The sequence below is a fragment of the Mastigoproctus giganteus genome, chromosome 12 (assembly GCF_048544385.1).
Source record: "Mastigoproctus giganteus isolate SK-2022 chromosome 12, ASM4854438v1, whole genome shotgun sequence".
Taxonomy (NCBI): domain Eukaryota; kingdom Metazoa; phylum Arthropoda; class Arachnida; order Uropygi; family Thelyphonidae; genus Mastigoproctus; species Mastigoproctus giganteus.
The window spans coordinates 68,359,864-68,431,952 of NC_143586.1; the positions used below are offsets into that span (position 1 = coordinate 68,359,864).

At 38.6% G+C, this 72,089-nt stretch overlaps 1 protein-coding gene across 5 annotated transcripts; it reads right to left on the reverse strand.

Moving 5' to 3' along the window:
* Positions 1-428: 428 nt before the first annotated feature.
* Positions 429-36,991, reverse strand: LOC150077170 (arginine kinase-like). 5 transcript variants are annotated; one of them, XM_090386547.1, is made up of 8 exons: positions 36,903-36,991; positions 35,568-35,700; positions 16,523-16,713; positions 14,404-14,663; positions 7,399-7,547; positions 4,227-4,392; positions 3,374-3,557; positions 429-1,137 (listed from the first exon to the last, which is right to left on the reverse strand). In XM_090386547.1, exons 2-8 carry the CDS (start codon positions 35,651-35,653, stop codon positions 995-997), a joined length of 1,179 nt encoding a protein of 392 aa, XP_090242673.1. In that variant the 5' UTR covers positions 35,654-35,700; positions 36,903-36,991; the 3' UTR covers positions 429-994. The 5 variants fall into 5 exon arrangements, with proteins under 5 accessions (XP_090242673.1, XP_090242677.1, XP_090242675.1 ...); XM_090386551.1 differs by lacking the exons at positions 35,568-35,700; positions 36,903-36,991 and adding an exon at positions 36,555-36,843 and having other exon boundaries at positions 16,523-16,710; XM_090386549.1 differs by lacking the exons at positions 35,568-35,700; positions 36,903-36,991 and adding an exon at positions 36,555-36,842.
* Positions 36,992-72,089: the final 35,098 nt, after the last annotated feature.

A 72,089-nucleotide genomic window follows, 5' to 3' on the forward strand; every position in this document is an offset into this window, starting at 1 on the left:
CTCATACAGTAAGATTTGCAACCTGGAAATATGTTGAAAAAGTGCAGTAAATAAGATTGAAATAAGGGGGAAAAAAAAACTTGAATTTTATTAAAAAATATTTAAGATTTATTTTATTTATAAATAAAATAAACATGTTGCAGCGTATATAATAAGTCTGTAAATTGCACGTTCTTTAGTCGTTCTGGTATTTGCTGGATGAAAAACTTGAGTTTCTGGGAGAAAAGGCCATGCTACCCTCGCTTGAGACCGGCTAACTCAGCTACGTTGTGAAAAAGACCCATAAGAATTCCTCGCGTCACTGACTAGATTCGAACTCAAGTCTTTTCCACACCGTGTGAGAAGGATAGTGATCATACCAACCGTGCTGCCCACTAGGGCATAAATAAAATAAAGGATTGCAGCAGACAAAGTAAATTCAGTAGAAATTTTACCAGTTCATATTTTTAATTACCACAGCTAGAGGTCTTACAGACTTTAAAGCACTTATAACATTAGCTGGAACATTTGGACGATTTATTGCCACAGTAGTGTCGTGTGATGACCAACTTATATCGATGTGGATGTGCATATTTAGAAGTAATAAATACAGTGCCGGTCACCTAGAAACCAAACAATGTGACTAGACTCATCTTCAAAGACGCTACAAAATTGCACACCATTCCAGAACTATGTACTATAAAAATATAACACAGGATTTATATTTCTCGAAATGAAATATGCAAATCTCCTCTCTATTTTAAAACTAATCCTATCCCGTAAGCTGTGACTGTGCCCTCTATGGACAAAACACAAACAAGAAAATTTTTTTCTCAAAATATAAAATAAAACTATAAAATCATGAACACGGGCGCTCCACGAGGGAGTTTGCATTTTCTGACTCAAGTCCTATCCAGTAAGACTAAAGTTGTAGGAATCGAGGTGTGCTGTTGATGGAAACGTAATCAGGAGCGTACCACAGATATCCGAGGATGAAGGCGACATTTAAATGACATTAAGCAGCGCGTTCCAACTTGATTAATTCTAAAACTCCGTCCTGCATCTCTTTCACGGCCTCATATTCTGTTAGTCCTAACCGTCTCTTATTTGAGATGTCGTATACTCCACCTTCGCTTTCTGTATGTTCACCCCTTGTTCCTGTTGGGAGAAAAATATTTTTAAAAACAAAATTCTCTGAATAAAGAAATATAAAGCTATTACGGATAACACAGAAATTTATACACAGAGTTGACTTAGCAGTAGAAACACGTCTTAGGATGGACTCCACAAGATGCTGCAAGGAGTCTTGTGGTAATACTACCCATACGTTACACAATGACCAATAATGCCCGAACACTGTCAGGTGGATGGTTTTTAGCATCGAATGTCCTTTCCCACACATGTTCAGTTGTATTGGACGGCCATGGGATGACGGAGAATTCATTATCATGTTCCTGAAACCAGTTAGCAACCTGTCGGGCCTTGTGGCATAGTGCGTGGTCTTGTTGATAGATGTAGTTGTCTGGATACACTGTCACCATGAAAGGATGCATTTCGGCGACAATAGAAAGGTAGGCGTTCCCACCGAGCCGTTAACGGTGATAAAAGGACCCAGGTCATGCCACGAAAACAGTCCCCAAACCGTAACACTAACAGTACATCCAGATGCCATGGCCTCATGTTGCTTTCTCCAAATGCGGGTACTCCATCAGCATTATAGAGTTGGAAACGGGAATCATCAGAGCGGAAAACATATTTCTACATGTCAGTGGTCTAGTGTTGGTGCCAACGTGCCCATGTACAAAACTGTGTCTTGTGCATTGCATTGAGCATGGGTACAGTGACGATCACAGCTTATACCAGCTAATATCCTTTGCAACCCATGTGAACATTGGTCTTGCTGTTCCTACGTTGTACTGGGTGATTAGCTGGGCTATTGTACTGAGTTGCTATGAGCGTCCACAACACGTTGACTTTGGCTGGTTGTTCGACCACTTTTGAACCAGTCACGGTACACTCCTGATACCACAGAACGGGAACACTAAACCATGGTGACTGTTATCAAGGTAAAGGAGCCTGCATGTCTTGCTCCCATTCCACGTTCAAGGTGAGAAGATCAACGCAGACAGTCATAAACCGTCACAGACCAATCCATTCCTACACAAGGGGGTATTGCTAATGCAAAGTCAACTCAGTATAAATATAAAGTAAAAAGATCGAGGAAATTATTTTATAGGATCTACATAAAACATGCACAGCTCTAAATCTTATTTATCAAAGTATTAAAGCTGCACTTGTAAGAAAAATAAACATTTTTCTAGAAACTTATATTATGTAAAAAAACTTTATAAAGCAAATATCTCCACTATAGCAGACAAGTCTTCGTAAATTTCTTCGAAGATCCCCAATTTATGCATGCCCCTTGGATGGTTTACTGCAATAAACATGGTCCTTCTGCAACTTCTTTTGAAAGTAATCGCAAGGATTAAAACGTAGCCAATACGATGATTACAAATATTTAGTTGATGCTATACCCAAGACAAATTGTACTTAAGCTTTTCTGGAAAGCGATTTCCCAATCGATATCTGACACTGCCATATTAGGTCCACAGCCCATATGTAATATGTCTACAAACTGCGTGTGTGTTCGTTCTCTGGTAGATTTGCCTGTTTGGTTGGATGAAAAACCCGAGTTTTCGGTGGGTGGAAACCTTGCTATCCACGCCTGAGAACGGCTAACTCAGTAGCGGGTTTAAAAACGCCCATAAAGGTCCTCGAGTCATTGACTGGTTTCCAACCAGGTGTGGGCAGTGATCATGTTCTGCTTAGTTGGCACTGCAATCAAGTCTTGCTCTTCCTACCATCGTTCCGAACGACACTGGGCCTTCCTACTGAATTAATCACGGAGGCTTGGCTATATATTAAATTATAACCTTCCAATAGTCTTATTATTGACCAATTAATGTAGGGTTTTAAAATTGAAACGAACTCTTTTTGGACTATTCTAGGTCAAATGAGTTAAGAAGATTCATAGGGTTAAGAATTTTTTTCGTTCTTTTATGCTATAGGTTGAACGGTATTTTCTGCCAATTTGTCTTCCTTTATCAAGAAATTTATTCTATTTCTGTATCGAGTATACAGAAATAACTGAATAAAGAATAAACTCCATCTCCGTTTTTCTACGTATGCTACTCGAAAGTGATAATAAGAAACTCAAAGTGAATTCATCCACCATTTTCCTAATTATCACAGGTCTTGATAAACAGAAATTTCTCGAGTATTGAATTAGAGTAAATGCAATTAAATCTTTAAAGAGACGTATAAATACTATGTCTGTTTTTATTTTTCATAGCAAATTTATCAATTTCGCAGTTAAGATATTTCCATTTCTTACCTCTCACTTGCAAGTTAAATTTGGCAGCAACATTCTCTAGAGCCTTCCTATCTTTGGCCAGTTTTGGTAGCTTAATGTGAACGCTAGCTCTGAGGGTAGTTCCCAAGTTAGTTGGGCAAAACGTCAGGAAACCAAACCGGTCATGATGCGAGAAAGGCAATTTAGATTCGATTACGTCAACGGCCTGAAAAGAAAAGGGAAAAAAACCTTAAGATTGTCTCTGGAATGATTAAATTTGGGTGGATTGGAACAAAATTAACATAAATACGTCACATGGGTTTACCTATTTAAGAAAAGGATGTATCGAAACGGTGTGATTGGAAAAGCAACTGTATTTGTATTTGGTATTTTTGCATAACTATTATTTTTATTAACATAATTTGCCTTTATAATTCGCGTGATATTATTTACCAGAATGCAAAATTAAAAGAAACCACTATTGGAAGCTGCAATATAACTGCATAGTTTGGTTGGGATGTACTTTGTACCGATATAATTAAGATTTTCAATAATAATCAGGTTTAGGAATGGAAGATTTTACATTTTGGCCAACAGAAGCGAAATAACAAAGGGAAAAAAATAATTAAGATATTCAAAAATAACCAACGCAATTATGGAGTGTTTGAATGTTGAAGTTGTTTTTGGCTCCACTTAATATTAGATATTATGAACCCTGATACGACCGATAAAATGAAACAAGAGCTTGTTTCCGATGAATTGAAGATACAAAGATCCATTTTAAAAAATGTTGTCAAAAATAATATGAATATGATAGAACTTATGTAAAAAATACATTCACACTTTTATTTTGTTGATATAAAGGGAGAAATATTCGTACACCAACTTTACTCACATCAACGAGTCTCTTATAGATCTGTTTGAGGTTTCCTCCTTTTTGCATGGAGATAATCCTCAGGTGGTCTTCTTCGTTCACCCAAACCAAGAACGTTTTGGCATCATTGTGGTAAATGCCGCGTCCTGTAGGCCAGAAACGGCAAGCATTAGCTGCTTGAAGGAACCTGAAGGTAAAGAAAAACAGTTTATTATCATAATCTAGTTTATTGTACATAAGAATTAAAATCCTACAAAGTACATAAAATACACAGCGGATTCGCCTCTTCGTTACCAAATAGGCGAATCCGCTGTGAATTGAAAATTCAGAGATACCACCATTACAGTTGTTTCAAAGCTTAGATTCCCATAGTCTAGCTGATGTCTCTATTCGTGTGCCTACGCGTATGTCGAACATGTGAACAATTATATTTAATCTAAGTGAACAGCAAATGGTTTCTGGAAAAAAATAATCCATTAAAACACATGACCGTTATATAGGCATTGATTAAAGAATTGGGTTGCACTAACCTTATGCAATTATATAAGATTATATTGGTATTTTAATAGGTGGATAAGAAGTATTTCCTTGTTGGGTTTACGGTGTATTAGCATATGTCATATTGAGCTAGCCTGTTATGTTACAGAGAGGAAGGAAATCCTATCCTCTTCGCTTATAGCCCCGACCGAAGGGGGCCTTTGAGAATTCCTCCAGTCGCTAACGAGACGGGATCCATTCTGGATTAGAATTCTAACTACTCCAAGCGATAAGCAAGAGGCAAAACCACTGTGCTGTGACGATATGGATATGGCGAAGTAATGTCTTCTTATGGATTAAATGTAAACTACGCCGCTCAGAATTAACGAATATTGACTGTGTCACATATAACATCGCAAATTTCTGTTTGTATGTTTATTTACACAAACAATAACAACCAAGTGCATGAAAAATTTGCATAACAACATAAAAATTAGCACTTCGGCGACAGTGTTAGGAACAAAATAAGGCAACTTTACCGCAATCCATTCTTTTGAATCAACTGGGAGACAGTATTTAACTCAATCGATTTCGTGGTTTGTAGAGCCGTCAGTTGACGGAGGATAATCAAACAGAGGGAGACTTTGACAAGCTCTTGAAGTGTCTTCATACTGTTCCTTCTACGTATAAAGCAGACCTGACGTGGGAACCGTATCAAGACATTGGTTCTCTATCAACCTTACCAAAGAGATGGTCTCATTTGGCTTTTATATCTGTCAACGGCTGAAGATTGTACAACTTCAACATGAAAAATATGCTATTTCACACCAGATTAAATGACACTCACAAATCAGAACTTTTCGATGAATTCAAATTCCTGATCAATTCATGAATTGAATTGATCAGGAATTTGAAGATCTTTGTATTGGCATACAAAGTTCTCCAGCAAGTCAAAAGGCATGATATGAGACCAATAGTCTTTCATAAGCAACAACCTCAAAGCATACGTTTTGAGTTCACCTCCCATTATTCGCACGTTATTAAACTTATTGAAAACAGTATAGAGAAATGGCTATAATTGTTGGCAATTTAGTAATATATAAAAAATAGTTTTGAAAGGTTGAAGAGGTCCGAGTTAGAATCCCTTCGAAGACTGAAGTATTTCATAAAGAACTCTTCATGGAGAGTTCTTTAGGAGAAAGAGAGAGGCTTCCTCTCCGAGTATGTCTCAATAAAATACAAGAAAACTCGTATAAATTGGAATACTATGAGAATTGGAGCATGACGGACTGAATAGCCGATACACTAAATTCCCAAAAACAAGATATGGCTTAAGTTTATGCAAGATAAGTTCACTTTTAATCCATTCTTTGTGTGTATACGACACGAGGCAATAAAATTCCCGGACTGATGTTGTTGTGGTCATGTTCGATGAGTTTAAAAATAAACTGAAGTCATATGTTGTAGTTCAAGCTTTCTCCAACAGATAGTGGTACAGAGATTGTCCACTAGGTTGCAACGAAAAATCAGTTTCGTTAGTACCGTTAACATTCCGTGTCACGATTTTGCAATAGATAACGAACAAATATCAAATTTGTCTTTAAATTTTGCTTTTAATTTTGACGAAGCCTCTCGAAATAAACATTTTGAGAGGTCTTGTCAACCTCCCGAAATGAGGACAGAGTTGCAAAATTTCGGGAAATTTTTATGAGGTGGATTTGAATAGCGAGTCGATTCATCAAATTCTGCATGAAAATTTAGGAAATGGAAGGTCAGTACAAAATTTTTGTAGCACAGCCTTACTGATGAGCAGAAGCAACGAAGAGTGTCATCATGCGAAGGCTTCATCCTAATTTCCTCAATTGTATTGTAACTGGAGGCGAGCGTTGGATATTTCAGTACGACCCAGAGATAAAGCGTCAGAGCACGCATCAGATTTCGAAATCATCATCAGGGCCCCCAGAAAGTTTCGTTTACAGAAGTCCAGGATCAAGACGATGCCGATCATCTTTTTCAACAAACATGGTGTGATTCTGAAGGGGAGAGAGTCAATTCTGCGTTCTACGTATAGATGTTCAAATGACTATTGAAGCACATTTCCTTGGTGAGGCCGCAATTTCAAGAGAAAGGCAGCTGGTTCTTTTTGCACGACAATGCCCTGCCCATTTCGCACTTGTGAAGACATTTCTGGCGAAACATGGCATTGTACTGATCAACCATCCACCACACTCTTCTGATATAGCATAGTATTAAGGCACTCTTCCGATCTAGCCCCAGCCCCTCCTCTTTTCCAAGGTAAAACACTACCCTCAAGGAAAAGATCTTTCATGATGTTGAGAACATAAAAAAAAATGTAACTGCGAACTAAACATCACATCTTTGGGCGCCTTCGCTGACTATTTTCGAAAATGTTAGAATGGTATAATAAGTGCATTCAATCGGGTGGTGATTACTTAGTAAAACTATTTTTGAGTTCCTTCACTTTTCTTTCTTTTCATTGCACCAGTCCGAAAATATTATTGCAACACCTCATAAACAAAATAAATAAGAATAGAAAAGCTGACTTTGATATGAAGTTGAACTCTCCATTCTTACTTCCTATTTTCATTGTTACTAAAGGATATCAATTTTACAAAATTTCTTCTTACCAGAAATTATTTAAATTTTTTTTATTCTGCCTCTTATAAGTAAAACTCCAAAATGTCAAAAATCTTACCTGTCACCTTCCTTAAATAAGAAGTGGTCATCGATTAGTTTCTGTTGTGTAGCTTTGTCCATTCCTGTCAGGGGATAATACGTTCCCTTTAGCTCTCCAGTCATACCGCTCAGTGTATTGCTGAGTTTTTTCTCCATGTCTATATATTGCTAACAAACCATAAAAACAGATAAACATTGGAAAAGTTTATTAACATTATAATCGTAATAATGTAACATTATATTAACATTATGCTTTTATATTACATTATAATCGTAATAATGTAACATTATATTAACATTATGCTTTTATATTACATTATAATAACATTATTATTACAGTACACCCCGCCGATGGTATAAACCACCAAGAGAGATAACCAGGAAAAGGTAACTCCGACACAAATCCATAGTAATGGACAGCAGCACTTGGTCTGTGGCTGTAGACAAATGATGTTGGAAGGGCACTTTCCATGAAGATACAGGCAATTATCGAGTTGATTCTAATGACTGTAGCACTGTGATAGAGAAGGAAAGGGGGAAAACCATTCTACGATGACTCCCAGACCTCTTCACAATGGAAGCCATTACTAATGGAGGAGGGGCACTCACTAGCCCCGCGCCCAAAGGTGCCACAAACTAAGGTGGCACCTTTGGGCGCGGTGGGGAAAAGAATACTGTATGCAATACCGGATAAGACCAAGGCTGACTGGTAAAGACGTCAACGAAACTAATGCACTTCGCTGCTTCACCACTGATATATCACAAAAGTTTTCGTCAAGAAAACTTACATGAATTGGCACCTGGAACGTTGAGGACTAATATAAACGGGAAAATTACTAACTATTGTGAAAGAAATGGAGAACGGTAAAATTTCTTTGTTCTGACTCGTAGAAACTCATTATAGAGGAAAAGGCCATCTGTCAGCGAAAATGGAAACAGAATATATTTTGTTGGACCCGAGTCGTCAAGTAGAAACGGACTAGCATTCGCAGTAAACAAGAAACTAAAAACGCAGTATTTGGATAGAGACCTATTAATGACAGTTATACTATATTTAAAAGATTGACGATTGTTTTCTGGATCAAAAAACATAGTTCATAAACCACTGGTAGACCAAACTGGGTTTGATGAAACAGTTTTGTGAAAGCTTTACCTCATGAAGGTCTCTGTTTCAACTACCTTTCCACTAAATTCCCATTGATTACCCAAGAGAATCTAAAACAAGGTTATTTTCGTTGGCCCTAAAATTCGCAAACTGATGAGGGACGGAGATTGAGGGAACTATGAATAAAGGAGAAAAACAGGCACATGGATTAACTTCAGATCTGTTGAGAACTTCTTGGAGAACAACAAGGATCCATACTACAGAAATATAGTTGAAAAAAAAAAAGTTGGTTCTGCCAAAATTCATAAAAATTTGCGAAAAATAAAATTCTCTTTCGTGATTTTTGAAGAAACCTAACGTGGTAGAGTCAAATGGAAATCTTTTTGAAAACAGCATTAGAAAATGATTCAAAAACACACATTTCTGAGAAAACATCAGTGATTTTTTTTCAAATGCAGAGTAGTGTCATCGAAAAATTGCCTTGACATCACAGGCAAGCAAAATTTTCCTTTACATCATAAACGATAGGATCCATAAGTACATTGATGCTCAGCTGCCCAGTGTATAGGCCGGGTTCTGGCCTGTAAGGGGGAACAAGATACCAGATAGCAAACATATATTTGATCGAAAGATTGAAGAACACAATCACATGTGCTTTTTTTGATTATACCAAGGCCTTTAATTTTGTGAGATGGACATTCTTTGAGAAACCATGACCAACATAGACATTCCGGTCATTTCATGAATCTAATTAAGCAATTCAATGACAACAATACAGCAATTAGAATAGAAAACTCAAAACTATTCAAAACAGACAGGGATTCATCCTCTCTCACTCCAGGACTGTACAATCTGTATGGAAAAAACATTACGAGGAAGGCCTTAAACGGTTAACATCAACCAGAAAATAATCGCAAATCTGAGATATGCAGATGCCACAGTCTTAATTGGTAAAAGTAAAAAGGGTAGAACAGGAAAGCATCCCTCATGGCCTCAACATTCACAGAAATAAGTCCGGATGTATGAAAATTAACCGAAGGGTAGATTTCTCAGTTGGCATTGATATAATGGATTTGAATCATTTTATATATCCAGGGGCGAATCTACAGCAAAGGAGATTTTATTTGTTTTAATTTGACATCCTTTATAAACTAAATTTTAAGAGATACTTTATCATATTATAACTTTTGGCTATTTAGTAAAAATACGCTAAAGAGTACTGTATTCAGGAATAAAATTATTTATGCTTAACAAACTGGTGAATTAGTGATTAAACTTCAAGCCACCAGGTGGAACACATTTCAAGACTCCATTACAATGAGTAGTTACTCATTAATAATTCGCCGTTCTGGAAAATGTTTGATGTTACGCAAACAGTTAAGTAAAGGCTTACTGTTATAATTAATAGTTTTATTAGTTATTATTCTTCACTCACGAAGCTTTTTATTAACTGTAATCCTTTAAAAATGTGTGAAAGGCAGAATGCACATTATAGTATAAAATTTTTTTATCAAATGTATAAAACAGGAGTAAAAGCATACTTTGTAAAATCCCTGATAATCACAGAAATTTATAAATAGTGCGTACAGTTCTTTGTAATACAAAAGGACTGGAGAAATACATTAATCTGCAGTCTACTTGTCTTGGAAGAGAGCCAAAAGAGGATGGACGGGTAAAGATGTAGTTCACAGTTAGACAAATGAGGTTTAGCTGAATGGCTTGCATAAAACGAAAAGTAAACAAAAAGAAACTGAAGGAAGCAGCCAAAATAGAATACGAAAAATCTAGTAAACGCATAACTGATTGCCAATTTTTTTTTTATTATTATCTGACTTACTGGTCTTTAAATAATTTAAGTCGAATTGCCTAAGATAGAGTAACCATTTGTTTAAAAGCATTTATTAATCTTTTTTTTTTTTCCTTGGGTTGGGGTTGCGTTACTCCTGAAATGGGCTCAAATTTCAACCAAGTCCGGTTGCTCTACAAACTTTTTTTTTGCACCTCACATTATTGAGACGTTTATTAACGTTTGGTTCATGCTCAAGCGGATACGATACTGAAGGTGACCATCTAAGCATGGACCAACGTAACCGGGGATCCGAGCTGTGGCATAAAAACTATGCACATGAATGGCCGACCCCTACGACTAGAAAATGTGATGTAGATAATTTTCAAATACCACCACGATGGTCTCCCCTTAGACAGTCCACCTGTCTGAACCTTTTGGCAACACTCGAGGTTCTATATCAGCTGTTGGGTCAGATAGTGTAATAACCTTGCTGATATGGCAGCAAGGATTGGAGGGAGTTTTGTATGCGGGATGCGAGGCATTGACGAGGCCACGTTTGCGTGTATCCTTACGGGAAAAAAACTTCTTCATTCATTTCACAAATATAAGTGGTCTCAGTTCCAATTTCAATAATGGTTATTTCCATATAGAATCTGCCGAGCTCCACTTGTCACTGAATATCAATTATCGGTTGTCTCGACCACGACTCATTGCAGTTTCCCTAATTATTCGTTCTGTTTCCATCCTCCGCTTTAAAGATAGTAGTTGAGCATATATACGTTCAGTTATTCCTTGTCAAGGCTTCTTAGTCTGGAATCTGCACTGGCTTAAAATCTCTCTCTCTCTCTCTCTCTCTCTCTCTCTCTCTCTCTCTCTCTCTCTCTCTCTCTCTTATGTGAAACTGATCTGTTACCTCTACTGACTTCCTCAACTAAAGCATTCAAAACGTTTACTTTCTCTAATCTAGATTTCCTAAAAAGTGCAGTAATTTTACTTGGGAACTAACGTTCAAAATTTCAGATAGCTTCAACCTTCTAATTACGGTTACACGGACAAGCTAGTTGAGACGGTGAGGCTTGTTTATCTACCTATTAAAATACTAAACAAGCCTAACCACATGCCCAATAAATACCCTTGATCTTTTTTTCACCAACAAAGAAAGCAATTAGTTGTCCACTAGGTACTTTTGATCACAACTTGGCGAGTTGCTTCTCCAACGGAGCTCACGTGCCCATCAATTTTCAGACAGATAAATTCAAGATATGGCTTCCATGCCTTGCTCTCGTGGATAGCACAGTTGGTAGAAATGCGTGTCAACCCCACACTAGATGGAAAAGACCCCAATTCAAATCCCGTCAATGGCCTGAGAATTTTTATGGTTCTTTTTCATAATGTGGCTAAGTTAATCGGTCTCAGCGTATGTACTATGGTTTTTCTCCTGGAAAGTCGGATTTTTCGTCCAGAAAACAGCAAACTGACCACATGCAACTTAGAGACATTATATACAATGCAATATGGCCTAAGTTGCTGATGCAGCTAAAAACCCTACAACATTCAGTTCCTTCCCACAGCTCAAAATGTTTTTTTTTTTTCTAATGCCAACAAACGTTTCTGCAATTAATATTCTCTTTTACGATATCGATCGTCTGTTCAAATTATCCTCTTTCCTACAGGCCCTGCTGCCTGCGTTGGGGCAGGCTTTTGAAAAGTTGAAAGTTGATTGCTGCAAGACTTCTTACAACATATTCTTCGAGAGGACTTTCATCTCCCTCCCAGTTTGATTATGTCAAGGGTCGTGGCAGCATTATTACTTATGTCCAGATCTAGCAGGATAACTTCTACGGCTGCTCTTCAAGTCTTATTGGGTCTTTAAGTCTTCCTGTTCATTATGAAGTGCAGTACAGATATCTAAAGTATCACTTAAAGCAAAATATCCCTGCTTCGGATTGGTGAGATTCATCTAGATTTAGGTGCCAACTTGACGCAAGAGAAGAAAAGAATTGACACTCTTCTTGCATCTAATTGGCAACAAAACTGGAAATCTACTAAAGTTGGTTCTGTAACCAGGGAATTCTTCCCAATTGTTAAGGAATCTTATAAAAAGGACTCTCTTTGGCTTTCGCCCAGCTAATATGGCATATTTCTGCTTACTGAGCACGGTAGTCTGAACAGCAAGTTGTTTAAGCTTCGGTTATCGTTGACAACCCTATGTCATTGTGGCGTGGAAGAAACTGCTGATCACGTGTTATTTGATTGCTCCACATACAGTGTGATCTTCGACTGGATTTAGAAATCAGCATCGAAAAATTTCTCTCGCCAGAATAAAACGGCTCTGGTAACATTTTTGTAATCTTTAATCCCTTTACTGGTAGAGCCTTCAAGAAAAGAGGTTCTCTTTGGCAAACACAGTAATGTTATTATTATTGAGATTATATTTGATTAAACTGATTGGATTCTTGTATGGTCCTAGATAATTAAATTGAATGCTTATTTAACTTTTGTGCTAGCTGGATCTTAGTGATTTTCATATTTTGGAAGATGTCAGGTGTTCTTACTCCACGAACTTTCACCTTGGAAGACGTTCAATTCACTTATGTGATAAAGACTGTTTGTGTGCATCCTTTAATGAATAGTTAGTGATCTAGACCAGAGTGGTATTGTTTTTGCCTGTTTGGATCCAATGGATCAAACAGGATCATCCTGTGGTACAAAATTTAATTTTTCATCTATATATATGCACAATTTTGCTTTTTTGTATACTGTAGTTAGTATTATTGTACAGTTGTAACAATGTTAGTATAGTTGTTCAGTTAGACGAACTTGTATAATATGGACTTTCTCCTTAGGAACTTTCATCTTGGAAGGAGTAAATAGTTATTGAATTATATATGTACCCTTAGTGTTTTGGTATATATTTGTGACCTTGTCTTGGAGCAGGAGCACTCCTCAGGAGAGGAACTGTGTAAATAAGAGCTTTATCTTCTACTTTGAAGATTGAAGGTACCTGCTGGAGATCAAATTTTCACTCTCCTACTTTTTCTCTGCTATTTTCTTGCAACTGTTCGTAATTCTTCCCTTTCCTGTTGGAGCCCCCTGTCGATCTATCACTTTGCTATACTATTCCAATCCTACCCAGGTCCCATACTTCTCTATCTCATGCACTTCTTCCGTTCCTTCTCTATTGGCATCTGCCAGGGACTTGTCCTAGGTTGATGCAGCAAGACGATTGTAGATCTTGGTTGCCTCCACGTGGCGAGGATGGGGCGCGGTAACCAGGTGTTGCTGCTTCTCACCTGCTAAGAGCCAGGTACCAGCCGACCACACAACAACAGAACATATCATTACACTTACACACTCAACATACTACATACAAATGGCCGGCTTTGGCGCAAGCTTCTTGACAAAATGCACAACATGGTAATGGGGGATCCCTGGGGTCCGCCACAACAAAACATTGAATACCCTTATTCCTCTAGTACAAATTATCCACTACCATTTAATTATGACAAATCTTCACGATGTTCTCCGTCGAGGTTTCAATATGAAACTTGTTTAATCTTAATGCTGTCGAAACCATACCCTTATCACAATACAGAACATTTCAACCTTTATCTTTTATTGCCCAAATTTACGAACAAGGTGTAACTTTTCTACTTGGATAAACTTAAATAAGCTATTTTGATACAAACAAAGCCAGATTTTCTGTTTAATTTGGAACAAAATGTTAACCCTGATTAACCTTCACATTAACATACTTTACTTTACCTTAACTTTACCTTAACACAAAACTTATACATCTTAAATTGCAGGTCTTCTATGGTATTCATTTAATTGTAGGTATTCTAAGGCTGGCTTGTCTGTTTGGAGGATGAGAAACTGAAAAAAACGTCGGAATTTTTCTCAGTCAGCCTTAGGCATCTTTACCCGAGACCGGCTATCTTGGCCTCAGAAGGTATCAGTAAGCTTCAGATTGCTTTGGCGGAATTCGAATCCGGATCATATAAAACGGATGGCAAATGACAGCCAAATCCTACCATAGAATAGATCACCAAAAACAAAAAAACCACCTAGCTTGTTCGTTTAATACCAGAACTTGCAAGGAAGTGATTATCAAATTCTACGATCCTCACCTGTTCCGTTAGGCATGGATTGAATGGATATCCCTGAAGACTTCGTCCACATCTTACTCTGGTAGAAATTATATAGTCACCCTTCGGGTCAAGGTTCACAAGAGTGTCGACGTCCCCAAAATCCTTAGGTGGATGTTTATCGGTAGGAAGAAATCCGCCGTGATAATCGTCTATGATGGGATCGAAGAGCTCAGAAAATACGGTGTAAGCCTCCGCATCTGGTGCATAAACTCCTACACCACTGTCCAAGTTTTCTACACCTGCGTATGAAAAATACAAACTCAGTGAGTCAAGAATTATAACATGGTAAAATAAGAAAATATTTGAATGATCGATTAATTCAGATATTACACATCTGATTCTTCTTGATTGAATTACAGATTTAATCTTAGTGGTAGAATAAGAAATCTTTCTTTCCTATAATTAAAACGCAAATTATTTGCAAATAAATTATATATAACCCAAACATTCGGGGATTAATAGAGTGAATTTATCATTCAGAGTTAGAAAAATAAAACACACGAAACAATGGCCCAATATCGAGAGAAAGAGAAGGAATTCTGAAAATGTGTGGTCCCCTGTGTACTCATAAGCTTACGTCATATATTGATAACACTAGCCGCTGAATTCTGTTACTGTCACGGGCTAAATATAACTCAGAGGCAGGTATTGAAACCGGGCGTGCCACCAGAGATGGGGGAAGCCAGAGGAGAAGGATTTTGGCGCTATCACCATGGTAACTGCAGTTTCGACCTTCTTCCAGCGATTCAAGAGTATCGATTGCCGCAGTTATGCCGCCATTCAATTGGTCGTTTCTCTGTCTTAAAATAATTTTCCTTCTCACCGGACACCTAAAAAGGAAACATCGCCAAAGTCAACGGGAAATGCCGAGAGTGAATCGAGGAATAAGAGAGAAAAAAATAAAAAGAAACAGGGAAAAATAACATCCGCACAACAGAGAGCACATTCTGATTGTTTCTCTTTGTTGGAAATTGCTCCATTTTGCAAATATTTTCGAATTGACTTAATTTAATGATCTTAGGCTTTTTAATATGTTGCCTTGTCCAACAAAATGTAATTATTACTGTAGTCAGCCATCCGCCTCACATTTGTGTATTAGAGGAAATTGTCTTTGAAGGGGTTAACTTAGTTTTCAACTTTCAGCAGACGGACCTTGACTCTCAATTTTTATTATGACAAGATTAATGAAGCTCTTTCAAACTTATCACCATCTCTATCGATGCATATAAAAAGTGCGTATTATTATACAAAGTAACCCGATTATCCAGCACTTCCAGTACAAAACAAGGTTTAAATTCATCAGCCACTCTCTGAACTTGGATATTACCTCAGAAAGAGTTGATTCACTGTGCCCGCAAGCTTGGATCACTCCTTTTCAATTCAGTTGTTGCACCAGTACGAGGTCCATTTGAAAAGCAAGGTAGCGTGCTTTTGAAAACACGTTTATCACAGAACAACGAAACGACACAAGTGAATGCATATTAATACGCCATTTTTGTCGCCCATCGCATTCAGGCACTTATCCCACCGTGTCACGAGAACAGTCACTCTGTCCTAAAACTTCAGGGACATTCCCATTCAACCTAGTTCATGCACACCATTTAACTTCCATATCATCACCAAATCGACTCCTGACATGTTTTTCGAAGGTCCGAAATGAAAGTCAGAAAGAACAATGTCTTGACTGTGTGGTGGATGGGAAGGCTTCCCTAATTGTCCTTTTGACTTTAATATATCATTGCTACCCCACTCCATCTCACGAGTTGACAATAAGGTGCGACCTCTCTATAGTGCCATATTAAAATTGTCTTTATTTATGAATACTTTGTTTTCATGCATCCAATAATGGATGTAAATCGTCACGACACTCCTTTCTAGAATTTTTGTTAATCATTTAAGCACATTACCAGTCACGTTCTGCTAAGATTTAATGATAATTAATTATTTCTATTTATTTCCTTTAAAAAGGTAGAGTTCTGAAAAAACAATTTGAACTGTGATGGTCTACTAAACGTGCGTAATGTATTGATAAAATGAATCTGTAACATAGAACTCTTCTAAACACTACAGCTTTATTAAAGACTCTAAATACTCTTACCTGACTGAATTACATCCAGAAGCGTTGCAAACTTTGTCCTCTTTGTTTTCAATCTGTCGAAGACATCTTTGCTCAGGTATTTCTTAAGGAGCGACTTACAATCTTTAGCTTCCTGAAGTCGTTTGAAGCCAGCTTCCAACTTCTCCAACGTTTCTTTGTCCACAGATTTTGTGCCGAAGGTCAATCCGCTGCTAAACCAAGGGAAGACAGAGAACAGCCTTAATGCCGATCGTTTTAAAAGCCACTCAATATTTTTCATTCTTCTTTCTTTAAATTCATCAGACACTATTCGCACTAGACATGACAAAATAATAAAAAATAAAGGGAAAATAAAATCAGAACCTAGCGCTTGTCGAGATTTCAGTTCTAAAAGGTTTATTTAATTTAGAGGTCACACTACATTGTCGTCCAATAAAATGTTTCATTTTAATTTAAATTTATACAATATTAGTACAGTGTATAGTAAAATGACAGTCAGAAACGTGGGGTTTTTATAAACTAATATTCCATGCTTTCCATGGGCAATACAAGGGGTTAGTCTGTCACTCCCGAGTACAGCGAAGTCATCAATGAAAAACCAGTCAATGAGCGCTCGTTTTATTTTATTTCATTTTTATAAAATAAAAGTTATTAAATAGCCTTCAATAATTCAAGTTAATTTCAATAGATAGTTTAAATCTCTCCAGTCTTCGACAGCTGGAACCAAGATCTCTCCCAAGGAATAATAAATACCGAACCAACTATGTTGTCAAATAAAAGTTGGAGGTGCAATCTGCACCCTGCCATCTTAATTGAATTAATTTAACCTAATTACATAAAACTAATGTGTTTAAGTAAGTTAGATTTCACTACCTATTCCTTCATAAACTTGTAATTCACTGGATAAGCGATATCAAACTGAACTCATTCACTTTAACTGAGGACTTACCAAAGATAAAGAAAATGGCTCTTCCAATTCATTAATAAAAAAAGCGAAAACCCTTCAGAACTGAAATCGCTTTACGAAATATGCTACGCTGGAATTATGAATATTCAAATATTCATAACATTTGTATCCTTCATCTGCTCGAGAATTAAAAAAGCGATAATTGTTCTCTCGATTTATCGATACATTTTCATAAACGACAAATTGGTCAGCACGGTTTTTATATTCAACGATTTTTATACCATAAAAATTGCAGCAGAAAATATGCCAGTTATTTTTACCAGTGTAGAATAATAAAAGCAAGAAATACCAGTCTTCGATGAAAGCAAGAACTTTCACCATATAATGCGAACCCGTGACAGCAACTGAAATTTTGGGACCACTTGGCACGCGTCTCAGGCCCTCGCATTTTATTAGTTTGCGTATTCCAAATGAATATTTGTCTCGTGAACTCCAGTTTTTTTTCACTGATAACCAGCTCATTACATTTATTGTAAACATTAAATAATATTAATGTTTCTTTTCTAAGAAATATTAATATTAAGAAACATTCTAATATTCATTATAATTAAAGAAATATTCTTAGAATGTTTCTTTTAGGAATACTTTCAAAATGTTATCCTTTCAATTGCGTTTGTTTGAATGTGTTATATATTTCTAAAGAATTCAAATAAAATTATATTTAAAACATAATTTCCTTCTCCACATGTGGGTGGGTTATCAAAACACCAACAAAGTTTCAGATGTGTGGAGAAGAAAATTACATCAGAAACTGTGTTCTGTATTCTGCTGCGTGCCAGAGACTAATGGTTACTTGGAAATCAATTAAGAAAAGCCGAAGAACAGAAAGGAAGCAGGTGGAAATGTCATCCACAAGCTAACATGCAATGCATACCGAACAAAGGATTTCCTACGTTTCTCAGAGATTATTTTTCATTCCATGGCATCGCCTTTCCTTTCTCTCCTTAGTTTAAGAGGCGGTAAGGATTCGTTGCGCAATTCGTTGTAAGGAAGACGATAGTGGCAGCACTTACTTTACCTTTATGTTCTGCTTCAAAAGGCAACATTCACTTTAAGTGTGAGCAGTTAATTCAGGGATGAGCCTGAGCTATATTCAGATATTCTTTCTTTGTTTGACGGTGCCCTTAATTTTCAGTTAAAAGTAGCTCCTAAAAAATGACATTCTGTGCTTTATTTTAGAATTTAATTGCAAATGAATGTAACATCGTTAAGTTAGTGAAAACGTATCGCACAGGCACGTGACTAAACTTACAATTAAAATTAAAATAGTAAGTTTGTCAGTAAAATCATAAAAATAAGACAAAAAATGTACACGATCCAAATAGAGGTAAAGAAAGTGCGAAGAAGGGAGAATATGAAAATTAATGTAAAAAGAAAGAAGAAAACAGTTGACTTTATTCGTCAGGTGTAGAATTATATTTAAGCAATTGTTGAAAATCAAAATGGCTGACCAAAGCAAAGCACACTCTCTAAAACGAACAAGAAAAATTGCTGTAAACAAGTATAAATAAAAGTAAAAAGTAGGTGATAATATCACAATGCGCGTAGTGAGTGCGTATTATGCTATTTAACGTATTGTGTTGATAAACAGGATTTGTTCTTTTAATACAGAGCACGTTTGCACTCTAGAGCTATATTTGCATCGAATTCAGTGTTTTTCGCTCAACCGTTTGCCACTTAATATGATCCCTTGGGGTTAAATGCAACTGGTAACAAATAATAAACTGACAATTTACGTTTCGGAAGAATTTCGACTGTGCTCTTCTTCAGAGAGATTTTTTTTTGTCTGAATCCTGCTAAAGACAGCTTATTCGTTTGGTGTTGTTCATTTTAGGTGTTTCTACTTCTGTAACTAGAGGTGGAAACTGATTTAACCTGCGCAGATTTTTAAAATGTTTAATTTTGCAGGAACAACAGATTTCATTCAAAGTTTCACCGCTTTAATCTTAGTTGCATCACCGAAATGAATATCTTCGCAACAACTTCTCTGAAAAGAGAAAGGAAGTAAGTCTGAGAAACGCCTTAAGCGTGCTTTTTTGGACCAACCTCTTTGCAGCTGCGTTGAAATAATATTTCAACTATTTTGGCTACTCCACCTTTTCATTCTATAGCTTTCATCGAGTCCCTTCCTCTTTGTTACTGCTCTCCCCTCCCCCAAATATGGTATACGTACTATTTGCATTCTCTTCTATCTCCCATAAAAAAGCACACACATAATCGATCATCTTTTATCTTTATGTACGTTACTTACTTTTTAGTATTTGGTTATTTTAGCCGTTTTCAAAAATCTTCACCTTTCCTGGTTCCAAATATAACTTCCTAATTTCATTTCTTATAGATCAAAATATAATATTATACAATGTAAAGTTAGCGTTTAATAAGTTTTTGTTTTCTAATTTCAGTCGTCATTCTCAATTATTAGGTTTGTTTGTTTTTTTTTTTTTAATTAAAAAGGTCTGGATTCTGTAACTCGTAAATTGATTTGTTGCTTTTCAATAATTAATAAAAGAAAATTTTTATAATACAATTCACAAAAACCAAATTTCAGTACAGAAGAAAAATAATCGACCTAAATGTATTAAAATTAGAGAGGAGTCTATGCCATCGTATCTCTGTTCTGTGTTCTTGTAAACTAGCTAGCCAAATTGAAATGGTAATTACATCACTTCGCTGCAAAGACAATTGGTGGCTACGACAATTCGACAAATTCTTTGGGAGAATTCAGTATATGGCACAGCAAGACAGAAAATGCAAGCTTTTAACATGTGCAGTAAATGGTGAATTTAGTGATCACGATATCGTTCTTGATATTTTTTGATGGAGCCTTTTTAAATGGACATTGGTGTTTTGTTTTTAAGGAGATCCTATTAAAAAAAAAAGTGCCATGGACAGGTTAAAGATTGGGATACGTGAGAGCCTTGTTTGTACTTTACCTTCACTTCGGCAAGGTGTAATTTTTAGGAAATACACATGGGGGAGGGGAAAGCGTTGCTTCAGAGATCAAAAGTAGAGATCATTAATGGATGCCGGTTGGGTAATGCGTATCTTCTGACGTTCGGTTTGCAACCGCGCTACAGTTTTTATTAAAAGAAGTTAGCAGTAGACTTTGGACGGGTTAATTTTAGGCGGCTAAGCTTCTTTGGAGTTCACGTAGGGGTTGGAATTGGAGTCCAAATCCCCTACATCGAAAAGCGCTCTGGTCCAGTCAGGTGTCAGGCGTTTCCACCCGAGCCTGTGGTGGTTCTCGACGATCCTAACAACAGATGGTACGCAAAACACAGTTAGCATGGAAGACAGTTAAAAGAAGTTTATTTTTGCACAAAACAACTATGGTCGCGAGGCATCTGTGTATAACGCTTCTGAATTGCAAAAATCGTACTGTCTGTTTGCTTTATTTGCTTCAAAAAAAAATAATTATAATCTTATCTGGATTAAAGGTGTTACAAAGTTGATGGATTCACGCTGAAATAGGCACGTGCTCTCTTTCCAATCTGAGAAGAATCAGCGCAAATCCTTTTATATAAAATAAATGTATAAAAAATATATTTTCTTTTTTCTAAATTCCTGCCCCCTCCTCTCTAAGTTGACAAACTTTCTCTTGTTTCCTGCACCTTTTACTTCACTGAGTTCATTAATTTCTGATCTCTGTGCGATAGGCCGGATTATCACACATACATCAAGTAGCCGTAGCCACCAATTGCGTTTCACAATTAAGTTCTTCTGTATTCATATTTAAGACAACACTAAAATATCCCTAAGAGCTTATTGAAAAACTAATAAGCTCTTATGTATAGATTATACAATTAATCCAATTATCCAAAGATTAAGTTCACAGTTCAATTATTATTTTTATTTCATAATAAATAACGCTTTAGGATTTTATTCCAATCAAGACCAAACAGCATAAGCGATTTTTTTCTTACCGACAATTTTAAAATATAAAATCCATACTTTTACCATATCTTAACAAACCCCTTATCTTTAACCTTAACGTGACAGGACAAATTCCTTCACTTACCTAGGAACAAACCAAGGTATAACCAAAAAATTCACTACGCCTACTGTGATAATAAATAGAACTGCAATCTTGGCCTTCGGTGCTGACATCTTGCAAGTTTGTCTAACTTAATAAACACGTGATGATACTGATAAATTCGACTTATCTAGTAATAGTTCTGTATGCCACGTGAAGTATCTGAATCATAATCTACGGGATATCCAGGACACTGAAGAGTCCGCTGAGTTTAAGCCAATAATCTCAAATATTTCAAGGTCATATTATAAATCATGGGGGATGTCAGCAGAAGGTTAATTCATTGAGGGAAAGGGGATTAACTGATAATAAATATTTTTGTCTTCAAGCTGATGACAGAAACGATGGAGGTCTTTTCCAAATTTCTGAGGGGGGGGGGAGACTGGTTGGTTGTTGGCGAATCATCAACTTTGGCTATTTGCTGTTTTCTAGACAAAAAAATCATGCCATCCTCACTTGAGATCAACTAACTCAGCTACGTTGTGAAAGAGACCCATAAAAATTTATCATGTCATCAACGAGATTCGAACTCGGGTCTGTTTCACCCCTTGTGGGAAAGAAGGTGATTATACCAACTGTGTTACCGATGAAGTCATTTTCATCCCTGCGTATGCACTGTGTCTCAAGAAAAATAATTTCTTCAATTAAATTATGTATTAATAAGACTTTAACGTACATTGCAGTGACATTAACCCAGCCATATTTTGTGTGAGTTCTGATTGAAAACAATGACGTCACAAAAGTTGTTCAGTTTAAGCGATTATTATAAAAAGTGTAAATTTTGAAAAATGGTTTAAAAAAATAATAATAATAAGTGTCTGCAAGTAGTGAGAAAACACCAGTAGCAGGGAGAAACATCCACATGACATGCAAATTGACCCGCTAACACACACACATACTTCTCAAAATATAATTAATATACCGGCAAAACACAGACATGTATGCTCGACAAAATTAACAGAACAAAATGTTTTTGATCAATATGTAATGGCGAATGGTGTCGCCGAAGGCGAATATTTGATATAATAGGCATCGTGGCATGAAAATTCCGAGAATCCAATAGAAATCCATCTACCACCTTACAGAGTCGCACATCATGCAAATTATTCATGCCTATAAAAACACGAGTTGCGACCACATCACTTCATTCCCTGTTTTTTTTTTTTTTTTTTTGGATTACTCAGTGGGATAGCCACATCTCCAATGCTCAGGATGGCAGATAATCGTCGTTTAGGTGATTCTTTCAGATGGCGGGCCGTTGAACGACTGAAAGCCGGTGGCACGTTGGCTTAACGTGGTGTTACGCAGTGGTCTTGGCATTATGGAAGCAGTTTCCGGAGAGAGGAACCATTACAAGAAGAGCTGGCCAAGATCACCCGAGAGCTATGTCCAACAGAACGTACCGCTATCTGGTTCTAACAGCAAGATGGAACCCTACGATGTCCTGTCATCAACTGTCTCTTGAGTTGCTGCGGCCACAGATGAAAACATTTATAACCGGACTGTGTTAGGAAGGCTCAATTCAAGTGGACGCTACGCAAAGAAACCAGTGGTTTCTATCCTATTAACTCCAAACCACCTCAGAGCTCGTCGAAACTGGTGCCATGAACATGTGACTTAGAGCCCTGATAAATGAGGTACAGTTCTGTTCTCTGATGAGTCCCGTTTTAGCCTACTACCAGATTCCAGACGTTATTTCATCTGGAGACAACGAGGAATGCGGTACCATCCCTCCAAAATCAGAGAAAGGGACACTTAACATGAAGGCGGTGTTCTCGTGTGGGGCGGTATAATGATCAATTGCCGCATCCCTGTTCGTGTTTTTGAGGGTATCGTAACTTCATAGAGGTGCTGAGAACAGATCCTCGTACCCTAGTGCAACTTTTTAGGGGTGCAGTTGGCCTAGATTTTCTTTTCATGCATGATAACGGCACTGCATATAGAGCTCAAGTGGCGGAGGAATATCTTGAAACTGAATCTATCAAACAATTGCCGTAGACAACGCGATCACCAGGCTTAATCCGATAGAACATGTGTGGGACACCCTTGGGCGTCGCATTGCTTGCCAACAGCCAAGGAGAAAATGTGGGATGGATTCCCCAGGTCCACGCTATTTCTGAGTTAGCTGTTAGTTGCCGACCGAAACAGCCATGCCAGGCGGGCCACCTCAGTCACTTAGTGAGCTAAGGTCTGCGCTGGTGGGAGAATGGGATTTGTTGCCACAGAATCTTATAGACACCCTTATATCGAGCATGGTTCACCGCTGTCAGGCCTGTTTAGCCGCTGGAGGGTATCATACGCCGTATTGATGTCATGTGACCCTATTTTCTAGTATCTTGCATCGACTTCTGTAATGTGGCCTTTTTGGTAATTCTTATTCAACCCTATAAATGTCCCTTATACTTGTCAGAAAAGTTTCGCTATCTCCTCATTTCATAGTTATTCTATGGTACACAACCATATCACATTTTGTGCCGCTTCATTGCAAGAACCCCGAGTTACACCATGTTTTCTACGTGTTCTGTTAATTTTGTTGAGTAGTGTAATGCGCAATGTGGCCAAAATTTGAGCTGCTACAAACAAACAACAAAGATAAAATTTTTATATTGTTCACCTTTATACCAGCGATGTATTAGGAACATAATTGAATTCTTTGCATTGATACATATCCTCAATAATTAAAAATTTGTATATTACTGCAGTAGTTTTTCTTTTTGATTATAACAATTCCTTCCGTCATTGTAATAGCAATACAGCATTCTAGATCAATCAGGTTCGAGACAATAAACCGGCATTGTATTAGCACTGGAAAATAATGCAAGAAAGCAAACCTATACAGCATCAGCCACAAAAAAAAAAAAAAAAAAAAAAAACACTTCCCACGCCTGTCCATCTCATCCAATAATTTGTATATTTTTTACTTGAATTTATTCAAATTGCCAGCTTCCATACTAACAGACGAAGATTTCTACAAAAATCAAGGTGTGCTGGCTGAAGGCAAACATCCTCACATCTGTCCTGCAGCCATCCTTCCTCAATTTCAATTAATGTCCCTCCTCTCACTTGGGCAGTCTGAGCAGGAGGAAGAATACCATCAGCATTGAGTTTGTTCAATCCATTCAAAACCTTAAACACCTCAATCAGATCTCCTAAGGTATTAGTTCTTTAGACACTGCAATTTGTAGAACTAAAGCCTTTCTTGGTAAGCGCATCCTTTTGTTCCTCGTAAAATTAAGTTTAGTAATTTGAAATAATGTAGTAAGTTTTGGTTTAACTCCCAATCCATTTGCTCAATTCTTGGAGAGACACAAGGTCAATGCCTTAAATTATCTCAGTTCACTGCACACCTTTTAGCATCACCCATCTTTGTGAATTGAATAGAATCACAGTTCTTTATAAGCGCATCTGGGAATACAATATAAAATATTATACAAAAACCATTGCAGAATTCATCTTTGCAAGAAAACCTTTTATTTTAAAATGAAGTGCAAAACAGAGGGATTACAGCATAAATGAAGCTCGTTTTGGCATAAGATACGTTGCTGAATTGGCCATATGTTAACTACTTCACTAAATACGTTGAGGAGAATGCGCTAAATATATTGGAACCTCAGATGAGAGACAGAGCTTAAATGTGTAAGACTAAACTTCATTCAATTATAGCTGTGCGAGAGCAGTACAATTGGATTAGGCTGGGCAGACAATAATTAGCATGTGCTTCTAGAACGTACACGATATCTCTAATCTTTCCAGGTCATTATCTCATCTGGTGTTCACGGCGTCAATGTTAGCAAATCTTGCTAGCGAAGTTCTATTCATAAGAGTGAGTTTATTGCATGAAGAGGAAATAAAGAAAAGTGCCTGTTTTCTTATAAAACTCTCAAGCTCTCTTTGTTCTGGAGAACTAAACTTTTTAAAGCAATTTTAATATATGCATCCTTATGGAGAAGAAATTTAATTTCTCTTGAATATCTGATAACTTAAAGAAGGAACTTTTTTCTCTCCTTGGTGTCTTTGTGTCTCAAAGGAAAAGTGCAACCAAACTTTGTGTGGACTTTCCTCTTTCATCTAAGAGAATTTCCGGCTTTCTTTGTAGACTGCTCTTGTCGTTATTTTCAAGCTGCTTAATTACTAGAACTTGAGATGATTCTCTTTTTAATGTTGTATATAAGGAAGAGTAGATTTCCAAGGTTTGTTTGGTTTAGATTAGCACAGTGAGTTTAATTTTGTTACAAATCGTTACAAAATAAATGTACAAGTGATTGTAATTAGCTGGTTTCGAGGGATGATGTAGGGTCCATCTCCCTTTATGGTATAAGTACCATTAAAGGAGATGGCGTGCCGTGTGGCCCGCCTGGCATGGCTGTTGCGGTCGGCAACTAACAGCTAACTCAGAAATGGCGTGGACCTGGGGAATCCATCCCACATATACTCCTATACAGAATAGGAGTATAATTGGGATGGAATATCGTAATCTTCCCACAAGATGATAGAGCCAATAATGTAACTTTTCCACAAGATGGTAGAGCCAATAATGTAACTTTTCCACTTTTCCACAAGATGATAGAATCTGTTATTAATCCTAACAAGAAAAAAAGAATCGGTTATCTACATATACAGAGTGTTTCATAACATGTGGGCTATACTTTCGATATCGATATGGGATCTGAAAACAAGGAGCAAAGCTCATACGGTATAAACATGTGAGTCCAATTCCGAAGGGATAAGGAGTTATGGCTGTTTGTAATTTAAAATACGGCTATGAGTTTCAATTATTAAAAAATTATATTAGTATTACTATTAGTAAGGCCAAATGAGACAAGGGAGTGGACTTGATCTAAATAATACAAAAAAAAAAAAATATATATATATATAAACATTAATTAATTAATTAAAATAAAACAGAATATTCATACTATTCCCATTCCTACAAGGTTATCATCCATTCTACTTCGAATATTTAACCAGGCTTCAACCTGTTGCTTATAGACGAACTTCATGAGGTCCAATCTTCTGTTGTTCCCTGAGAGTTGATGTTTGTTACCCCTAGTTGTCTCATCTACAGGGCAGAACAGGTTTTCTTCATTTTACTCAATGCCTTATACACCTCGGATCTCTCATTATAAGTCTAGTTGTAAAACTTTGCAGTCACACCTTCTAAGCTGTTTTTCATAAATCGCATCGATTTACACTCATCGTCTTTCTTTGAACTCTCTCTCTCTCCAGAACCTTTATGTCTCTTTTTATGGATACAAAATCCCAAATGCAGTCTGACCATCGTCTTCTAAAGAGGAATTATGATGTCCTGCTCTCTACTAGCAAAGGTCCTATAAATTATAGATATGTGCCTTCCTAGCCTCTATTTACACTGCATGGAATATTTCATGTCAGATTAAATCATAACACTTAAGTCTCTTTCGTCTTGACCACGTTTATCTCTTCTCTCCCTAGCTATTGTGTGACTCCAGGATATCTGCTACTTAGATGCTTTAACTGAAAAGATTAAAGTTTAGCTGCTACTTCTTTGAGCCCATATATGCAATTGATCCAATATTTTTGAATTGCGATGATGACAGCAACATGGCTATGCTAATTGTTAAACACCGCCCTCACCAAACATTATCACCAAACTTTAACAGCTTCCCTTGGATACCCTCGTAAATGTCATTTATGGAAATTAGAAATAAGAGGGGACGTAACACCGAGCCTTGAGGGACCCCACTTGTTGCTAACCCATTCTGAACACTGACCATTTATGACAACCCACTCGCTCTCTCTCTCTCTCTGGTCAATTGTGTGGCACGTCAACACCAATGAACGAAGTTCCATTAACAGACTTGCGAATCATGCGGGTTCTCATTTAAATTGATATCCATGGAAGAAATAACAAAGCAAGTTATACTCGGACAACAAACTGCTCGTGTTTAAGGGGAACACTGCCTTGATTAATATGATCTACATCCGTACACCCACACCCCATAACTCTTTACGTCTGAATAATATGGGCGGATACCACAAGTACTCAAGACGAAATGGGAGGACGAATTTTGGATAATTAGATGAGTGTACAAGAAACAAGTCAACCATTTTCGTATATAAATTACTACGAAGAGATGAATACAGAACAATTATGTAGGATTCCTTTGTAACTAGAGATGGATGTTAAAACTGACTCTTTCCTCTTTCAGCGTTAACTCTTGTTTATTTTGTAATGCCTTTTGCATCATGAATGTAACTGGAAAGCGGTCCGCCTTTATATTATTAGCCATATGTATGTAGTCTAATAGATTTATTGTGGTGCACACACACATAAGGTGGAAGCCGCCATGTTTTCAATTTACTAATTAATTAATATGAAATAAATAACAATAAAAATGTGTCTAGACATCATAAATAGGTGGATTTGGAAACATTATCCAAATTTCCGCTGTTGATCATATGCAATTCGCGTGCAAAGTTAGTAAAAGTAAACTCGGTTAGGACATACTTGAAAGGAACAAAAGCTAGGGACACATTTATTTAATTTATTATTTGTAAATCATACAAATAACAAAATTAAAAAGCAGAACTTTAAATGTAATTATATTACCCTAATTACATTCACTTCTGTATTTAATGTTTGCGTGAGCTGGGAAGAACATTGTATGATCACAAGTTCCTTAGTATTAGATAAACGCTGTAGCTTTTTGGGGCTTCTTAGTTGACCGGTCTTAGGGAAGATAGCATCTATCTTCCAATAACATCTATCTGAAAATCTGAAAGATTTTCAGATAGATGTTATTGTTTATGAGATCGTTTATCAGGAGCCACAATTGAGAAAGCAAAGGAAATCTCTGGTGTGTCTAAAGCAACCATCTCAAATGTATACAATGAGTGGAAAACAAAAGGAGAATGAAGTTCTAAAAAGAGGAAATATGGCAGAAAGTCCCAACCAAAAACTGAGGCCGCGGAAATTTCAAACGAATTGTCCATCTGAAGGTCACGTTTGCAATAAATTATTGAAAAATTCAATTTAGGCAAAGAAATGCCCATTTCAAACCGAACTATGCGTAGGGAGCTGAAAATTGGGGATTTGATAGTCGTGTGCCTATAATAAAAAAAAAACGAAAGATTCCACAGGAGTGATGCTACTGATCCCAAGGGTGGACTGAACAGTGGAAAAAGATATTATGGGTTGATGAGTCTCGATTTACACTTTTTTTTTGCACCAATGGTAGGGTGAGTGTAGGGTGAGGGTGAGTCTGGATGCATGGCTTCATGAACTTCATGAAGCCATGCATCCAGACTCGTGTCAACCATTCAACAAAGGTGGTATCATAGTATGGAGTATGTTCTATTGGTATGAACGGACTTGGTCCGCTCATACCAATAGAACATACTCCATACTATGATACCACCTCCAGCTCATACCATTGAAGGAAACACGACTTCTAACGGTATGAGCGGACTTGGTCCGCTCATACCGTTAGAAGTCGTGTTTCCTTCAATCAATATCTTTCTGTCGTATCAGACCAACTTTATTCTTCATGTTTAGCGAGATTGCAATGGCTTCTTTCAAGATGACAATGCGACTATCCACAGTGGAAAAATTGTAACTGAACGTTTCGAGGAACATTCCCAAAATTTCCAACATATACCATGGTCGCCTAATTCTGCAGATCTGAATCCAATTGAGAATGTCTGAAACATGTTGGAAAGGGCAGTTTGTCTTTACAGTTCTTTACCGATCATAATACAGCAGATGACAAATATCCTGATAAAAGAATGAGGAAATATGGAGCTGAACTCCCTCAGACACCTACTGAAATCGATGCCACTTGTTGTAATTCGGATAAAAAGTAACTAGACATTGAATAAAAGTTTCTATTTTTTGGCCCTTGAGTACACATTATTAGGTACTAAATTCGAGCCACCACCATACATAAAATTAATTATATGATTAATTAATAGGATATAGACTTCAAACACAAACACACGGACGGATAAAACAGTGCAATGAAGTATTTCTGCATTGTGGATTCGAAGGTACAAAAGATCAAACTCATATATAATATATTTTTTTTATTTTCCATTTCAGTCCACAAGAGTTTGAACGCACTTGGTCTAGTGAAAATGAAAAAAAAAATTTCTCTGTTGTTCTTACAACAGTTATTAAAACACAATATCGTTGCAATCAACAGGAAACTTTCGTCCCCTAATGAAACAAACTCTATGAGGTCACTAGTAATTGAAAAAGCCTCAGTACCTCGACCAGATGGATTCGTACAAATGAAAAATTGAAGCCAGCGGATATACCCTGTATATGTATATATACTTTTCAAATTTCATAATATGCACTGTATTTAGAGCAATAAAAGATAGCATAGAAGGGGCAGTTACAGAGCGATGTAAAGTACTGAGGCCTACAACGGTTGATTTGTAATAGTAATGGTACCACAGATAAGGTCAGAAAGGCCAAGGCTGCGTATGAGGAAGCACTGGGTAAGAGAGCAAAGAATGGGAAGAAGGAATTTTTCATGTATGTGAATACAAGGAACAAAAAAGCGAGTGAGATCGGACTCTTGATACTGGGTGTGGGAAAGTAATAGACCCAGCTGATGTTGCAAATGAATTGAACAGTTACTTTGCATCTGTCTTTACTGAAGAAAGACCCTTCATGCTGAGAAGAGGTTGTGCAAGTGAGGCTGAGTAATTTGAAATTAGTGCTTTGGAAATTACAGATAACTTTATTAGAAAAACTTTCAAACATAAAGGCAAGTAATGCTCCTGGAGCTGATGGCATACACCCAGTAATTTTGAGAGTGGCCTCTATGGAGTGTATTGAACCAGTAAATTAATTATGAGGGGTCTTTGGACTTGAGAATGAGAGAGATTTCTTTAGATTCGAGAAGTGCCAATACATAAAAGCGGTTCTAAGAGCGAAGTTAGTAAGTATACGCCGATTAATGGTAGAGACACTCTTAAAGACAATGATTAAGAGTACAATCCACGGACATTTCGATAGATATGGCATTCTGAATAACACACAACATGGTTTTGTGAAGGGAAAATCATGTTTAACTAACTTAGTAGGCTATTTTGACACTGTTACTCATGAGCTGGATGTGGGGAACAATTTCGACATAGTTTATTTGAATTTCAGAAAGGCATTTAACGCAGTTCTCCATGAGAGATTACTGTATTAGCTGGAACATGTTGGATTACTGGTAAGGTTCTAAGATGGATTGCTGTCTGCAAGGCAGAAGGCAGAGGGTTGTAATTAATGGATATTCTTCAGATTGGTGTAACGTCAGGAGTGGGGTTCCTCAAGGATCGATTCTTGCACCACTGTTGTTTCTGATTTTCATAAAAGACATCAAAGATGTAGTGGCTTGAATCAAAAAATTTGCAGATAATGAAAAGACAGTGTAAAGGTAGAGTAGTTAACGATCAGTATGAAACCGCGCTCCTTCCGAATGGCTTGAACAGGTTGCAAGAATGGTCAGAAAAGTGGCAGCTAGGTTTTAATGGAGCAAACTGCAAGGTCTTGCACTGGGAACAGCAATCTCAAAATAAATTATACACTTGGTAAGATTAAATTAAAATAGTAGAGGAAGAAAGCGATTCTGGGAGTTATGACACGGGCAGATACGAAGTTTTCTGAGCAATGTAAACAGACAGCCAGGAAAGCCCATGATGTCTTATCGATGATTTATCGAACAATATCAGTAGAGATATGGAGGTCATAGTCCCACTATATAAGGCAATTGTCTGAAAAAATACATTGAGCTTCTTGAAAGGGTCCAAAGACGGGAAACTCGCATGGTGAGATCGGCAAAAGGGCGACCGATCATGTGGGTTACAGAGCTTGGCAACTAGGCCCCTCAGAAGTGACCGATTTAGGTTTATAAGGTTCTGAGAGGGGTTAGTAAATGAATTAAATGAATGAAGGCGGAATTTTCACTGTTCATAGAGGATTCCAGAAGTCGGGAGCATAAATTGAAATTATAGAGGAAGTGGTTTAGACTAGATTGCAGGAAGTTTGCTTTTAGGCCAGTGAGTCGTTGATTGCTGGAACAGGTTGCCTTCACAGGTAGTTGAGGCTGACAGTTTGAATAAATTCAAAGGTTAACTGGATAGTTTACCTATATGAGGAGGGAGGCAAATAATTTGTATTATTTCCTGGGCTTCCTTGCACTATATGGCTATTACTCTTACTGTTGTTATTTACATAACTGTATACCTCATATATATAACTCTGGACATCGTCTGCAAATAATTTTAATCATTTTGATCTCACGCACTCATTAAACGTTCTGATAACAAGGAAAATAACTATGGAACCGATCTGGAGACTAGAGTGTATATCTAAACAGCTCATCGATGACGGTGGTCTACTGCTACAAACTTCTGAGACCTCTTGAAAGAAGTTTCCTTCTTGAGTTTCCCACTTCCTAACTAGTCCTGTCTCTCTTTTTTTCTGTAATAGTGGGGTAGTTTTAAAATTAACTACAAATAGCTGGCTATAATAGTAGATCCTCTCTCGAGGAAGTCAAAAAAACATTCAATCAAAAAAAAAGTAAATTCATGTTTTACAAAGTTTCACTCTTTGAAATCCAGACCGTTTCCACACTACGTGGACGGACTGTAATCGCAGCTAAAAATTAACAATTAGATTTTGTGATTTGTAATTTAAAATTTAAATTTAAATTAATGGGAAAGCTATTGTCCGTCCTCTTCTAAACACATCGTTGGATATTTTTGAGCTGGCCGAGAAGTTTCTTGCAGTTTAGGATTGTGTTGGTCAAATGTTATAAGAGGTGAAATATAATATAAGCACTGGACATTCCATTACAGTAAACAAGAATATATAGCTTATATTTGACGTTTTTAGAACATATATATGTTGTGCTGCAGAGTTCTGTTTACCGTATGACCCAATTTGCAATTATTTCTCTTGAGTAATCATAATTAAATGGATTTCCAATTCAAGGTTGAAATTACATTTTAGATCCTGGATGCAAAGAAGGATAGTTCGGCATACGGTTGCTTCTAGGCTTCCATATTAGCATGGTCCTATTTCTAATCCTATTAACAACAACTTAAGTCAATTAAGAGAAGACCCGTTTCAGCAAAACTGAGTAAACTTCGCTCAGAAGCAATGATAAAGATATAAATTCTGAAGAAAAATAATACTGGTATATTCTGGGAAAAGATATCAACTAAAGTGTTATCTTATAAAAATTGTATTTAAATAAATTTTTAAACCCTTCCAAAACCCATCTTAAGTTATTTCTTTCCTCGCAGCCGATCGAATGGGCAGAATTCTATCAGTTGAGAAACACTGATAAAAGTATTACTGTTCGTTGGTATTTCTATGATTTGGACAATACGAGTTCGCTAGAGCTCGACAAAATGATCCAAATGATATTTCAAAATATAAGGTGATTATAACCACCGTGCTGCCTGAGAAGACATAGACAAATGAAAGTTTTGAATATCTTTACTCACACAATGGAAATGCCGAGTTCTCTGCCAGAGGTTCATTGACAGTAAGCCAAATGTAGAAAAACTGGCCACATCAGCCAGCTAACTTGGCAAGCGTTATTTTTCATATCGTGCTGCCGTCTTTCTCTCTCTCTCTTCATTGCTTTAGTTCAACAAGAATAAAAATCTTAATGGAAATTATGTTTTACTAATCAAGATTGAAAGCACACAAAAATATAAAATTTCTTTAAAATAATTTGCTTGGACAACCAGTTGTATCAACGTGCCAGGAGGGGAAGTTTAGCAGATTCCTGAGAGCCTGTTGAAATAATTAAATAATAATTATAATAAGTACTTACTGTCGTCGCATAATTCAAGTAAATTTTGTTTCAGGACCATGCAGATTCTGTATATTTGCTGTAGGAATTACTTTTCTATCATAGAATTTTACCTAGTAACGTTATTAGATGAAATATTGTTTCTTATATAATTTTTTCAAGGTGGCATTATTAAAAACGGTCTGGGAGAGATATCCAAAATACTTTGGATATCTCTCAAAAAACTGCTACTTATGTGGCTAATACGATTTCTATATGACTGTGCCTTCAGCACTTGACACTCATATGACTAGATGGATTCGCTGGTCGGTTAATTGTTTACAATATGAGCCAAGGAAGTTAAAGCCACGAAACATCAATATATCGTATGGTGTTTTTCTTTTCCTGCAATCCCTATTAAGAATACATCCCACTTTGAATTTCAAAACCAAACTTATGTCCCAAAAAATTTATTGGAGTCCCACAAGGAGGCGTACTCTCAGGATTACTGTTTGTCACTTTTCTTATCCCATATGCACAAACGCTGACAAGATATTCTCTTCTATGCTGATGTTATAAAACTATTAACAGAGATCTTACTATCAGCAGATCCAAAAACTGTTAAAAATCATATCAGCAGCCAATTAATGTCATTAGCCACATAACTGATCTGAAGTTAAATCCTAAAAAGATCAATCCTCAAAAAAAATTAGTCCCCGCCCCCGTTTCTTTCTCTCTGAATTAGCTATTCAGAGAGAAAGAGAGAAAGAAATTATTTTATCATTAACTAATATCGGTCAGGCTATAGCCAAATATCTTGATATAAGTGCTAATCTCACAGGAATCTTATTTCGTGCGAAGAAGCCCTTAGCCAATCAGGCCATGAAGGGTATGGTGAGAAGTGTATTCATATCTTTGAAATAAGGAATTTTCATTTAATGTTTAAGAAGAAATTTTAAATGAAATGAGTACTAAATTTTTATGTTTACTGAAAAAATGGAATTTTGGACATTCTCAATTTCTATCGCAAGAATAATTATCTGTGGGTAAAACCTTTCTCCAAACTCAGAAAAAAAAAGGAGAATTTGATGATATTTTAATGAAATATTTGTAAACTAGACTCCTTTTAACGAAACTTATAATTTATTGCTATATGCGAATCCACTTCTCAGTTCTAACTATAGTCTACAAAGACTGCCAATATGTCATCAACGATTGGTCAGTTTAATTCTGTTGTATATTTGACAAGATGTACAAAGACAACAAGTGTGGACACTTAATGATCAAAGAACAAATGTTTGCAACCACTATATCTTTTTGTATGTTGTATTAACGTGCATTCTGTACATTCATTATTATACCAGTGTTTTGTTCGTTTAATTATATTGGCAATAATCGTGAAATTATAATTATAAATTAGCATCAGATCCTGAAAATGCAGAACACGACTCGAATAAAATAAGTTTAATGAACTTGACAATATTATTATAAATAAATTATTATTGTTGTAAATTTTACAACATTATGTACTCGTAAAGTCGTAAATTATACCAGGCTGGATTTCAAAACTTAATTTCATATTATTCTACTTATCTTAAGATAACCATCGTGAATCTTAAAGTTGGATTAGGGACAAAATTAAGAACATTGGCAATACTAAGTGGAATGGCAATACTACGCAGAAATGCATTTATTTGAACAAATTTATATTTACAGAAACCGAAATCAGCCGGAGGATTCTTGGCATATGATGGAAGAAAAAGAGTTTTCGGACAACGGAAGTGTAGCTAAAATAAGGGATGTTGGGATGAGTGCTATTTTAGGGCATTACACAAGCTGTATAGGTGATAACAGTCTCCTCTGATTCAGCTTACTTAAAACAAAGAGATAAGTCGAAAAGCGTCTCTTCAAACACTGAATGCTATCTACCAATCAGATAAAAACAAATCTATTGACGTCATCTACACCAATTCATTGGTTCAAAATGGATGATTACGCTTTGACATTATGATCACCCTTAAAGAGTTAGGAATAACCCTTGCCATCTGTTTATGAAGTCTTCGATATTATCGCTTAAAACCATTGAGATGCAGTAGAAGTGGATGAAAAATCATCGTAGAAGAATGACAACAAGAACCAGAATTTAAACAAAATACTTCACGCGACTGACTGATATCTAGAGAAAGTTTCGGATGATAGTTGAGTTATCATACAAATCCCCACTGTTTATTTTGTTAATAATTGCTATTTTCCTGAAAATAAATATTTCATTTTTCTACTTACCCCGTTTCTGGAGTCTGACGCATATACAATACAGCAAGAACACCAACAACAACACTTATAAGAACCGCAACAGTTCTGGCCTCCATGTTCTCTCGCTATTAGCTCTACTATCGGGTATAATACTTTCTCAGCCCTAGGAGTGTACAGATAAGACTGATATAGCCACAGCAGAAATTAGACATCGCGTCTATCTACAGTTTCTCAGCTAGATTTCGAACTCATATTTAGGGTATGAGAAAAGATCAAAAAAGAAAGGGAAATACTAGGGAGAGGAACATCTATAATCGAGGTATATTTTAAACAGTAAGTTAAGAATAGTCTCCCACCAAAGATGTTTGTTTTTTGTTTCTTTTATAGCGTCAAGATTCAAATTAAAGAACATCACCTTGATAGCTAAATATAGAGCTATCAAGGCTAAAAGAGAAACCCGAAAATGTAAGAATAGAGTCAATGAAGGGGAGTGTACGTCTCTTATATAAAAAGAAAGTGAACTTTTGTTCATTGTATTTTGTCAGTCTGCTTTTCATCCTAATTATGTTTTGTGTTATCTCTAGCATCAATATGATTATTAGAAAGAAACGAAGAGTATGAATATTAAATGATTAATTATAAATCCAATATTTTATACAATCTCTTGATATCCCTTCTGGATCATGTGATGCCTAGATGCAAATGTCTTTGAAACGAAAAATACGTAGGGAGTAATAGCAGAGAAATTCAACGGAATTTTATGTCAAAATTATCTAAAAGGTTAAATTATAAACATATTTCGGACTCATATACAAGTATGGAAGTCTGAGTTTGTATATAAGCCCGATAATAGGATAAAGGCATTAGAGACCAAGCGGTTTTATGGAGCAAAATTCTGTTTTACAGAAAATCCATGAAATTTAGAAACCAAGCTTCTCTTCTCTACAAAACTATTTCGTTATTATACACCCACACACCCTCTAATTTAAACCGAACGGGGGAAAATTTTAAGCTTACCCTTTCACGACAAAGGCAAAATACCACAAGGAAAACATGATTGGTATAGGAAAGCGACAATCTCTGCGGCGGTCGAAGTCGCTAGTCGTCGTTTGATTCGCCCAAAGATGACCAAGGCGCGCAGAGCATGTCGGAAGTCTGAGATGCGGTAGTATGAGAGGGATGATGATGCGGAGAGCCCGACATCATCTCGATTTTTCGTGTCGACATGCTGACGCCCAAATAGAGATATGAAGGTAAGTGAAAGAATCTGAAAGGAGGCATAGAGGAAGACGACATTAACTGTTTAGGTGAAGAAAAAAAGAATAAAAAATGATATTTCCCCTGGAAATAACGAGACTCACACACCTGCCCGCACGTGACGATGAGGGGGTTGTTACGTCAGCCTACCAGCGGAGAGACGGGTCGAACTGTTCAGGTATTGGCGCTTCAGAAACTCACCCTTGCCAAATATCGATATTTTCCTTCCTGTGTGAGGAAACATGGGAACTCTTCCTTCCTACCCATCAGCAGTTGGTTGGAAAGCATCCATCCGCCATTCCATCATTAAGAAATTTGATTTGTTATCAGTGAATAGCGGATGCCTGCCTATACAGAAGTTGTTCTTTTTCGCTTAATTCGAGTGAGAACTCCTGTGAGACGTTCGTAGCAAATTCTGCAAATTAAAATTAGTTGGTTGGTTACTTCTTTTATAAATAGAGCCAAGGCGGCTAAGGAGTTGGTATACAATGTTTGTAAATTGGGCGTATTCTATGGTTTGTTTACTATTAGCATTTTAATGGTTAAAAGATACAAGCAAGCGGGCTTTTTCTTCATTTGCCAAAAAATAAATAAAATAAAATTCTCTCACTCATACCATTCCGTCGCCAAAAGTGCCTATCGAATTCCACTTTTAACGTAACCAAACTATCAACCCACTGTGGCCAGTGGTTTATTCTAGTGATCTAAAACACACTGCCCGAAAGTAAACTTCATGGGATCCAGCCTTCTGTTTCTCCCCAAAATTTTGTATTCCTTCCCCACTCGGTTCTCCTATCTTGTTCATTTTACTGATCCTTTCAGAGCCATATACATATATACAATCTATGAGCCTCCCCCAACCAAGATGTCTAGTTTCCAAGCTTTGCAGGCCGCATTTTCTAAGCCATCCTTCATATGGATATCGATTAGCACCCCTTACAGTCTAGTAGCCCATTTCTGAATCTTCCGTGTAACTTCTATGTCTTTTCTCAAGCGTGTCCTCCAGACCTGAACAAAATATTCTAAATGTGGTCTCACAGTCATCTTATACAAAGGAATGTTGATATTCTTTTCCCTACTTGCAAAGGTCCTATAGACAAATCACCATGTCTCTTCCTCGCCGCCTGTTCACACTGCAGGAAAATTTCATACGTCAATGAACCGTAATTCCTTAGTCTTTTTGGACTGGAACACTTTTAACTCCACTTCCCCTAGCTTGTAAGTTACTCCTAGATTTCTTTTCCCTAGTTGCAGAACCTTATATTTAGAAACATTAAAGTTCACTTGCTATTTTCCAGACCATTTGTGCGTGCAACCAATCGAAGTTGTTCTGAAGCAAAATGACTCAGTTAACGACAAGAACTTACGTACCATTAAATGATCAGAAAAATTTGACAACTTCCCCTGCGCTCTTTCGTCATTGTCATGTGTCAATGTTTATTTCTTTGAGGGATTAAAAACCGAGTATCCGGGAGAAAAAGCCTGCAGCTATCGACTTATTCGCCTACACTATGGAAAAAGCCTATAAAATTTCCTTTCGTTTAGACGAAACTTCAACCCTGCTGTTCTTCCTTGCTGTCCTTCTAGCTGAGAGGGCACGTTATATAAAATAGGCTATTTTGTTTTAGTTTATTAGAATAAAACAACCACGAAATGAGGGTCGGTTAAACGGTTATGGATTGTACCGAGATAGATTTTTACTCAGAAGATTTTGCTTAAGTTGAAAATTATTCTAATAAGAATGAAAAAGAAACATCTCTATAACAAAAGTATCAGATTCAAGTTGGTTTTATCACAACCCAAATAACTCTGAAAAATTAAATTACAATTCAGAAACAGAAGAATTTCATGTTTTTGTTGTTCTTAAATGTATGTGGTTTTTAATTGACATGGGCTTCTTATATTTTTGATCATATACGTATATATGTGGGGAGCACAGATACATGCATTATATTGCCAAAAGTATCCGTAACATTCAAGAGTAGGAAAAATTAACCGTATCTGCTGTCCAGAGTCAAAAACAGGTATGATAGAAACTACATTCACACCAAAATTAACATACCAACAAAATACAACAGCCCGGTCGAGACATTGAGACTTTGATTACTAACATAACGTCGCATGGCACGATGATAACAATCAGTCTTTTCAGGCCATTGCAGCAAAACTACAACACCCTGCATCTACAGCAGTTGATGTACTAGTCGTTGTGAAATTGAAACGTGCTACTTCAGCAGGGATACGGTAGACCGTAGAATCTGACGAAACTGATGGAAAATTGGTACATAAATCCATAAGTCCTCAATGGAGTGCTACTAATCATAATCTACTAATGGAGTGCTACTAAACAACATCATAATTGCATTATGGATACGTCGTGAGTAGCACAGTTGGTGGGATCGCCGTGCTCCCCACCGGGTGGAAAAGATCTGAGTTCGAGTCACTAGAGTTCTTCGTCCAGAACACGGAGCAACAAGGTCATAGTCGCTGATACTCCTAAACCCTACTACAACAACAACAACATGATAATCACCCAGAATAGCAATTTTGCTTAGAAAGGTGTTCATTTTGAAGCAATTTTTCAGTTATGCAATATATCATTTACATAATGTCCAAAATAACATATCTTCCATACATTACACAATTTATATGTTAGAAAATGTCTCTTCAAGAGACAAATAATCTCTTCCTAAGAAACAAATATCGCTTCATGAGAGAGAAATGTCTCTTATGGAGTGATGAATCATGGTAGACGGTTTTCCGATCTGATGATCGTGTTAGGTCATGGGGATGCCCAGAAAACGAAGTTTGTTTGGAGGTGCTGTCAACCTATGGGACTGTTTCACATGGTAACAGTAAATGGCATGCAACACGACGACATTTTGGATATTTTCGCTTTTTCTAGCGTTGCAGCAGTATTGGAGGATCCTTCTCTGCTCCAGCATGACAATGCTGAAATTGCAATAAAGATTATCCCATTATATGAATGCATCACGTTACACTGCACAACTTGCCCAAAGCTCCAATCTTAACTACACTGAATAGCTTTGGGATGAACCGGATCGTTGGCCTCTGGCGAGGCCAAAGCGCTCACCATCACTAATTGAATTCCCTGCAGTTTTGAGAGGGAAAATAAACCAAAATGATGCCATGGTGTTATAAAAGATTAATTTGGTGTCTACCAATAAACGATACGGTGTGTAATTATGGCCAAAGGAAAGCTAATATGTTATTAAATATTGTATCAATAAAAGGTTCTTTAAAATATGTATGTCTGCTCACTTTTGCCAATATACATTGTACAGTCCAAACTTTATGACCACTCCCGTATTTTAGCAATCGGGCGTTCCTCCTCGCCTGATATCATACTTGTCGCGGTAAGAACCGACAAATGTGACACTCGAAGTTCGTGGCAAGCGGTCCATACGAAGTATTTGTTCAACGTCGACAAGGGGCGTGATCTGACGGTATTCGAAAAAAAGGATGATTGTCAGGTACCAGTTGAAGGGTGGCACTATTATGGAAACTGCGAATCTTGTGGGCTGTTCGCAGAGTGCTGTGGTTAAGGTGTTCCAAGAGTAGACGGACAGTGGACAGAACAGCAGTCACTTGTCCAATAGCAGGCGCCCACGTCTCATCTATAGTTGTGGTGAACGTAGGCTGTCCAGTCTTGTGTGGGCCGACAGATGGAAAACGGGTGGGACAGCCAGCAATAAATTTTAGTTCGCACAGTAGCACAATAATTTTAATCACCATTTCCCTAAATCGGGTGGAAAGACCACGGTTCGAATCCCATCAATGGAGCGAGGAACTTTTATGGCTTTATTTTTCACTCCGTGGTTAAGTTAGTCTCGATCTCAAGCGTGTGTTCTCCTAAGCCTAAGACGGTCTAACTCAACCTCGTGTTTTTCTTTAAACAAAACATGCAAATCGACCAGAGGTCACACCCAATTTACAGACATATTATGCATGGGCAGATGAGTTAATTCACGGGAAGTCCTAATATGACACTTGACCATGGACTTTAACCAGAGAGTGAGGTTTCCAAGACCACGATACAACGAGCCCTCCTCCGTATGAACTTCCCAGAGTAGACAGCGGGTAAAGGCACCCATCGCCAACGCCTAAAGTTTGCATCTGAACAGCATTATTGGACCTTTAGCAATGACTGGGAAAATGTTGCCTTTTCCGGTGAATCACGAGTCCTGCTACACCGTGTGGACGGGACGGTAGATACAGGGCACGGTGGAAAACTGCAGAGAGGATTTACTCCAGTGTCTTGCTCCAATAAATACATGAAGATGGAAGCAGTGTTTTTGTATTAAAAATGTTTTCATGGGAATCTCTGAAACGCTCATACCCCTAGACCTTACTCTAAATGCTAGAAACTACTTATCGATTGTGGCTGATAAGGTACACCCCTTCATGATGACTGTCTTCCCGGATGGCATAGGTGTTTTTCAGCAGAATAATGCGCTCTGCCACTCTGCTGGTATTCATTGTTCAACTGGGGTTCGACAAACACGAAAGTTACTCCCAGATTCACCACAGACTATCGAAAATCTACGGACACGATCCTAGCGACATGGTACAACATACACTGAGTAATCACTGAATTATGACCACCTACCTACTACTTCGTAGGTCCTCCTTTTGCCATCAGTACAGCAGTTATCCCACGTGGCATTGATTCAACAAAATGTCGGAAGCGTTCGGGAGGTATGGCCAACCAAGCTGTGTGTAATGCGAACAGCAATGCACGTATGGAGGTGATTATGAGTGTATCAAGACGCCTGATATGCCTTTCCATAGTGTCCCACAAGTGCTCAATAAGATTGATATCGCGGGAGTTCGGAGGACAATCGATATGCATGAAATTAGAACTGTGTTCCTCAAACCATTCCTGCACAACAAGTGCCCGATGGCTCGGCGCATTGTCATCTTGGAAGACACCATCGTAATTCGGGAACATAGCGGGGTGTACACAGTCAGCAAGCAGTTGACGATAGCGGAGATCACTGATACGTTGTTCCACATGCACCAAGGGTACAAGTTCCTACCAGTGAAACATACCCCACACCATACAACCGCCTCCACCGGCCTGCGCTTCTGATATCATACATTATGGATCAAGAGCCACATGTTGTTGACGCCAATTCCGTACACGACCATCCACGGTGTGGAGTAAATAACGTGACTCATCCGCCCAGCACACCTTCTTCCAGTCTTCTAACGTCCAACTTGCACGCTCTTTGCACAAGGCGAGTCTTTTACGCCGATGAACCTTTGTTAGGAGAGGATGCCGTAGGGGTCGTCTGCTGGTATAGCCCATACGTGCGAGCTTGCGACGCATGGCCATGCTGGATATTGTTCGGGTTGACCCATGTTGTATTGGGTAGTCAACTCTTCAACGGTGCTGTGCGTGTTCGCCTGTACGAGTAGTCAGACCCGGCGTTAACCTCTAACATGAACTTTTCGCTGACCTTTGCAGTTTTGCCGTCGTTTGACCATTTTGACGCCAGTCCTGGTACGCTTTAACTATGGGGCTCTCGAACACCCCACCAGTCCAGCCGTTTAGGAAATCGAGGCACCAGCTCGTTGGGCACCCACAATCTGTCCTTTATCAAAGTCCGATAAATCTCCTTTTACCCATCACGCTCGGAATTTTACTACCTACTGAACCACTGACATCTTATCTATGCTAGGTAGGTCGATTAACCCGCACTCTCGTACCTCACGTGGTCAACGGGTTGCATTCAGTGAATAAATACTCTGCAGTAAATACACTGAGTAATAACTCAGTGTATTTACTGCAGAGTTCAGAGGTTTAAAAAGGTCCATGACTGACCATGTGGTACCTCTTCTTTCTTAGGGTTTTAGGAGCATCAGCGACTAAGCATATTGCTTCGTGTATATTGTCTGTAAAAGGAGTATGTTCTGTGGTCTATTTTCTGTTTTGCTGGACGAAAAACCCGCGTTTCCTGGAGGAAAAACCATGTTGTCTCTCCTGAGACCAACTAACTCAGCCATGTTGTGAAAAATTTCTCACATCATCGACAGGACTCGAACTCAGGCCTTTTCCACACAGTGTGGGGAGAACGGCGATTCTACCAACTGTGCTACCCACGAGGGCGCAGTGGTACTGGAGGTAAGAGTAGGACATAGCTACTATTAGGTACGTTGTTATAATGATTTGACAGGACAGTGTATTATATAAAGAGTACTATATCATTGAAACATATCTGCATCTATTCCCACCATTTTTGAGCTAGGCAACTTTAATTTGCTCGTCTCCTAAGTTTTCAACAATTCAGGAAACCTTCGTTAAATGTTCATTAAAAGTTAAACCAGTAATTCAACTACACGATTAAATAACAGCAGAGCCGCCTCATATATACTACCCTTCCAAAAAATATTCGGACACCAGTTTTAATGAAAAAATACGGCGTGAAATCATCTTTGGCTTCAAAGGCAATATCGGACTGTCGTGGAACACTTTCTACCAGTTCCTTGTAATAGGCAGCAAAATTTATTGTCCTTTAGCTAAGTCGCGAATTTTCTTGTAGAAGACATGCATTGGCTAATCCATCATTCCAGTTCATATCAAAGGTCACTTGGATTCGGGTCTAGATCGTACGCCGACCAGACAAGTTGGATTTTATCCTCAAATCTGGGTTATACACCCTGCACATTTCATTTTACACACTATACAGCTAGCACAGTGTGTGGGCAGCACGAAATTGTCCACGAAATTTAGGAGCATCAGCGACTAAGCGACTAAGGAGTCGACCACGACTCCTCAGAACTTCATTATGGGCACAATAGAAGGAGATTTTGCTTTGCACTACATCTCTCGTTTTCAATCTTCTTACTACGTTTGCAACAGCTGACTCGAAGTTCAAATGTGTGGTGTTGTATCCAGTGTCAAATTGCTGGTATGCCATCCAATAATTAAACCTCTTTGAAACACGCCTTGCGCAACTCATTCTACTTATTTGCGATATCTCTCTATTCCCTCCACGGTTTAAACCTTTTTCACACTGTTCACTAACAGGAAGGGGGGGACCAAATAAAAAGTAACCGAATACTGCATTGTCAAAGTACTTTTTACTGATAAAATATTTAATGACTTGTTCACCCAATATTGGCTTTCATTATGTTGTTGTTGTAATAGGATTTTAGGAGGATCAGCGACTAAGACCATATTGCTCCTTATATACTGTCTATAAATTGCCCGTGTTCTGTGGTCGATTTTCGATTTGCTGGACGAAAAACCCTAGATTTCCGGAAGAAAGGTGCTCCTACCTAGAAAGGTTTCAGTTCTGCAAATTTCAGCGCTGCAAATTTCAGCGTCTCGTATGGTACCTACGGGAAGATCTGATTGAGGTGTTTAAAGCCTTGAATGATTGAGTAAGCTGAATGTTAATGATATTCTTCCACTTGTTGAGATTACACACATGAGGGAAAATAAATTCAAGTTGAGGTTGCAGGATAGATGCGATAGGTAGTTGATTGACGGAACAGGTCCATCTGTTGTTGTTGTAGAAGTGGATGCGTTGAATAAATCTTGCTTTCTTATTTGGCATTTCTACTAGTACTATTAACTGGGTGGTAAATGTGGGAGTAAAGTAATACGTGTGTTTAAATTTACCATGGATGTGCACCATGGTTTTATTTTATTTTTTCTGTGTATTAGTTCCTGTATCCTCAGTGGACTTTTGGTTGACATTATTCCATGAGGACTGGATGGTCCACACAACCCTCTTCAAAGAGTCCTCAAGTACCTATTCGCCAATTTCTGAGGTCTGCCCGAATGTTCGCACCCCCACGGACTGTAGTAACACTATGACGTTTCCATTTGGTGATTACTGAAGACACCGTTGGTTTAGGATGATGACTCGACCCATCTACAGTGTTTCATTGATCTGCTTACTTCCAGCGTGAATTCAGTTGTTTTTATATCTAACGTGTATGTGAATGGCGGATACAGTTCATTTTTCAAAATCCCACAGATTCCCGGATACATTTCGCAATATACTGTATAGATATACAGTGTACTAAAGCTTTACGCTTTATAGATTTTAATAAGTCAACAAAAGTTTTTGAAAAATACCTGCATCTGACGTCTTCGTTTTCATGATTCTCTCAGCAGACCAGGACATATTACAAACCCGAGAAATTTGAGCAGTGTTGCTTCAGAAGAAGACAGTACCTGAAAGAATTTGAATGTCATTCACTCGAGTGAAAAGTAATGAAAACGAGCTATTTAAGTGATTAAGATACGAAAATTTAATTATTATTTATCTCTTTAAAAAAGCTTCATTATCTTGGCTTTCATATGTTTTCTGTCTTCATAGATTCTTGTAGATGCAAGAAACAGGCCTTAAACTTTGAGTCCTTGAAAATTTTTCAAGTTAATTATGAATAAGGAAATGTAAATTTCTAAAAGCAAGCAATGGTATATTGAACATACGATATATACTAATATATACACTGAGTGTCACTGAATTTTGACCTCCCCTATAAAAACTGAATGCGACCCGTTGACCACGTGAGGTACGAGACTGTTGAGTTAGTCGACCTACGTAGCATAGATAAGGTGTCAGTCAGTAGGAAGTAAAATTCCGAGCGTGATGGGTAAAAAGGAAGGATTTGTCGGACTTTTATAAAGGACAGATTGTGAGTGCTCGACGAGCTCTGCCTCGATTTCCCAAACGGCTGAACTGGTGGGGTGTTCGAGAGCCGCTGTAGTTAAAGTGTACCAGGACTGGAGTCAAAATGGTCAAACGACGGCAAAACATGCAAAGGTCAGCGAAAGGTTGATGTTTAGAGGTGAGCGCCGGGTCCGATGACTCGTACAGGCGAACAGTCGCAGCACCGTTGAAGAGTTGACTACCCAATACAACATGGGCCAACCCGGAACAATATCTGGCATGACCATGCGTCGCACGCTCGCACGTATTGGCTATACCAGCAGACGACCCCTACGGCATCCTCTGCTAACCAAGGTTCATCGGCGTAAAAGACTCGCCTGGTGCAAAGAGCATGCAAGATGGACGTTAGAAGACTGGAAGAAGGTGTGCTGGTCGGATGAGTCACGTTATTTATGGTTGTGTACGGATTTGGCGTAAACAATATGAGGCTCTTGATCCACCATGCATGGCATCAAAAGTGCAGGCCGGTGGAGGCGGTGCGGAGCATGTTTTACTGGCAGGAACTTGAACCCCTGGTGCATGTGGAACAACGTATCGGTGATCTCCGCTATTGTTAACTGCTTGCTGATTGTGTACACCCCGCTATGTTACACTATTTCCCGAATGGCAATGGTGTCTTCCAAGATGACAATGAGCCATCTATAAGGTATTTCTGGGCAGTTACAGTATCCGTATTTAAAACATGAAGAACAGTGTGACCGTTGATCATTATTCCGTCCCACGGGAGAACACCCCCTCCACCTGATATTGGAGGAATGGTACCGCATTCTTCGTTGTCTCCAGATGAAATAACGTCTAGAATCTGTTTGTAGGCTAAGACGGGATTCATCAGAGAACAGAACCGTATCCCATTTGTCAGGGCTCCAAGTCACACGTCCATGGCACCAGTTTCGACGAACTCTGAAATGATTTGGTCGCAACCCGTGTTTTTATAGGCGTGAATAATTTGCATAATGTGCAGCTGTCTAAGGTGGTATTTCGGCTTCTATTTGATATGTATAATTTTGATGTCAGGATGCCAATTTGATCAAATTGGCATCCTGACATCAAAAGTGTTCCACCGAATTGGCATTCGGTGACATTGTTCACAACAAAATATTCACGAAATACATTTTGTTGTTGGTGGTGGTGGTTTGTTGTTTAATGGCACAAGGGTTGCTAAGGCCATATTGTGCTTATATATTTTGTTCTGTTAATTTTGTCGAGCAGTGTATTAATTATGCTCAGCATAAGAAATTGGCTGGTTAACAATACTTCAAGAAAAAGGCACGAGTGCCCTGAGCCATAAAAAAGGAAACCACTAAAAAAACTAATTAATGAAAATTAATAAAAGTATTGCTAATTATTAGTAAAAGGATACGGTGAAGTACTTTATCAGGCGATAACACCAATCGATGCTTCCAAATATTATTTCGATATATTGAATGGTGCATAGTTTTATACACTTCTTTTAAATATATAATTCTCTGATTAAAAATTATTGCCAACACCGATGGGCATATTTTTGTCATTTCATTATGTTCTTCACAGGAATGCTTGTAATCCTAGACATGCAGTCATTTCGAGGTAAGAGGCGACATCAACTGGCCTGTTCCCAACTTATGACGTCCTTTTTTTTTTTTTTTTTTAAACTGCGCGTTGAATGCCGACTAAATTAAAAATATTTATCCTTCGTTCGACGTGTGGAAAATTTTTCACGCAGTATTGAGATAATGCTTAGAGAAACGACAATGAAATTCTTCAGAAATGCACGCAGGGATTAGAAATACACTGAGTGGACAGAAATCATGGGATACCTAACTAGGAACGGGTACGCCCGGATAAAAGCAGTCACACGGCGAGGTCCACTAGTTCACGAAAGTGTTCCACAGGTAGTTCCATCTATGCTTGCTGCACCGCTGTCCATAATTCCGTCGCATTCCTAGGTGGAGGATCCAAAGCTGCAATGGACCTTTCCACATCATCCCAAAGATGCTCCACAGGGTTCAATGTCAGCTGAAAGGGGAGGCTATTCCATAGTGGTGAAATCTGCGGAATGCTCTTCGAACCATGTTCTAGTCACCACGGCTCTGTGGGGAGGCGCATTGTCCTGCTGGAAGAGTCCATTGCCCTGTAAGTACACGGTGACCATGAAGGGATGTAGATGGTCTGCAAGGATGGACACGTAATCGGCACTGTTTAGAGATGCGTCTTGGCGTCCCAAAGGTCCTAATGTGTGCCAGTTGAACACGCCTCAGACAATTACCGATCGTCCACCTGCCTGAACAGTTCCTTGTTGACATGATCGGTGCATACCTTCGTGCTGTTTCCGCCAGATGTCCCCTTGAAATAACTGGAAACAGGACTCATCGGATCAGGAGACCCGTATCCAATCATCCAAGGTGCAGTGCCAATGTTCTTTCGTCCAGTTGAGGCGTAGAGTTCTGTGTCGTGGTGTTAGCAATTACCGTCTACGTGAATGCAGTGGTGCAGTGCAACGATATACCTGCCATTCGATGGGTTCGTCCACTAGCGAGAGGGCTGACAGCGTCGCGTTGCCCAGGAACTAGGTATCCCATGAGCTCTGTCCTTTCAGTGTATTATATAGTTTATATAACTTTGAAAATTGATTTCGTATACCCCATGGCAGCTCATATTGAATAATTTCTTTACAATGGTTTGTTTGCGTATTGCCGCTAAAGACCTCCTCTATCTGATGAGAGACCAGCTAGTCCTGAAACAGGTTGTCATAACAGTCTCATCTTTTAGACAAATGGCCAAGTAACCGTTCGAAGAGGATATCTGTTTGAAAGTTGTGCAATACCAGACAAATCAAGGCAAAAACAAATTTCTGCTGTAATAATTAAGATAATTGCATTATCTGTGCAACTGTTTTGCATTATCTTTGTTTTAATTGCATTATGTGTGCAACTTTCATCTGTTTCTGTGCCAGCAGGTTATCTGTATAACCTGCTGGCACAGAAACAGATGAAAAAACAAGATAGTCCTGCAAGCATCTTATAAAGAAAGAAATACCACTTTTTTTCTTTTTCATGGATTCTTTAAAGAGAAATGTGATTATGGTATGAGTGCCAGATTACTTTCTCAATATTACCGGATTGTAAAATATTTATTTATTTATTTGTAAAATTACCGAATTTCCAAGAGCCAATTTACATTCGTAAATTGCTGGTTTTACAGAGTAATTGTAAACCATTTTGTTAAAGAAACCGCTTTAAATGAAAATAATGATTCTAGTTTTGCTAAGAACTTTATTTTCAATATCTGTTGCAAAAGCAGGTACCGGAAACAAAAAGCACAGTACGGTAGACCAGGGTTTAATATCGTTATTAGTGGAGCCCTCCAGATTTCAGTGCTGAGCTCATTGTAATTTTCAATTATTATTAATGATATTGATGAAGGCAATTAGGCTTAATCTCTAAGTTTCCAGATGATGCAAACTTATCTGTAAACAGATAGGTTTGTTTCCAGATAAGTAGCAGCTTGAGATAAAAAACAGAATAAAATACAGCATACTAAATACAACAGCAGGATACAGCGCAAAGGATTATTCAAAATGAAGGATTATTCAAATTATACAGGATTATTCAAAATGAAGTCCGGGATTTCAGAATATTTTTTTGGGAGAGCGCATGTGTCGTAATCATTTGTAGCCATCTCGAAAGAACGCATAATATCTCAAGTTTCGTTCCAACGTTCGCGATGTTCAGTATGCTGCACGGCTAACCACCAGATGGCGTTGGACGCATACCGCCATTCAGTCGTTCGTTTGCCTGTGACGACAGTTCTGCTCTGTTGCGAAATAGCTTCGGAATGTAATGAGAAAGCTTTTACTGTGTTGGAATTTCATGTAAGTAAATCTGTTACCGTTGTGCAACGCCACTTTGCTGACAGAGTGATTTTTTCTGATGAATCAACCTTTCATTTGTCGGGAAAAGTGAATGAGCACAATGTGCGATTTTGGGCGATTTCAGTGCGATTTCACTAAAGGCTCTCATATTGAACATTTATGAGGTACGTAAAAAAACTTCATTACTATACTTGCATTCTGGAAATATTTCTTTCTTCCTATGTCTGCTCATGTGTGTACAGGAATTGTTTGAAACCCCGGACTTCATTTTGAATAACCCTGTATATACAGAAAGCAGAATACAGTCTAGCAATGATTCAGCCGGGTTCCAGTGATGACAGATTTGAACCTGGGTATGTAAAGGGGAGCATCGTGATCCTCTTTTAGTAGATCAGGCTTCGAAGGCTTTGATAAAGTTTTATCTGTCCTTCTTGTTACTTATTCGGCTGTCAAAGTCAGCGTTCACACAGTTCAGGGTGGCGAACATCTGCTTGTGGAGGAAAGCCTTTGACACTGTTGCTCATGGAAGACTATTGTACAAATTGGAGCAGAATGGTATTAAGGGTAAGTTGCTACAATGGATAAAAGGATGGTTAAGTGGGAGAAGACAGAGGGTGGTAATCAATGGGTGCTGCTCTTCTTGGACTAATGTTATTAGTGGAGTCCCACAGGGTTCGGTGTTGGGTCCACTGTTGTTTTGTATATTTATCAATGATATTGATGAAGGCATATCAGGCTTAATGTCGAAGTTTGCAGATGATACAAAGGTTGGCAGGGTTGTTAATGACAGTAATGGCAGTGTGCTACTGCAACAGGATCTAGATAATTTTGGCAGATGGGCTAAGAAGTGGCAACTGAAGTTTAACCTTGATAAATGCAAAGTACTGCATATGGGTAGAAGTAACCCCAGAGAAACGTACCAACTGTGTGGTCCTACAGTTAAGGTGGTAGAAAATGAAAAAGACCTGGGACTAATTGTGCAGGCAGATATGAAGTTTTCTGAGCAGTGCAGACAGGCTGCCAGGGCAGGTCATGAGGTTTTGTCAATGATATATAGAAATTTTGCTAGCAGGGAAAAGGAGGTGATTGTCCCTCTGTATAAGGCAATGGTCAGGTCACGCCTTGAGTACTGCGTACAGGTCTGGAGGCCTCATTTTAGGAAGGATGTAGATTTACTTGAGCTTGTACAGAGAAGGGCAACAAGATTGGTAAGGGGAATGAAGGGATCCTCTTATCAAGAGAGGCTTAAGTTCTGCAAATTGCAGTGGCCTGAGACTAGGCACCTGCGCGGTGATCTGATTGAGGTGTATAAGCCTTGAATGGGTTCAACACGCTGAATTCTGATGGGATCCTTCCACTTGTTCAGATTACGAACCTAAGGGGGCATAAATTCAAATTAAGAAAGGACAGATGTAGAATGGATGTGCGGAAATTTGCCTTTAGCCAGCGGGTGGTTAATTGCTGGAACAAACTTCCATCTGTCGTTGTGGAATAGGTTGAATAAATTTAAGGAGGAACTGGACAGGCATTTGGAGGGAATGGTGTGATTTTTTTTTTTTTTTTTTTTGGCTGATGCTGCATAAGCTCATACATTTGCTTTCTTGCATCACATGCCACTACTACTACTACCTGTCAGTGAGTGCAAGCCTATTGTGGTGAGCCACAAGTGCGAGTGACGATCTTAGGCTTCGCTGTAAACAGCAGCAAATTTGTCTAGATAATGACAATTACCACATTGACAAATTCGCTGCTGTTTACAGCGAAGCCTAAGATCGTATTATTATTATTTTTTATTATTATTTTTTGTTAGTTTTTTATTATTATTTTTTATTATTTAATTTATTTTTGTTTTTATTTTTATTTATTTTATTTGTGGAGGAAGAATTTAACACTGAAGAACTGCAGCAAGCCTTTGGCAAAATGAAGGATAAAAAATCCCCAGGACTCGATCGCATTGAACCAGAAATACTAAAAAAGGTCGCCCAGATAAATCCACAATGTCTGCTTAACCTGTTCAATAAATGCCTAACTCAGGGATCCTTCCCAGAAAGCTAGAAAATAGCTGAACTAAAGTTAATACTCAAAAACCCATCGAAGCCTACAGTACAGCCTAACTCATACCGACCCATTGCCCTCTTGTCCACATTGAGCAAGCTACTTGAACGCCTCCTCCATACCAGACTCCTAACACACTACACAGAAGCTGGCCTACAATCCAATTCACGGTATGGATTTCGCCCAGGACGATGCACAGAGGATACTTTCTACCAAATAACCCAAGCTGCAGCCAGCACTAATTACAAGTACTTCCTCCTCATAACCACTGACTTTGCGGGGGCCTTTGACATGCTCTGGTGGCCAAGCATTCTTCGCAGGCTAAGACTGGTGTGCATACCAGCCAACTAATACAAGTGTATACAAAGTTACCTTTCCAACAGGAAGATCACCATCTCCTCACCTTACCAGAAGCTCACCAAATCTATCTACAAAGGCTGCCCACAGGGCTCGGTCCTCGGCCCGTTCCTCTGGAACATCGTCCTTGATGAGTTACTTGGCCTAGATCTGGGCTCTGTTACCATCCAAGCATTCGCAGATGATATTACCATCTCCATCGCAGCGGACACCAGAGCAGCTCTCGAGGCCACTGGAAATCAAACACCACAGATCTTACAGAACTGGACAACTCTACACAAGCTCCGGATTTCTCAACAGAAGACACAATCCATACTTCTCAAAGGCACCCTACAAATATCAAGGCCTCCTCAGATCAAGGTACAAGGAAAAACCATCAAGCTGGTAACTTCCCTAAAAGACTTGGATATCATCCTGGATTCGAAGCTCTCCTTCTTCCCGCACCTCTCATACCTTCAAAGAAAAATCAGAAATTATGCAGCCCTAATCGTCCGAGTAAGCAGGTGTGACTGGGGTCTGAAACGGAGAACCCCCAAACTCCTGTATAAAGCTATATTCCTCCCTGTTATTACATACGGATCCCGGATTTGGTACCATAGAGCAATAATTGTTCGCAATAAACGCAAACTAAAAACAATTCAGCGGAATATATTGCTCGCTATTACCAGGGCCGGCTGAACAGTAAGTTCTCCGGCCCTCCACGTTCTTGCAGGTGTCCTCCCCCTTAACTCGGAGGTTATCCGTCGAGGACTGCACTACTGCTTGTCCCGGGGAATCCCAGCTATCATCGACACCTGCACTGACTGTAGGCAAGAAAAGAAGAAACTAGCTGCCATGCTACTACAAATCTGGCAGACAAGATGGGAGGAGACGGACAAGACTAATAACTAAGAAATTCATCCCGGATGTCAAACTGGTTTATCCAAAGTCGCCGCCTTGGTTCTCTCCTGGCCTCTACTGTACATATATTATAACTGGACACGGCTCTATAAATCATAAGTTGACTACCTTGGGAATCATCAATAACCCCTACTGTACATGTGGAGAAATTTAAGATTGGGACCATCTTCTTTATAACTGCCCAATTTATGACGATGTCCGAGGAACACTGTACACCAGACTCCAACACATACCTCAAGGACAGGAGCACCTGTTCATTTCTGACGAACAACACTACAAATTACTAACGGAGTACGCACAGAACCCCTTTGCTAGGCGCAGGACTCTACAACCAACTCAAGCTAGGGATACAAACCTGTGAGGGACTTGCTCAAACTTGAAATAAAAAATCTGTACTTGTCCGTTTTACCAGCATTGACTTGCTAACCCTGGAACATCCAGTGTAGGATTACCTGCTAATTTTCCACATGGTTGGGTAGGCTCCAGTGGCCTTGACCATTCCACCGCAAAATATGTCACACTCAGCACTCTCGCTGAGTGGCTTTTCTACCCTTCTGGAGTTATCTCCTCCCCTTTTCTCCTGGTGGGGCATATGCTCCACTGCCAATTTAGGGGATGCCCTCACCTACATTCCCTTACTCTTACTTTCATCCCCCATCTTCTTCCGTACGTCCTGTACTGCCGCACTCTACCTTATTTTTTATTTATTCTTATTTTTTTATTATTTATTTTTATTTTTATTTTATTATTATTTTTTATTATTATTTTTTGTTAGTTTTTTATTATTATTTTTTATTATTTAATTTATTTTTGTTTTTATTTTATTATTATTTTTTATTATTATTTTTTGTTAGTTTTTTATTATTATTTTTTATTATTTAATTTATTTTTGTTTTTATTTTTATTTATTTTATTTTTTATTTTTATTATTTTATTATTTTTTTATTATTATTTAATTTATTTTAATTTTAATTTTTATTTATTTCATTATATATTTTTCTATTATTATTATTTTTTTTAAATTGGTCTCCGTTCAGGAAGCTCAGGCGACCCTGATGGAGACCTGCCAGAGAATGGACAGCCTGGCTACCTCCTAGTGGTGTGTGCAAGCAACATGGGATCCCATCATGGATCCCGCGGCCAAATGCCAGGACACGCAACAGAACCGAACACAATACTACACATTCAACACACTACACTTTTTCTGGCATTTGCAGTGTTCTGTATTTCTTCACAGTGTACATATGGCGCAGATGTGGGAAACCACAGGTGGCACCCGACCCTAACACTATGCTCACTATGTGGGATCTGATCATGGAGCATCTGGACAGTATTAAGGTAGCTTATGCTGATGATCTGGTGCTGAGTGTTCTGGCCGTTCAAGAAGAGTCATTGAGGACTTATCCAATTGGGCGAAATTAAACAGTTTAAAAATTTCACCAAAAAAGACTAACTTTATGGTTTTTAAATCTAAGCTGGATCATCGGAGACCTCCCAGCGTTCTTTTAGAGGGAAAACAAATACCTTTTGTCTCTTCAGTTAACTATCTTAGAATAACATTAGATGAAAAATTATCGTTTCAACCCCGTGTTAAGAAAATATCAGAAAAAATCAGACGTTTCTCTGCCTCTATCTTCCAGGTTTCTTGAAAAGAATGGGGTCTCACTAAAAAGGGTCTTTTCCTTTATTACAAAACTACTTTTATACCTATGGTGACCTATGCAGCTAGTAACTAGTTTTCTCAGTGGCGTAGCTACCATGTAGGCAGGAAAGGAAATTGCCTTCGGGCCCGGGCCCTTTAGGGGCTGAGCGTCTTTGGCTGTCTCCTGTCTTTGCAATTTTCATTAATTAAGTAGGGGCCCGAACATGTTCTTTGCCTCAAGGCCCAAAAAAGAGTAACTACGCTACTGGGTTTACTGCTTCCACAAAAGTTAGTCAAGTCTAAACTAATCTCAACCCAGCGGTTAATTCTACTGGCTACCTTGAATATACCTCGTATATTCAAGGTATAGGTGGCACTCTACCTTTAGATTTAATCGTTATATATAAAGGCTTAGTGAGCAGTCTCAAAAAAGGAATTTCTACTAGTTATTTAGACCTGACTACGGACCCTACAAATAATTTTAAGAAAAATCAAGAGTTTTGAACTTTCTTATTAACGTTTAGCAACATCTTTGGACTGAAAATGTACATAGGGACATTACACGACAATTTCTCCAATATTGAATAAGTAAATTCCAGGGCAGTTTTTCTCTGGTTTTATTCGTCTATGACTACATTTTTTCTGTTAACAGGACACGGGTCAATAAGAGCGAAATTGTTTGAACGAGGCCTTGAACCTGACCCTTGGTGCTCGTGTGGAGTGGCCGAAACTTGGGCACACATAGTTTTCTCCTGCTCTCAATATGACAGGGAAAGACGGAACTTATTGGGATTCATACCTGAACTTACAGAAGACAACTTACACCTACTAGTTAGAGGACCAGGAAAGTTTGATGTATTTCAAAAATTTCCTGCTAAAGTTTTCAAGATTAGACAAGGGCTCAGAGCATGATTAATTGTTTCTGTATAATTTCTAGCCACAATTTATAACAATAATATATTTTTTAATCACACTCTACAAGCCGCTGCTTAAAGACAAACTTCCACACGTCTATTCTGCAACCATCCTTCAGTTTGAATTTGTGCCCTCTCATACATGTAGTGTGAGCAAGAGGAAGAGTCCCATTAGCATTCTTCTTCTTCAATGTGCCGTCTCTTTGCAGAGGTTGACTGTCATCTTCGCAATGGATGTATGCGAGGTAGAAATCCTAAACAAGCCCTCGTTACTCTGATCAAAACACTCTCTGAGTCTGCCAACCAAAATTTCCTTATTTTCCCTCGACTTCTTTTTCCATTGGTCTTGCCCTGGATTATCATTTGCACCATCATATATTTGTCATTCCTCATCATATAAGAAAGAATCTTTATTAGTCCTACCAAATATAAATATGATAGTACATTGGTATGAGACAAATTCCCTTCACGGCAGAAAATGCCAGAGGATTGATATAAAATGAAATATAAAAGAATGGCCAAAATATAACAGAATAGCTAATATATAGAATGAAAGTCTCATCACTACATTTCTGTCTAGAGTCCTGTCAGTTGTAGTAAAAAGTTATTATTATTATTATTCCACAAAAGGAAACCACTCTGGGATGGCAAAGTGCCAGGAAGGTGCTAAATACGTCAGGGTTCGAGATACTACGTGCAAAGGTGATTCATATTTGCAGCCGATTCATATTTCAGTAAGTCTATAAGATTCCTAGAAGATCTCTTTCCGGTATGTTACATCCTCAAAGACTTTTTCGGCACTCATCTGCAGAGAGTTAAATATTTTTTCTGCATTTTATGGGAAGAATCTTTGCAGGCTACTAAGATTCTTCAGGATTGGACACAGTGGATGATTTACTCCTGCGCAACATCTAGCAGTAGCATGCAGTTTGACTAGAATATTATCCAGGGCTGTTGCATCCACTCTGCTTGTGAGCATTTGTGCCAGAATGTGTATGTTCCTGTTAATTGTCCGCTGCATCCGGGGTGTCATGTTAAGGTTTGAGTAGAGAATGGCCCTTGATCCAAAGGATGGACTTATAATGTGAATCTGGAGCTGAGGACCAGATTTCAGAGGCGCACATTGGAATAGGTAGGACACACTTTAAAATGTACTTAGTTGCTAGCCGAGGATCCCTAATTCCTACCAGTTCTTAAAGCAGCCCATGAAGCAGCGTAAATTTTTGTCTTCATATGGGCGAAATGTTTGGCAAAGGTGAGTCTGTCATCCCACTTAAGCCACACTAGACCCTTTCACAGAGATGGAGATGTCATTTTTATTCTGCTTGTAAGTTATGATGATTTGGGCAGACTTCTGTGCATCAATACGGAACCCAATGCAATCCAGGTAGCTCTCAAATTCTTGGATTGTGCTATTCTCCATCTGGCTAATACCTTCTGCTGATTCGTGGTCTTTGGACGTGACGAAGAATTTCACATCGTCAGCATACGTTATAAAATTGCAGTACCGAGCAAGAAACGACTCCAGGACGGCTACAAAGAGGGTAGCCGAAAGAACTCCCTTCCCGGGGCACTCCTTGCGAGAGGGTAAAGCAAGATTGCAGCTTTTGGTGCTTGAGAGTAAGTTTTCTTTGTTCGAGCAGGCTGCTTATTATATTTAACAAATTTCCTCTTATATTAAAATAATTCATTAAAATCCCAATGAGGGCTGGAATTGAGATGTTTTCGTAGGCCGCAGAGATATCCAAAAAAATAATATCAATTTGTTTTTTCTCATTTAGTGCTTTCTCCACGCGAAAAAAGGGTTTCCAGTAAGTTTGTTATTGTTGATCTCCCTGAAATGACTGAGTGCAAATGTGGTGGTCTATGGCTAAAGCAGTGTTGGTTGATGATAGGAAGCAGTGCTTTTTCAAATACAGTACCTTCTGTAGGGTACAACTAACAGAAATTGGTCCGTAATCCAAAGATAGATTAAACACCCAATTTTGGGTGTTTAATCTTTGGTATTGGGTTTACAATGTAAGTTTTCCAAGCTTTGCGGGAATGCTCCTGATTTGATGATTTCCTGATGGATGTGTAGTAATAGATCTATTATAAATGGGCTACTCATTTTAAGGATGAACATTGGAAACTTATCTGGTTCAACAGTGGCCTTATTGGGCAGATCGTTGATTGCTTTCATTAAGCTCTCTTTGGTGATTTGTATTTCACTCAAAAGAGGTCTTGTTGGTTCCTCGTGTCGAATAGTTTCGCTTTTCTAAATCTTTCAGGCGGTCCAAAATTTTGTTCCTATTATCAGTAGTGTCAATTTGATTCAGTCCAGAAGGGTTACCAAACGTGTTATTAGTCCATTCCTTGAAAATGCATTCAGTCATATTCTCTGTGCTATTTCTATTGCTAGTAATTCTTTTTGCTTATTTTAATTTGTTATGAACAACATTGCAGTGTGCCTGTCGTTTTGCTTTGAAGAAATGTGCTCTTTCGTTGCTTTGATTTCGAAGCTCTTGCTTTGATGAAATGTGCTCGAAAGTGATCGGCGAGATGACCTGTTCTTTGCCATTTTCTATACAGTTTTTGCTTCCTGAGGACACTCGCTTTCAGTTCTGGGTTGAACCATTCTTTTGTTCTCTCAGATATTTTGATTTCTTTTGCTGTTCCTTCCAATGCTGTTTGGTATAGCTTTTTAGTGATCATTTCTAAAGCTTCGTCTACTGGCTTTTCTTGCAGGTCATTCCAATTATAACTAGTTAGATGACTGAGAATGACTTCTGCATTTGTATACTTCACGGAAAAGATACCTAATTTCCTTTGCCAAGTTCGTGTGCTTACCCTACATGTATTTATGGATCTTCCGTTCTACTTCAACAGGGTTGTGGTCCGACTTAAATTTTATGAAGTTTTGCGTTAGCCTTATGTCTAATGAACTAGTCTGCGCGTGTAGCACAGCGGTATCGTGACCGTCCTCCCCACACCCGGTGGAAAAGGCCCGGGTTCGAATCACGTAGAGTGACGCGAGAAACTTTAATTGGTTTTTTTCACTCCGTGGCTGAGTTAGTCGGTCTCAAGCGTATATTACAAAGTTTTCCCCCCAGAAACTGGGGTTTTTCGTCCAGCAAACAGACAAATCGACCACAGAACATACGCAATTAACAGACATAACACCCAGATGAATTTAATTATTCCAGTGGCCTAAATATAATAGTTTAGTTTTTTTTTTTGTTGTTGTTTTTTGTGTCTAGCGAACTATGGTACAACAGGTCAAGTCGCTGCATTCCCCTTGTCACTGGTGTCAGAAGCTGCGTTAAGTGCAATGTGCCTAGTGTAGCATCCAGCTCTTTCTTTGCGCCCCCTGTGTTTTGAAAGAGGCATATTAAAATCTCCAGCTATTATTGTATCGATTGAAGGATTTAAATTTGCAGCAAGCCACGCATAGAGCTCATTTCTTGTCTCCTTTGTGTGCTCAGGCGAGAGGTATATCTATATATATTTTTTTTGAAAACCCCAAACACGAGCGGTATTAGAACCTATAGTACTTATTACCGTGCTTGGGTTGGAGGTTGAGAAGACGAAATAAGATATTTGTTGACATTGGACTTGAACTTCTGTAGACTGTAATTTTCAGGAAATACGTTTGAAGGAAGGTTGTTCCAGAAAACGGCAGTTGAATGAATAAATGAGGAAGATGAAAAGTTGGTTCTGTGGGTTTGAAGTTGGACAGTAAGTGGACGATGGCTGGTGGCGGCACGTGTTCGGACTGTTTTGAAAGAGAGAGCGGGAATTATAGAAGCCAATTCAGAAGAACAGTGCCCATGGAAGTATCTGTAGAAGAGGCATGCAGCAGAAACAGTACGTCTATGAGACAGAGAGTGGAGAGACTCTGTTAGAGATGAATCATTAATTAACCTAACTGCCCTCTTCTGAATGGAATCAAGAAGCCTGAGAGAGGTTTTGGGGGCACCACCCCAGATGTGGGAACAATATTCCATTGCAGGGCGGAATTGCGATTTATACAGAGTGAACAGCTGTTTGGAAGAAAAGTAACGCCGAGAGCGAAAGAGAAAACCAAGTTTTTTAGTTAAGACACAGCATGGGTTTGTTAAAGGGAGGTCTTGTCTGACCAATTTGATTAGATATTATGATATGGTCACAAAGGAACTGAATGCCAAAAATAATTTTGATATCATATACTTGGATTTCAGGAAAGCTTTTGATACTGTTGCGCATGGAAGGCTGCTTTACAAATTGGAGAGATATGGCATTAAGGGCAAGTTGCTGCAATGGATAAAAGGATGGTTGAGTGAGAGACGACAGACAGTGGTAATCAATGGACACTGCTCTTCATGGACAAATGTTATTAGTAGAGTTCCCCAGGTGTTGGACCCATTGTTGTTTTGTTTATTTATCAATGATATTGATAAAGGTATATCAGATTTAATGTCCAAGTTTTCAGATGATACAAAGGTTGGCAGGGTTTTTAACGACAGTAAGCTACTCCAACTGGATCTAGATAAGTTGGGCAAATGGGCTGAGATGTGACAACTGAAGTTTAAAACTGACAAATGCAAAGTACTGCATATGGGTAGAAGTAACCCCCAGATGAACGTACCAACTGTGTTGTACTACACTCAGGGAAGTGGAAAGTGAAAACGAACTGCGGTAAATGTGCAGTCAAATATGAAGTTCGCTGAGCAGTGCAGACGGGCAGGTCATGGAGGCTTGTCAATGATATATAGGAATTTTTTAGCAGGGACAGGGAGATGATTATCCCGTTATACAAGGAAATGGTCAGGCCACACCTACAGGAGTACTGTGTACACGTCTGGAGGTGTCATTTTAGGAAGGATGTAGAGTTGCTAGAGCGAGTACAAAGAAGGGCAACAAGATTGGGGAGGGGGAAAAGGGGCGCTCTTACCAAGAAAGGCTAATGTTCTGCAACTGCAGCGCCTGGAGAGTAGGCACCTGCGAGGTGATCTAATTGAGGTGTATAAGGCCTGGAATGGGGTGAGCAGGCTGAATGCTGATTGGATCCTTCCTCTCGCTCAGATTAAGAACCTGAGGGGCACAGTTTAGTTTCAGATTGAGGAAAGATAGTTGTAGAATATATGTGCAGAAATTTGCCTTTAGACAGCGGGTAGTTGATTGGTTGAACAGGCTTCCATCTTTTGTTGCGGAAGCTAATAGCCTAAATAAATTTAAGGCTGAGTTGGACAGGCATTTGGAAGGAATGGAAGGATGAAATGTTTTTTTTTCCCCCCTCTGGCTGATGCTGCATAAGCTTGCTTTCTTGCATCGTATGCCTCTACTAATGCTAATGCTAATTTGAATATTTTTAGGAGCACATAATTCAATAACTTACTGATCTTCGCCACCTAGCGGATTAACACATCGACTGAAATAACCCTGCGAGATATACACTTGTTCAAATAATTACACACAATTGCGTACACTGTTGTTCACAGAAATACACAAAACTACTAGGCAACAGTAGCCTCAGCGAACCACACCGCAGTTTGTCTTCTATACTTTTGATCTGCTACAAGCTTATCAAAGTTAATTCCCATTTGTGATAAGCTGTGAATTGACTGCAACGCTCTGTCTGGTAAGAACCTGTCGGCCTTCTTCAGTCTTTTGGCTATCTTCCTCAGAGATTTCATGACTCTCAAGGCAGATGGTGTGATGTGCTACTCACAGAGCTGCCAGAGGCAAAGTGAAGAAATCACGCCAGTCATCATCTTTGTTGTGGTTAACAATCGTTTCCAGGCAATGATATTTGCTAAACGCTGTAGTTTAAGCTGTTCAGCAAGCTGCATAGTCCTTAACTAATGGGGCAGGCGGTGTTTATTGTTGGCCCACTTCAGGAGCAAGAATTCAGACGCATATATTCTCCTAATGTGGGTATGGATGACTGAACTGAAGCTTTTCTTGGTGAGAGCATCTCTTTCTTCCATTCACCAAACTCATTGCCTTTCTTTGTTCTCGTTCCACAGCTCTACATCCTTCCTGAAATGAGGCCTACAGACCTGTATGCAGTACTCAAGGTGTGGCCTCACCATTATCTTATACAATCATAGCCAGCCCGTCCATCAGGTGAACCCATGGCCACCTAGAGTCCCCTAGGGTGCAAAGGTCTTAAGGGCAAATTCCAACAAAACGCAATTTTTTTTTTTAGTAGTTCAAAAAAATAATTATTTAAATTAAATAAGGTAATAATTATTTCTAAATAAAGAAATAACATTATCTAAATATTTTATCAAATATTAAGAATATATTTTTAAAAAAAGGTTGATTTACAATATAATCCTCTTTATGGTTTTATGACATTCGCGATCTCTTTTATAACGCAAGGGAAAAAAATACAGTATTAATTTTTTGAGGGAAATAATTACAGTAAGTAAAATTCACCGAGTATCTTATTAAATTTCTTTTAAAAATTCTATTCCTTCGTGTTGTTGTGATCCCTATTAGCTATTTCTTTCAGCGTAGTAAATAGAACATTGTCTGCGCAGCTCATGACAAAACCCCATGAGCTGTCCTGGCTGCCTGTCTACACTGCTCAGAGAACTTCACAATCTAACTGCACAATTACCCCCAAGTCTTTTTCATTTTCTACTACCCTGAGTGTAGTACCACACAGTTGGTACATTACTCTGGGATTACTGTTACCCGTATGGAGTACTTTGCATTTATCAATATTAAACTTCAAATGCCATTTCCCACCCAATCTGCCTAACTTTTCTAGATCTGTTGTAGTAGTATACTGCCATTAACCACCATGTCAACCTTTCTAGAAACTTGGACTTTTTTGGTTTACTCAGTTGGATAGGCGCTAGTGCATAGCTTCAGTACTTAGAATGGAAAGTCATCATCATTTAGATAATTCTTTGAGATGTCAGGCTGTTGGATTACTTGAAGCCGGGAAGTCGCAAGCGGAGGTGGCATGTTGTCTTAATGTGTGACGCTGTGTCATCTCGGCACTATGATAGCAATTTCAGGCAACAGGAACTATTACAGAGCTGGCAAGGTCACCCGAGGGGTACGTAAACCGGAACAGACCGCTATCTGGCTCTATCAGCAAGAAGGAAACCTACAATATCCTGTCATCAACTAGCTCTGTGGCCAGAGGTGAAAACATTTCCAACCTGACTTGACTGTGTTAAAGCTCAATTCAAGTGGACTCTACAAAAGGAAGCCATTAACCCCAAACCACTGCATGTGACTTGCAAGCCTGACAAGTGGGATGGAGTTCCGTTTTAGCCTAGATTATAGACATTATTTCACCTGGAGACAAGGAATGTGGTACCATCCTTCCAACATCAGAGAAAGGGACACTTATAGTTGAGGCGGTGTTCTCGTGTGTGGGGGGGGAATAATGATCAACGGCCACACCCCTCTTCATGTTTTTTGATAGGGGTACCATAACTGCACATAGCATTGTGCACATAACCCCTAGCATTGTTGCTGTTATGGGCATTGCACCAAACATGCATGTAAAATTTTCATTGATTGTAATAAAGATATTATATAGGTACCGAGAGTAGATCTTTGAACCCTATATGCAACTTTTTTGGGGTATAGTTGGTAAAGGTGTTTCTTTTCATGTTCGACAATGCGACCGTACATAGAGCTCAAGAAGTGGTGGAAGAATATCTTCGAAATGGAGATATGCAAAGACTACCATGGCCAGCACAATCACCATTATAATAGAAGACATCACACATTGAGCTCTATGTGTGTTGTCTTCTATTATAATGGCATTTATTAGTTACGTTCAAAACAAGAAAAAATAAACCTCATAAAATATAATATAAGCTTTATTGTGCTGGTTCATTCTCTCCCTTACATAGACCGCACATAGAGCTCAAATAGTGGAGGACTACCTTGGAACTGAAGATATGCAAAGACTTCCATGGCCAGCACCATCACCAGACTTTAATCTGAAAATTTGTGAGGCATCCTTGGGAGTCACAATTGCACACTGACAGTAAACTTCTCTGTTACTAGATAAACTAAGGTCTGCACTATGGAAACAATGGGATTTGTTGCCATAGAATCTTATCATACCTTTATGTCGAGCATGATTCACCACTGTCAGAACTGTTTATCCGTTGGAGGGGTTCACATACCATATTGATGTTGGGACCATATTTTTGAGCATTTTCTATCGATTTCTGTAATGTGATTTTTTTTAGTAATTCTTATACAACCCCATAAATATCCCTTATACCTTCTGAAGTTCCTCGGAAGGTATAAGGGACATTTCATCCTCATTTCATAGTTATTCTATGGTACGCCATCTTCTCATTTATTTATTCTATGGTTCATATCAAATTTTGTCCTGTTTCATCACAAGCGGAACGATTTAAGTGTTTTGTAATTTTGTCAAGCAGTGTAGAAGAATAGAGTCTTTTCTCAAAAGCAAACATTGAGTGATGCTTGAGAGGGGAAAGAAATATGCTGGAGCAGATAACAAAAAAGAAGTGTGTTTTGATCCTCCTTCAGAATCTAAGGTCCAATGTTTTAGGCACATCAGGCCATATTGCTCCGTAATATGTCTATACAGTACGTGTGTTCTATGATCGATTTTCTGGACAATAAACCCCGTTTCCGGGGGAAGAAACCATGATATCCTCTCCAGATATTAACCCAGCCATGTTGTGAAAAAGGCCCATAAATATTCTTCGCATCAATGACAGGATTTAGCTCATTTCTTTTCCATCCGATGACTGTACCAAGTTCTACCCACGAGGGCTGTATTGCCCAAATGGAATCCTAAAATCCACACAACTTAGAGAAATGATATTACAGGGTGTTTCAAAAGCGATGGTCAATAATTTAAAGGTGAACAATACACAAATACAAATATACAAAAGAATACAATATACAAAAAAAAAAAAGCCTAGTAAACATGAATTCATAAGTGAATCGTTTTCGAGATATTGTTCATTTCTAATTGGGATCCACCACTGACAAGGTGAACTGTACAGAGACGTAGCAGGCATACTAGTAGTTGTCAAAAGATAGTCAGCATGGAAAGAGGTTACAGCAACGAAGAGTATGCAGACATGCACTTCACGTGTGGTAAAGCCGACGCAGCACGTTTGTACCAAGAAGCATTTCCCCGCTGAAGGCAGCCCAACAGACACACATTCATCAGGGTACATCAATGCCTTAGAGAACAATGGGCGGTTCGCACATGTAGTACAAGCAGGTAGGCTGATGCTGAGGAAAGGGTGTTAGAAAGAATATTATTATTATTATTATATTAGGGTTACCTGTTAATGCATTAACCCGTATTTGTGTCTGTAAATTGCGTGCGTTCTCTGGTCGATTTGCCTGTTTTGCTGGACGAAAAATCCTTGCTATCTGTTAGAAAGAATAGAACAAAGTCCAGGAATTTCGACAAGGAGGGTTGTTCTGCAAGAGCGTGTACTGAGTCAGAGCAGCGTGTGCGGCGAATTTTACATCGCCAATTACTGTACCCCCACCATATCCAGCGTGTACAAAGTCTCAGCAATACAGAATACCCTCCCAGAGTGAACTTCTGCCAGTGGATGCAACAACAGTGTGAATGAACTCCCAATTTTTAAATTTTGTTCACTGACGAAGCTGGGTTTACTCGTGATGTTACTTTTAATTTTCATAACTGTCACGTTTGGTCCAACGAAAATTCTAACGAATTCACGAGTCACGACATTAGCCACGTTTCTCGTTGAATGTCTGATCAGGACTACTAGGAGACACACTTTCTGCCAAACAGGCTAACAGCAGAGCAGTACCTTCAGTTCCTGCAGCATGTTCTTCCAGACCTCCTTGATGATGATAATGTTCCACTTCAGCAACGCCAGAACATGTGGTTTATGCATAATGGTGCACCCACATTTTTCTCGAGTTGTGATCGGTATCTAACTAGAAGGTATGGTCAATGGTGGATAGTTAGAGGTGGGCCTGTAATGTGGCCTTCCTGACCACCAGACTAAATCCTATGGATTTTGGTATCTGGGATCATGTACACTTCTGACCTTAACAAAGTTGAGGAATTGCAGCGTCCGATTGAACGAGCCTTTCAGCAAATCAGAAATGATCCAGGATTGCTTGAGAGAATTCGCAAATCAATGCAGAGAAGCATTGATTTGCGAATTGAATTGCAAGATTTGCAAGCATTGAATTGCAAGAGGCCTACAAAGCTGCGTACGGATGCAAGAAAGCATTTCGAACACCTTTTGTAACATGTAACATCTATAAAATCATGTGGTGTTGAAACCAAAAATTAAATTTTTTTTATCTTATCTTTAATAAAACCACCCTTAGCAAAGGATTTACAGCTTTTGCAAAACTAGTGCTCCCATTGTCAGTTAAGGATCTTATCAGAAAATGTGCATTATCTCGAAAACGGTTCATTTGTGGCGTGATGTTTATGGGGACTTTTTTGCTTATTTTAGTTTGTACTTTTCACTTTTAAATTATTGACTATAATTTTTTAAACACCAGTATATAGGATTATATGAAGAATCTTTTTAAGGAGGCTGCAGAGGAAACTGATAGTCGATACTTTTATGGAGTTAGAGATCGTTGGATTCAAATAATCAGGCAATAACGAGACTAGAATAAGAGGTTAGCATTTGCATTAGCAAAGGCATATGATGCAAGAGAGCAAGATTATGCAGAATCAGCCTAGAAAAAAAAAACTCCCATTTCATCCCTCCATTTGTTCCAAATGCCTGTCCAGCTCAGCCTTAAATTTATTTAGGCAATCAACTTCAACAACAAAAAATGGATGTCTGCTCCACCAATCAACCACCCGCTAGCTAAAGGTAAATTTCCACACATCTATTCTACAACTATCTTTCCTCAATTTGAATCTATGCCCCTTCAGGTTCTTAATCTGAGCAAGACGAAGAATCCCATCAGCATTCAGCTTGTTCAACCCATTCAAGGCTTTATACACCTCAATCAGATCACCTCGAAGGTGCCTTGTCTCCAGGCACTGCAGTTTGCAGAACTTAAGCCTTTCTTGGTAAGAGCAACCCTTTGTTCCCATCACCAATCTTGTTGCCGTATTTTTTGTACTCTTTCTAGGAACTCTACACCTATCTGATATGAGGCCTCCAAACCTGTACACAGTACTGTAGGTGTGGCCTGACCATTGCCTTGTACAATGAGATAATCATCTCCCTGTCCCTGCTAGCAAAATTCCTATACACTGAGTGATCATCGAATTATGACCACCCCTATGAAAACTGAATGCGACCCGTTGACCACGTGACGAGAGTGCAGAGTTAGACGACCTACGTAGCATAGATAAGGTCTCAGTGGTTCAGCAGGTAGTAAAATTCCAAGCGTGATGGGTAAAAGGAAGGATTTATTGGACTTTGATAAAGGACAGATTGTGGGTGCTCGACGAGCTAGTGCCTCGAAATCCCAAAAGGCACCCCACTGGTGTGGTGCTTGAGAGTCGCCGATGTTAAAGTGTACCAGGAATGGCGTCAAAATGGTCACACAATGACCCGACGGCAAAACTGCATAAGGTTGATGTTAGAGTTGAGTTTTAGGTCCGACGACTCGGTTTTTTTTTTTTTTTTTTTTTGGTAGTTGTTGGCGCATCAGCTTCTGTGACCATAATGCACCTCCCAAGGTTTTTGCAGTACTTTGATCCAAGTCCGAGGCGGGATTCGAACCCGCGACCTTTAGGTTGTCAGGCAGGCACTTTACTCACCCGGCTAGCCCGGTCGGCCCCAACAACTCGTACAGGCACAGCACTGTTCAAGATTTGACTACCCAATACAATACGAGCCAACCCAAAACAATATCTGGCATGACCAAGCATCGCACACTTGCACATATGGGTTATACCAGAAGACGACCCCTACGGCATTCTCTCGTAACCAAGGTTCATCGGCATAAAAGACTCACCTGGTGCAAAGAGAATGCAAGTTGGACATTAGAAGACTGGTAGGTGTGCTGCTCTGAGGAGTCACGTTATTTACTCCACACCGTTGATGGTCGCATACGGATTTGCGTCAATATGAGGTTCTTGATCCATCATGCATGGTATGAAAAGTGCAGACTGGTGGAGGCGGTTGTATGGTGTGGGGCATGTTTAACTGGCAAGAACTGGACTCCTGATGCATGTGGAACAACGCATCAGTGGTCTCCACTATCGTCAACTGTTTGTTGTGTACATCCCGCTATATTACACTTTTTCCCGAATGGCAATGGTGTCTTCAAATATGACAATGCGCTGAACCATTGAGCATTGTCGTGCAGGAATGGTTTGATGAACACAGTTCTGACTTTCAGCATATCGATGGACCTCCGAACTCCATCGATATCAATCACATGGAGCACTTGTGGGACACCATGGAAAGACATATCAGGCGTCCGGATACACCAATCACCTCCACACCTGAATGTTTGGCCACATTTCAGGAGATATGGTGTTAGGGAGATATGGCCAAACACAGCTTGGTTGGCCATATCTTCCGAACGCTTCCGACATCTTGTTGAATCATTGCCACGTCGGATGGCTGCTGTATTGAGAGCAAAAGGAGGATCTACGAAGTATTAGGTAGGTGGTCATAATTCAGTGTGTATATCATTGACAAGACTCCGTGACTTGCCCTGCTCAGCAAACTTTATATTTGACCACACAATAACCCCCAGGTCTTTTTCACTTTCCACTTCCCTAAGTAGTATCACACAGTTGGTACGTTTCTCTTCGGTTATTGCTACCCATATACAGTACTTTGCAATTGTCAATGTTAAACTTCAGTTGCTACTTCTCAGCCCATTTGCCCAGCTTATCTATATCCAGCTGGAGTAGCATACTGTCTTTAACAACCGTGCCAACTTTTGTATCATCTTCAAACCTGGACATTAATCCTGATATACCTTCATCAATATCATTGATGAATACACAAAACAACAATGGACCCAGCACCGAACCCCGTGGAACTTCATTAATAACATTTGTCCACGAAGAGCAGTGTCCATTGATTTCCACTCTGTCGTCTTCCACTCAACCATCCCTTTATCAATTGTAGCAACTTACCCTTAATGCCATCCTTTCCAATTTGTACAGCAGTCTTCCACGTGCAACAGTATCAAAAGCTTTCCTGAAATCCAAGTATATGATATCAAAAGTATTTTTGACATTCAGTTCCTTTGTGACCACATCATAGTATCCAATCAAATTGGTCAGAAAAGATCTCCATCAACAAACCCATGCTGTGTCTTAACTATTACTGCAGTCTCGGCTAGATGATCCTGCAATGCTTCTTTAACGTGTCTCCATTATTTTCTCCGGAACACAAGTTAAAAACTATCAGGTCTTTAGTTACTTGTGTCACCTTTTGAACCCCCGTTGTGAATTAGTGATACATTTGCACACGCCAGTGTCCATGGGGATCACCCCTGAGTCCAAAGAAGCTCTCATAATTATGGCTAAGGGCTTACTTACTTCCTTTGCTGCCTCCTTTAATATAACTGGATAGATCCCAGCCACTTCAGTTGCATTCCTTTTGTTTTAACTTCAACGATTTCTCTTCCACTTTTCTCTGTTTTGACAAAATTATTTAGCTCCCTGCTAGAGTTTGATAAACTTCTGGCATTCCCCTCATTGAAGAAAACTCTTGTGTGAATGTAGATGCAAAATACTCATCCAATTTATCAGCTACCTGAGCATGATCGTCAATAGTCAACCCATTTATGTTAAATGATCCAATCTGATCTATCCCTTTCCTTCTAGAGTTTACGTATGTAAAGAACTCATTGCTGTTTTTCTTTGCATCCTTTGCCAAAGATTTCTCGTAATCTGATTTCGCCTGCCTAACTTCCTTTGTGACTTGATTACAGACAAGCTGATATTTGCCATAGGCTTCTGTGTCACCTGAAAATTTATATGCATCCCACACATTTGTTCTTCTCTGCCATGGGACATCCATTCAAGCCTGAATCTTAAACAGTATTTCTTAGTTGAGATGACAGTCTAGTAGTCTCCAAGATTAAGCCCTGAGGGCTTCCCATTTAGAATTCAACGTTGGTAACATCATCAGTTTATCCCACTGTACAGAATTTAAAACTGTCTGAGACCCCTGTAGTCACCTTTACAAAAGCAAAAGCCTCTCCCTTTAGCTTTGATGGTAGTTATATCTTTAAGTAATTTCCACATCAGTACATTGTGATCACTGTCACCCAGTGGTTCCTTTATCTGCAAATTCTTAATGCATGAATAATCAGATCAAGAGTGTTTCTCCCTCTGGTTGCCTCTCGAACATGCTGCTGTAGAAAACAGTGATCCAATAAACCCAAAAAGTCTTGCTAGTATGTGAATGACCAACCCACAAGTTCCAGTCAATTTCTGGAAAGTTAAAACCCCCCCCATTATAAGACATTCTGATTTACTGGCCTACTCAATTTCTCTGCACAATTGCTCTATGTGAGCTGTCCTTATAGCTTTAGGACGAGGTAACTTTTTGGGGATGAACATGATTAAGATGAAGTAAGAATAACGTGCATAAATTGATGCCCGCCTTTGATGGTTATAACGAATCCCTAAGGGCCTGCTGCACAATTTTGCAATACATATTGTAGATTCAAAAATCGAAAGAAATTATAGTACAGAATAAGAAACCAGAACTTCAAGTGCAGGATAACTGCAGCGCTATAGATTACGATAATCTTGGTATAGAATCTGCGGACAAAAACTGAATGAAAACTTCTACTTCAATAACACAGAATTGAGGCAATGATTGTAAGATTGATAATATATATATCTCTCTCTGCGACGTGCATGGGGGTGGAAAAGTTGCAGATTTTAGAAACATCAACAATTCAAATTACTGACTTGATAAAAAGGTTTCAATTGTAATTGCATTTATTAGTTCCATTCAAAATAAAAAAAATAAACCTCATAAAATATAATATAAGCATAAAATCATTAGAATCAGCCCAGAAAAAAACTTCCGTCTGATCTACGATCGCCAGTATGGATACCGTCAGTGTCGATCCACTGGTGATATTCTGGCTTATGTTACCCATTTATGGACTGATTCAATGGAAAGGTTCCTTGAAGCACAAGTAGGTGCTCTTGACATCTCAAAGGCTTTTGATCGTGTTTAGCATAAAGGTCTTCTAAACATAAAATATAAGCATGAAAGTACTAGTTTCTTTCATTTTCAATTTTATAAAATTCATATTAGCATTCATATGAACTTTAAAAATTAAATTTCACACCCTTATTTCTGCTTATACATTACGTGTAGAAGTATAAATATACAGAAGCTTTTATTAGTTCTGCTAAATGCGAGAATTCTTTTATTCTTTTCCTTGGTCGGATTACTGTTTCAAAACTTCTGATGTTAACGTTTGCTCAGATCGTGTCAGTGAAATTATTCTTGCAGGAATGGAATCCTTTATCACACCCCACTTTAAAATCTTGTCCTTTATCTAAACCTTGGTTTTCCAATAAATGTGCTAAGGCTGTTCAAGAGAAGAATGTTGCATATCGTAATTGGCTTCTTTCTAATTCTTCAGTTTCATTTTCTGCCTACACCAAAGCTCGCAACAATTGTAAAGCAGTTATCAATCAGTCCAAACTAGAGTTTGAACAGGCTAAGAGTAGAAAACTTGCTTCTTGCCCTAATGGTAGCCGAGCATTCTGGTCTCTTGCCAAAGCTATTGGCCGCAACTTTTGCCCATCTCTGCTCCCACCTCTGCCCAAACCAGATGGTTCTGTTGTCACTTCAGCCAAGGATAAAGCTGACCTGCTAACATCCCATTTTTCTTCCAACTCATGTATTAATAATCTTGGTAAAACACCTCCCACCATTTCCAACACGCTCCATTCAATGCCTCCTGTGGTCTTCGTGAAAAGGATATCAGAAGTATTTTGATGAATCTTGATGCTAAGAAAGCTCCAGGTCCTGATGGTATTTCTCCACTTGTTCTCAAAACCTGCGCTCCTGAACTTACTGCTATTCTTTGCCGCCTTTTTTTGACTTTCTTATTCCAAAGGTGTTTTTCCTTCTGCTTGGAAATTTTCTCATATCCAGCCAGTTCCTAAAAAGGGTTACAAATCCCTCCCATCCAATTATCGTCCCATTGCAATTACTTCTATTTTTTCTAAAATAGAAGTAATTGTAATGGGACGATAATTCGGATTTCTCTGTAATGGAGAAATCAATTAACCGCTAACTCCTAAACTACCTAAAAACCTTCCGTCTGATCAACGATCGCCAGTATGGATTCAGTCAGTGTCGATCCACTGGGGATATTCTGGCTTATGTTACCCATTTATGGACTAATTCAATGGAAAGGTTCGGTGAAACACAAGTAGTTGCTCTTGACATCGCAAAGGCTTTTGATCGTGTTTGGCATAAAGGTCTTCTAAACAAGCTTCCATCTTATGTTTTGCCAACTGTTTTTTGTAATTGGTTATCCAGTTTTCTCTCTGATCACTCACTGAGGGTGATGGAAGATGGCTCTCTGTCTTCTAACTTCTCCACTAATGCCGGTGTCCCCCAAGGTTCAGTTCTTTGCCCAATCTCTTTCGTCTTGTATATTAATGACCTCCTTCCATTGACTGGAAATGATATCCATAGTTTTGCCGATGATAGCACATTACATTCGACTTTCCCTTTTGAGAAACCTTGTCCTGCTCAATCAGCTTCAACTTCTCGAAAATCTGATACCAATTCCTTAAACGCCGATCTTCAGGTAATTCTCCAGTGAGGGAAAGAAAACTTAGTTGATTTCAAACCTTCTAAACCTCAGTCTTGTCTTATATCTCGCAAAAAGGATTCTTCTGCTCCTATGCTTATCTTTGGTGACACTCCGATTTCATGGCAAAATGATATATCTCTTTTG

Excerpts from the sequence above, each read along its gene's own strand:
- LOC150077170 (XM_090386546.1), bottom strand. The coding sequence starts at position 21,575 with ATGTCAGCACCGAAGGCCAAGATTGCAGTTCTATTTATTATCACAGTA. Across the intron at positions 16,714-21,486 it reads ATACCTTGGTTTGTTCCTAG|CAGCGGATTGACCTTCGGCA; the intron begins GTAAGTGAAGGA and ends CCCTTGGTTTAG. Across the intron at positions 14,664-16,522 it reads TCTGGATGTAATTCAGTCAG|GTGTAGAAAACTTGGACAGT; the intron begins GTAAGAGTATTT and ends TTTCATACGCAG.